Below are 72,089 nucleotides of genomic sequence, written 5' to 3'. Positions count from 1 at the left end.
ACTATGTAACCTTAACGTTCCAAAATATTTTATAAGACCATCAAATAAAAAAAGAATGATGCTTTCAGACACCCAACATACATATTTACGACTCAGAAAAATTTAAGTGCATTGAAATGCAGGGTTAATTTTCTACAACTGTCAAATTCAAGGGAATATTTTTTTAGGCCTACTTTCGTATGCAACCGGATGTGACGTACCATGATTTGGTGGTATTACACCTATAAGGATATTTGCACATCATATTAAGGTGTTTGCACATCATATGATGACAAGTGCACATCATATAAAGGTAAATGCACATCATATAATGAAAAATGAGAATAACAAGACAGTGTTGGCGTTCCATATATATGCCAACTAGCTTGTTCGCTGCACATACCAGTGTCTGAGGTCACGTCGTTACATATTGTCTCTTTAACTATTAAATTTTGGATCTATTATAATAGCCTTAAAGGGGCAGCATGTCTTTATTCAATGACGATCATTTCAGTAACCATTCAATTGACAATATTGTTGATGTTGAATTGTAGATCATATCTTTTTAACCGATTTTGGCAAACAGAGATACAATCATCATTACAGGAGTCGATTTGTTAATAAAAAGAATAATTGCATATGAAATATTCTAGCAACAGCACAGAATCAATATAAAACTACCTGGCAACAATACGTTATCTTATTTTTCATACATTTATATGGCCTTAAACATATTTTTTGACTTAGTCTATGCAAGATACGAAACAAGATGTCTTTTCTTTATTGATTTAATTGCTGGTATTTTATTCAAAGTAATGTTTCACGAAAATAAAAACTGAAAACAAATCATACATAGATCTCAAATACCGTCAAAAAAGTTTAATCATCGCAGGTGATTAAAATAAGGTAAAACGTTGTTCTAATTAGTAGGCTTTCATAGCAAATATGTTATTGCGTTTTTAAACTTCCATCAGTATATTGTGGATTTTAATATGCAAGACAATCGCTGATTTTGTTTTCTATTTGACGCCATTGCAGCCATGCTCTTTTATTGGATGAATAAAAAAAATGTAATCAAAACAATTTAGTCGGACTCTTAAAGAACCAAGTACGACCAATTGGTGATATTAAAATCAAAACATACACGAATTAACATAAGGTATCCTAAATAAGAAATGTCTGTAAGCGTTTCACGTGATATCCTGCAGTGTCTGTCGTTGATGAAATACGTACGTTGTTGTTCTACAGTTGGCCTGTTTCGACGACTATAACATAATTTGTTTATCGCGTTTCTCTTGGATGAATGTTCTTGCATGTTTTTGTGCTGTATTTCTGTCACGTACTGTTGTCATTTTAGCGATATATTTCAACATTGTCATCAAGCGAGTGGGTTGACTAGCCATTACACCAGGTTTAACACGCCATTTTTTCTTAACATGTTCTGTACCAAGTCAGGAACATGGCAGTTATTATCCAATAGTTCGTTTCTATGTATGTTGGCGTTTGTGGTTGTTGCACTTCAGTGTTCTAGTTTTCCCTTTGTTTCCCTCTTACAGTTGATGTGTTTTCTTCAGTTTTAATTTATTACCCTGATTTTTTTTAGTTTTTTTTTTGAGTTTTGAAGACCGGTATACATGGTATACCACTGTTGTCATTATTTAAATAAATTTGTGGTTCCTTACCAAGTTAAACATATGTCAGAAATGTAACACATAATGAAGAAAAATAAATAGAAAAAGGACTACATAATTTCTGCAATAAAATATGTTACCTAAGTAGAAAACAAGAGTGCACACAATGAAATGTCTCGCCTCCTATACTAATCATTGATATTATGTTGATAGTCCTAAGTATAAAGATAAGCTTTATTACAACTGTCACATTAACTTAACATTAACCAAGATAACTAAACAAAGACCAATGAACCTTGAAAAAGAGGTCCGGGTCAAATGAACCATGCCAGGCAGACAGGTACAGCTAACAATGCTACTATACAACAATCTGCCCGCTAGACACGTACACTTAACAATCATTCCAATAAAATTAACTATAACCACTGAACCATGAAATTGAGGTCAAGGTCAGATGACACCTGCCAGTTGGACATGTACACCTTACAGTCCTTCCATACACCGAATATACTAGCCCTATTGCTTATAGTATCTGAGATATGGACTTGACCACCAAAACTTAACCTCGTTCACTGATCCATGAAATGAGGTCGAGGTCAAGTGAATACTGTCTGACAGACACCAGGACCTTGCAAGGTACGCACATATGAAATATAGTTATCCTATTACTTATAATAAGAGAGAATTCAACATTACAAAAAATGTGAACTTTTTTTTTCAAGTGGTCACTGAACCATGAAAATGAGGTCAAGGACATTGGACATGTGACTGACGAAAACTTCGTAACATGAAGCATCTATATACAAAGTATGAAGCATCCAGGTCTTCCACCTTCTAAAATATAAAGCTTTTAAGAAGTGAGCTAACGCCGCCGCCGGATCACTATCCCTATGTCGAGCTTGAGGCTCGAGGCTCGACAATAACTACCAATCACAGTAATTATTAATTGTTTAATAAACATCTCCTTTATATCAATATCCATTCAAACGGCCACAACCTAAATGGTAATTCAATATTACCAAAACCGTATAGCTCCCTTTGTTAGTAACTGAAACCCACACCTCATTAATAATTGTATCGTCTTTTCGGACACAAAAACTATTAATTCGCCAATCTCCACAAATGTAGAATAATATAACCGTAAACTTTTCATAGGCACTTTCAATCACATGCAAGCTTGGGGGAAAACCATCCGTTTAAACCGTGCCAACAATCAGTGAATGCACCAATAACATTAAATTATATTTTCTAGAATAAAACACAGGTCGGCAGAAGAGGTTTATTATCAGTAGAAAACCTGTCAATTTCATGAGAATGTAAATATCCAAAAACATATACTGCAACACCCCAGTCATCAGTACTTATGATAAAATGATATTGTCTGCAATTTATTCTCAGTCCAAGGTATCCATTTAATCTTAAGGAAACATTGTCCTGCAAATAAGTAAAAGAAAATAAAACAATCGTTATATTTTAAATGTATCTAGTGAATAAAGTATCAACACATTGTCAACAAGAATGTGTCCATAGTATACGGATGCCCCACGCGCACTATCTTTTTCGATGTTTAGTGGACCGTGAAATTTGGATAAAAACTCTAATTTGATATTTTAATTAGAAAGATCATACCATACGGAACATGTATAATAAGTTTCAAGTTAATTGGACTTCAACTTCAGCAAAAACTAACTCTACCAAAACAAATTACATGAAGCGGGACGGACGAATATACGAACAGACGAACGGACGCACAGACCAGAAAATAGAATGCCCATAAATAGGGTATAACAATAAAAACAAAAGAACCAATTCATCGTGTCCATCGTCAATTTTAATGTTTCCTGAAATCAATTTAAAAAATATACTTTTTAAAAATCCAGGTTTAATTCACCATTTTCTACGTAAGGAAATGCCTGTACTTAGTCCGGAATATGACAGTAGTTTTCCATTCGTTAGATGTGTTTGAGTTTTTGATTTTGAAATTTCGTTGAAGTTTGATATTTTTTTCGTAAGTTTGAACATAATGATATTATCATAATATTTCACAATATTATGAATTTGGCAGCGATATAACCAAAAATAAACTTGCACTAGCCTTATTACAAACGGGATATCAAATCACTATGTTTTAGGTGATGTTGCTTTTAAGCTTGTGCATGTACATACTTTTTTCACAATCTTATTGACCCTGTTTTTAATTTAACATCAATATTTAAAAAAAAACTTAATTCATTTTGAAGAATAAATACAAGAGTGAGCGGGAGATTAAATATCGATTCAACACAGTATTAAGATCATTGAATATTTTTTCATCAATACCTACACGCGTTTGCTTTTCTAATAAATTAAAACATAACTAAATATGTATGACTATGGAGTTCTAAACATTGTTGGCTCTATAACCTGTCGAATTTTATATTTTGACATAGCACAACATCATATGTTCCTAGACTGCTTTTTAATTAAACCTTTACACTTAATTTATAAGATATATAATCTATTGTGTTTGTTGACAAAATTTCATAAATGTTCTTGTGTTCATGAGTTTGTACAACCATGCTCTGTATGAGATTGGTGTCATTTTACATGCAGTCAATGGCAAAATCATTTCACTTGACTTAATTGATCCTAGATTTAAGACAACAATATAATCCGTCTAGATAAGAACTTTTTAAAACATCTCTTAGTATTCAAACAAAAATGCAAGATATTTCAGATATACGTACAAAGAATTAAAACAAATAATAACAAGCAATACTGATTTTAATATACTAATTATTGTTTAACAAATCACATAACATGATGAAAATAAAAAAAAGTTGAAAATGAAATGCGAATACAAAGCTGATCTTGGTCGAAAAGTAGTGATTTTTTTTCATGAGTAATAGCAAAGACGGAAATTTATCTGTAAATGTCAAAAAGAAATGCAGTTTCGACTTCATTTGCAATCAATATTTTATTTCTATCCTTATCAAACGTTAAGGCTAAAGGTTTACTAAGTTCGCTATGTCCGGAAAGAAGTGTTCTAGACTGTTGACCATCAGGAGAAAGTACGACAACACTATTGTGCTCACGACTGACAATGTAAATGTACCCATCATTATCTACAGTTAAACCACCGGGTCTGACTAAAATACTTTCGTTTTTAAATTTCCAAGTTAACTTCCCATCGATATCACAGCATGTTACAGTGTGTTTACCCTTATCGCAATAATATAATTTGCCATTGAATGATGATATATATGACCACAATGATATATCACATTCTACAATGCATTTAACATTTGTATCCTTAAGATTTATTCTATAAATTCCATGTTTCTCGACACAACAGAATAAAAATCCATTTGTGTGCGTAATACCATAACATAGAGATTTTGCAATTAATATGTTCTGTATAATAGTTTTACTATTTATGTCGATAATGTTTATTCCTTGACTAGATACTCCAGAAGTTACAGCTACAGTGTTGTTATCTATACACGCAACATCAAATGCATGAGATTGAAAAAGGGACGAGGTAAATAGTTGCTTTCCATCTGTGTCAGTGAAAACGATTACCTTTCTGTAACTATAGTCAGTAAAGACCATTCTGTTATTTGAAAGAATATTACATCCCTTAATATCCTTTGAGTTAATATCAAACTTTTGGATCAATTTCATTTTGATATCATCAATGGATTTAGGATTAACTCCTATAATCTGAGCTTGTTTATCTTTCTGTCTAATGTAAGTTATACTCGTAGGAACCTTCGTCTCAGCTATAGTTCCAAAGGTTTTGATACTTCTTGCTATATCATTGAGAGACTCGTTTATTGAGCAGGTAAGTGACACTTTGTCCAAGCTTCCCTTCTCAATAACAGATTGCAAACTGGATTCTAATTTTACAATATCAGAAGAAATTTGATGAAGACCAAGATATGTCTGAAGATCTGACGCATACATCTTCATGTCTTGAAGTTGTTGTTGATATTTCAAACGTTCGGTTTTCTTCTCATCCAGCATTTGCAATGTATCTTTCATGTTTCTAGTAGACTGGTCTTCTATCTTGGTTACCTCATTTCGAAAACTTTCTTCCAATTTGTAAAGGTGATTACTGATTTCCTGTCGTACTCGACTAATATTTGTTAAAATTGACCCCTTTTGTTCCCCAATCTCTTCTATATTCTGTTTTACTTTTGTTTCCATTATATCTATATTCTCATCAATATCTATTAAACTTTGTTCTGTATCTTTCCATGTATCCGACGTTTTAATGTCTTTAGTCTTTTTGCTAAGATGAATAACATCTTTACATTCGATATGTTTCTCTACACAGAAGAGACAGAGAGGTGTGTCGTGTGTCTGACAATACATCTGATATTTATCGTTGTGTGTACTGCAATGGCTACTGTAAACGATAACTGACTGAGACAATGACTGGTAATCATCAATTCCAATCGTCGCATGGTTTTGTGTGCCCCTGGATAAACTATGATACTCCTTACACTCGTCACACAATGCTTGGTCACATTCAGAACACCAGGATGTCGACGGTTTTGTAAGGTGGCGTAGGTCACATATACTGCAGATCCTTGAATGTTCTGCCATCACTGTCAAGACTTCTGGGAAAATAGACAAACATGCGTCCACAATGATTCAGTCCAGTTAATCAGTATATATATACTTCAATTTTTTTGGTCCAGTCCTATAAAAAAAATCAGCATGTGCTAACTGCATATTCACAATTTAATGATTGAGATAAAAGTATGAATGATTCTTAATTAAACATGTTAAAGAGACATTAGCTACAAGATATAAAAAATGATCAATCATTAATGAGAGTGAAACAGTGAAATTATAATTCGCTTTGAGCAGTCAGTCTAGTTCAATTTTGTAAAGATAAGTTAAGAAACATCGCTGATGAATAATTCAACCTAATTGAATCCGTATTCAAAGAACCTTCAATTCAACCCATTATCGAGAGATTGGTTACGCATGTATAAATGTTCAAACCATGAAAAGAAAAAGAAAATCAACATTGAAAGTGAAACTAATTCGTCGATAGCTTTGATCACCAAATCCATTCTAATATGTACAAGGTAAATAGTTATCAAAGGTACCAGTCTTGTCATTTGATACGCCAGACGCGCGTTTCGCCTACAAAAGACTTATCACTGACGTTCAGATCAAAATACTCAGAAAGCCAAACATGTAAAACGTTGAAGACCATTGAGGGCCCCAAATTTAATTTTTTTTGTGTCAAATGCGACTAAGGTAATCTATGCCTGGGATAGGAAAATCCTTAGTATTTCAATTAATTCGTACAAACGTCAAAATTCAAATTTAAAAAAATTACCATATAATTGTTTTTCTAGTTAACACTGAAGTGCTGACTACTAGGCTAGTGATTCCCTCGGGGACGAAGCGTCCACATGCAGTAACATCAACACAGTGAAAAAAAAACTGTTACGATGATTGTCTTATTTTTGTAACCTATACCATCAAATAAAAAACCAGACCTCAAAAACTCAAATTGCACTATGTTAAAATTTATATCGCTTTATGTGATCGTCGGCAGTCTTCGTAGTTCATCTAGATAGTATATCAGATGGCTTCTATGATAAAACATTTAAACTACACACAAACTTTGGATTTTTATTATCAAGCCAATGCAATGTTAATTGTTTATTTCAGACTTATTATAATTTGGATATATCCATCAAAATTAGTTTGAGACACTGTTCTTTACAAGTTGAATTTTGATCAACATATTTAGCCTGAATGATTTTATGAAAATTCATAGATATTAAACAAAACGTGGTTGTCTTTCTTTGTTTTTTTATTTTGTCAAGCTATTGAGTTTATCTAATTATGAAGTCTTGCTATAATGCTGAAAATGATATTGAATGTCAATCAATCTATACTGAGTGTCAATGAAAACGCAACACTTTTGGTTTTGAAAAAAATCATATTTTTTTTAATTTTATTTATATTAGAACTTTATATAGTTGGTTGAAAATGACTTTTAAGACAATTGTCGACGATTTTACGGTTGAGTGATTTTTGGAACAAATGCGAAGTAAGGGTTATTTTGAACGGACATAAACCGAGTTCACCGCGTGAGTTGATGATTCGATATTGGATGTTTCGTTTACCTATTTCGCCTGAAAGATGACAAGGAAACATTTTTGTTTGATATCGATCTATTGTTAAAATTGTTAATTTTCAAGAACAATTTATTTTGAACTGAGATTATCATTTCTAATATAAATTTTATTTTTGAAAAACCAAGTGTTGCGTTTTCATTGGCACTCAGTATATATTACACTTCATAATTATCAGCTACAGTAACTAGGTCAATGTGCACAAACTAAACTTTTATCCCCAGCATTGTTCGGGTTGTTATATATATATTCTATATATGGAAGAAACATGAATAGCTCACTGATAGTGGTTTAAGGAAAACCTAAAGACAGAGATGCCGAAAAGACGTAAATACCTGAAAACTGAGATCTTACGAAGGAGACAGGTGTACAGTACTGTGCTTATTATACAGGTGAACAAGGAAGTAAATTATCACGTGACTTAAATGTTAAACTAACCTCTTATTAATATGCAGAAATCTTTCTTTCTACAGGTATGAATCGCCGTTCTAGTTCGGCGCACTCTTACATAGTAGAATGGCTAATGCGCTATATACAAATATACACCCGAACCCAATAATATCTCATATCAACAAACAAAATATCGTGCCAATAATGTACATGTAATACACCAATTCATACATATATATGTAACGGTAACGGTAAAAGCGTGCTGTACAAAAACGGTGTTGTTATTTACATTTTATATGTATACATCTTACATTACAGTGCAATTACGATTAAGACGGATGTGATCAACTTCACTGCTTCATGCCTATAATACTAGTTGCTAGTTCATGCTAGGTGTGCTTATATATACATAAGCTTTATACATGTTATAACAGTCTATAGATAAGCACTGTTAATATCTTCTATTTTAAACATACTGTAAATGTTTGACGTTCATTTACAGAATATGTAGATATATTTAAAATTAAGATACACTAAAGCAATGTACGTCAAATACACATGAAAAGAAAAATGTTAAAGCCCTATATTGTAAAATTGCAGTATATACAATAGGTAGATCATACTAGGTAAATTGATAAGCGGATTGTCGTTATTTTTAAAAAGATAAAATGCCTCTTCATATGCTGTTGTCATTACACCCTCGCCCCTATCCTGTCATCTGCCTCTTTCTACTGGTATGCATGGCGTAGCCGAATAATCGAGTGTGAGGTTATCTAGCTATATGTATTGATGATGGTTCAAATGGAATCCATAGTTTATGGTTGTCCATCACAATGTGAACAAGCATGTTACAATTCTGATAGAGTTGTGCAGGTAAAATCTATTTTCTGGAGGTGTCTTCCATGTGTACGCTTAGGCCTACTGCATGAGAGTATGCAGTGTTCTAGTTCTTCGTTTGATGTATTACACAATGTAAATATTGGAGATATACTCTAATTGTGTGTAGACCTAACTGTCTGTAGCATATACGTTTGTGTTACTAGTCTGCTCTTTATTTCTCTTGTTTCACATTTGTTGGGTTGTTTCCTGTACACTGCCAGTTATTATGCGGCATAAATTATCTGTTTTTCTGTATTTGAAAGTATACCATTGTCTTTTGATTGGTCTTCAATGCATATTTCATGTCAGTATTTATTTTCATGATATATAACATCATTTTCCATTTTTCCTTTGACTTTGGATGTTTCATAAGATAATCATCCTGTACTTGGTCAGAACGTTCTGTAATCGTTTTATAAATATGTTGCTGTGACGTTCCAGGATTTGAAATTTTAATGAGTTATTGTTTCTAATTATGTTCATCAACAAAGATAGCATATTTCTGTCTATCACCATACTGATGGGTACTGCCCAATGCAATGTATAGACTGATTGCTGTGTTAGCTACCCGATTGGGAAGGTCCTGCAACTGCTTTAAGATGTTGCATTGTTTCCATTTGGTCCATTCCTTCTTAATTGTCATGACCGCCAATCCATGTGTCGTTTTTGAACAGAATATACCTTCCAGAGATTGTGATAGACAAGAGAAGAAAAATCTTACCTTATATGGATACCAGCTCCTAACATGCCATTGAAAGTGGTCCTTCCTACTGTATTCTTTTCATTTCTAGTTATAGCAAACGCTTTACACTTTTACTACTAACTATCTGAGAGTAGTCAATATTAACTACTCTGTCCTGTTTATTATTCTGGCATAAAAGATCCGATTTCTATGGGTTAATTTCGACCAGATCCCTCTGTGTATGGGGATATAAAATGTCCACTGCCTGTTGTCCCCATATGTCTTCATAATCCACTTTCTGTTACACTATCTAGAATGGCATTATTATAGCATTTGTATAAGGAGGTCGAGAGTTTTGCTCCTTGCTGAATTCCTTGGTTGACAGATCTATATTATGGCAGAAACAAGATCGCTCAATTTGACAACAAGTATAATGCTTATTGTTCTGTACATATTACGGAGTAGAATTGACAGGTAACCGTCATTGCCATATTGGTAGACCTTGTTGAATAAAATTTCATTTTCCAAATCGTCAAAAGCCTTTTATTCGTCCAATGTTACTAGTAGGACTTCTTAGATATCTTCACAAGATTGTATTATAACTTCTGATGCCATGAATGCTGCAAATAGCATGGGTATTGTTTCAGTAAATCCTCGTTGTAGCTGGTTTTTGGATTTGTTAAATCTTTATTATCTATTCTTGAATTGAGTTTATTCTAGGATTTTAGTCACTGTTATTCCTCTAAAGTTTGCTTGATTTTGACAGTCCTTTTTTTCTTCAATTACCAACGGACATTAAGAAAATAATCAATCAAGTATTTAAGATAGTTATCATCTCCAATCAGTTTTTTTCTGTGAGCAAATCGGATCCTTCAACAATCAATCAATTAAATAACTGATGGAATATATGTATACTCATTTAGTTTACACATTTACAGTACTTTCAGTCCCTTTGTTTCAGTTATATCCATACGCCTAGGCATGACCTAGTAGACAAAACAATAAGAGATAAACACTGATTTGTTCTACTAAGCATCTAATGTAATGCAATCCTAAGGAAAACTGTGAGGGGAGTCGTCATGGCCCTGTTCTAGTAAACAAACAGATTAAGATTTAAACTTAGAACTCTTTCAAAGAAGTAAAGTGTAGATCTAAACATAGCTTATTCCAATGGATGACGAACCATTATAACATTCCTAAACTCAAAATGGATTAGATGTTAAAAGAGCTGATATATTTTTATTGAGGGATTGGCTTTTTTCCTGTTTCCTATATTTGTTTTTCGTTTATTATCTCGCATAGTTTATTCTTGTGTAATGCTGTTGCACCACTGTCCCATGTTAGGGGGATTGTTTGGCACAAATAAAATAGTTCAACTCCGCCACATTCTGTATGTTACTTCACGAAGTCAGGAGCCTGTAATTCAGTGATTGTCGTTTGTTGCTGTGCTAAATATCATTTTTTCACTATTTTGTACACAAATGAGGCTGTTAGTTTTCTGGTTTGCATTGTTTTAATTTTAACATTTCAGTATCTTTTATAGCTGACTATGAGGCATGGGCCTTGCTCAATGCTGAAGTCCATACAATGATTTTTAGTTGTTAATTTCTGTGTCATTTGTTTCTTGTGAAGAGTTGTCTTAGTGGTAATCATATCACATCTTCTTTTTTATAATTAATACATATACGCTGGGAACCGGATTAATCTTTCAGTGGTGAATAGTCATGACAAGTGTCATTTAATACCCGATTCCAAGGGGTTTGATAAAAAGTTAAGAACATAAACAATGTTTGTACATGATATTCACAGGGTTGATTATGCTGAACTTAGTTTTGTTTATGAGATTCACTTTACATATTTCTTTCTTGTACAAGACAAACTTTACTGTGATGTTGGATAACCATGTCAAATGTTTATACCCAACAACATGGGGTTTCAAAATTGAACAATTTGTGATGGACAGCAGTACACAGACAGGTAAGCTGATTACTCAAGGCCTTCCTATCATTAAACAGGTGCCCTTATAATAGCTGGTATCAACACAGCAGGTAAAGATGTCTGATTGATATTAGTGGACATGTTGGATTGCAAAATCCAGCATAGAACAGAACAAAATGTATGGTATGACAACCTGCCAGATTGTTTATTATTAGCTATATTTTACATACATATTCATGGTCTAGTTACATACATTAATACTGTATATTATACATATGAATAAGAAGAGATTGATGAGTAGAGGATAGTCACTGTACACAATGTATAAAGAAAGGTAAATTTATAGGGGAAGTGTAAAAAAGAAAGTATTAGAACTGTAGGAGTATAGCCACAAAGTGAGGAGTTTATACAAATCTTCATTTATACATAAAAAAAGACACATATGGTCATATGGAAAAGATGAATAAAATTTTAAAAAAAATATTCATGTTCATCTAAAAAAAATAATCGCACTCATAGAAATTATCATGAGATAGATGTGCCTATAAATTCACCCTGTATCCATTAATTTCCTATTTATCAAATTACAGAATCCTCAATATGTAAATGATGCATGCAAAGAACTGTATCATAGGGCAGTGTATTACATGTTATGGAGATATAATATAAACATCACTTCAGGTATCAGAAAACAATTAACAATTAACTGCCCCTGAGTGTTAAAAACTGTGGTAGCCATACATGTATGAATAATGGAATTCATAATCACACAGTAAACTCATTTTCAGCACACTTCTGGTATAAAATTAAAATTGTAAGTGACCAGAAGTTTGTATCTGAAAACTTCTAATGTTGATTAAAATGCTTCACATAAGTGTATGATTTAACAAAACATTTAGACATAGGCATAATTTTCAAAACATAATGCCAAGTCAATAAAATTGCCCTCGTGACAATTATATTTGAAAAACAAAAAACTAAAAAAAACTATAGAATGGACAAACCCACTATTTTTTCCGCTTGTGTTCATTCAAGCATCTCAATTTGACATTCCAAACAACAAACCAAAGCCACTATAATGGGCTCCATTATATTAAAAAAAATAATAATGATAAACACCATATGCATAGCACCAAAAAATATTTTTCTAAGATATAAATACAAAAATACAATAAATCCAGATCAACTCTCTGCTGATATAAATGTAAACTCCCAAGACATCCTCTTCTTGTAAAGAATGCTCTGTATACAATTTTTAAAATAAATCCTTTATGTAAAGTTGTAATGAAATCTAAGTTTTCATTGAACCCTCCTCTCTATCAAACAAATACGATCAATTGTATGAAATGTTCATAATATAAAACAATTTTAAATCTTTTGTGGGGTTTGTAACTTGTAAACTAGACTGAGACATCAGTATCTAGATTGTCAAACAAACTTAATTAATTCTTATTTTAGATGTGACCAAAAAAAGAGTTACAAAGTGAAACTACATGTATGAACCAAATCGAAAGTACATGTATATCCCAGTATAAGTACATGTCATAACTCAAAGTACATGCATGACTTACAGTGAAAGTAAGTGTCTTAATGTATAAACTATATAATTCAGTTACATACAAATAAACCAGGGTGAAACAGTCTCTAAAGTACATTTATGAACTATAAAATGAAAGCACATGTATGTCTGATGATATCACCACTAAAAACTGAAGGCATATTTAGTCCATTAAATCAATGACATGATTGTTATCGCATTGTCAAGAACATCTTTACTTCTTTCTGCCACGTAACTTCCTCTGTACAGTTGTATGTACATCATCTGGAGATTGACCCTTAAAATACAGTAAAAATAGTAAAATCAAGTTTATATTCATAAACATTGCTGTAAGACAGATACATCTAACATCATTTGCTTTATAACAATACTGTAAATAATGAGTTTCTTAACACGTTATTGAAGATGTCTTAGATGGATACATTTATTTGAAACATGGGCTATTACAACAGGTTTAAATCATTTATTGTGTATTCAAAGAATACCAATGATGTATGTCTTTTTGTCTCAGGTAAATTCTCTTTCCTTCTAGTTAAATTTGACATATCTGGTGATCTTAAAAGCAGGAATTCAAAAGGTTGCCAGAATTTATATTCATTTCAGTGTAAAGTAAATGAGTTGTTCTAATATCAGAGCTTAGATCTTTTACATTGAAAGTATCTTAAACAATGAATATTATTGTTGTTGACTGCAACAAGCAATGGACACTACATCAAATTTTTGCTATACTACTAAAAAAATCTTACCACAAAACTTCCACAATCCAGAGGTTCCGATATCTGTAGAGACTCTTTGTACAAGGTATGTTTTCTCCTGGATCGTTTGTTAGCCATGGCAGGTGACATTTGTGTCCCATGATCCTCTACTTCTACAGTAATATCACCTTCTTTGTTTGGTGTTGAAGTCTCTGTTATGTCTTCCAATAACTTCTTAGCTGTATGTGAAGAAATGATTTTTTTAAATATACATAACATCAAAGCATACCTTTACAATTTTCCAATCATATACAAAATGAATTTAAGATGTGAAACTATCTATGATGTTTAAAATTTTGATTAGAAAGAGTAAAGGCAAAGAACAGTTTTCATCAAATAATAAATCAGTCTCTTATAAGATACAGTTAAACCTGCGTACACTTCAGGAATGAGTTTCTATTTCATGTTATAACCATTTCTACTGTTTTAGGGTGTTTTTTGGTTTTTTTTTAAAAGTGTTTCTTAGTATTGTCCATTTGACTTTTATGTATTTGCAGAAAATAATTATTAAAAATTCTTTTGTATTAATTTATATTTTATTCCTTGATGGATGTTAATATATGATACATATGTTGTTTTTGTTTTGTTTAGAAGGCCGTTACACTACTTATACTTACTCCATCAGGTAATCAACACTTCAAAAAATAAAATTAACATAGAGACCTAATGGGAAACTTTTTTAATTATTGACCAAAAATTATGAAATGAATAGTCAGAGTTTGTATATATCATATATTAACATACATCGAGGAAAAAATTATTAATTTATAAAAATGAATTTTTAAGAATTATTTTCTGCAAATATATAGAAGTCAAATGGACAATATGGTAAAATAGATTGATGTTAATATTCAGTTATCCTTTCTTGTTACTGATATCTTTTCCCCAAAGTGTGTCAAAATTTGTAAACTTGACTTTATCTTTGTTAAAAATAAATTATTATTCAATTATAACAGTGTGTTTTGAACAGTTTTGTTTACTGTGGATTCATTAATATTGGTAGGATACCAATTTTTCATGGATTTTGTGGGTACAGGAAAACAACAAAATTTAAATGTTGATGTAATTACAAATTTTCTACAGGAATGTATGCAGACTTTGCCAAAACCACAAAATTAAATAGTTACAATTATGTAAGTTACCACAAAAATTGGGAGCAGGATTATCTTGTTGTGTTGAAGACCCATGGGTGGCCTTTGGTTGTTTTTTAGTCCCCTATTGCGATGTTGATTTGAATTGTTTGTTTGTTTCTTATTTTGGAAACAGTCTCCTATGCTAGTTTGTTGTCTGACCGATGTGTACCCAAGATCTCCCTTCACTGATAGTATTTACCAGTTCTAGTTATTGGAGATTCTTTAATGGCAGACATAATAGAACCAATCCTACTTAGTCCTTTTCCATTGGTCTCCGGTGTATCACTGGACGTTTTAGAAGCTCTCTGTTTTCTTCCTCGCGTTGACTTCTTATTCTCTTTATCACATTTTTCTTCCTGAAGGATAAAATTGAACAATTTCAGCCATTACTCAACATCAATTTCAAAATGATAAAAAAAACAGTTAACAGAGTTACTCTAGTAAAGTGGTGGTAATAATAAGACATCTAAATGGCTCTTTGATTAAAAGTACTGATATAATAAGGGTAAGTCATTGTATTTATATTTCAATATATAAAATTGATGAAATCATATATTAGGATAAATCTCCTGATATGTTTCCATTTACTGTATTACAGTGAGTTGCTTATAGGTGTTACTGTAAAACTTTACCTATAGCTCAACCTGTTTTTAAAATTGACAATACAATAGGGACATTTAAATTGACCAGTTGGTATTGTTAGATTTAAATCTACCTTGATGCTACCTGTAAAAATTTTTATTCACCTAACCCAAAGTTTCAGCATGCTTTTTTCCTGAACTTTTTCTTACCTAGGATTATTCTATTAAAAAATTGATAGGGAAGAAAATAGTTTTGGTTTTCATTGTTTTAAATCCCTGATATATATAATTTATCTATTTTTTACCTAAAATTCTAAATCAGTAAAAGATTAAATTAAATATGTATTACTATGTTTGAAAATTAAACTGTTTTTACACAGTAAATGCTTCTTTAAAATTCTAACCCTTATATATAGTATTGTACAGCTGCCAGTGAAACAAGAAATAGCTGTTCAGGTGTTTACAGTTTATATTTTCAGATGGATATGTTGTTCATTTCTTCACATGTCCCTTCAAGATTCTCATTTTGGATTATTATTTGCAATGTTTGAAATCTTTTGGTGTCATTGGGCATACAATATTGGATTTATTTTATTTGAATTCACTTCTTAGATTTTTTATAGCAATTTTGCTTCTTAAAATGTGATGTGTTTTTTTCAAGATTTTATTGTCATGAAGGACATCAAGGAGGAAATAATTCTTCAAACTGTTTTGTGGGGCTTACATATGATGTTGTACATGTAAAATTCGAAAATAAGTTTGGAGTATACCTTGCTGTGTTTTTTCTTTGAAATCTATTATAATATTAGTGGGACTTTTGTGCATAAAATTTTCATACGATGGGATTTAGTTATGTTAAAGATTAAAAAATTTCAAAACTGGAATTCAAGTAGGAGATATAGTGTGAGTTCATCCAACATGTTTCTGTGGCTTTAAATGTGATTTTAAAAACATTCATTATTAATTTAGGATCTATTACAAACTTAAAGGGATAATTCGCGAATTTTTACTTATCAGCTAATTATGTCCATAATACAATAAAAAACATATTCACCAAGTTTTATCTGGATATGAACATCAATAAAGGAAAAAATTAAGAATTATTAATTTTATTTCTTCGAAATTCCTGACTTATGTGACGTAGTTTAAGTCTTTAAGCATGCCGGGAGTGGAAATAATATCATTTTAAATCTTAATCGTTAAACATCTTATAACGCTATTTAAAGCGCATAGACGACGTTTGGTGTAGCTATTAACCAACTAATAATTAAGCTTGAAAGTAGAATGTACGATTTATATTTTAATATTTTCTGAAATGATTATAGTGATACAAGTAAATCATATAAAATATTTTTTTATGATTTTTTTTCCCGACGGATATTTTGAACTAACATGTATAACTGGTAGTGTTTTAAAAATGCATGTTTGTACTTTTTACCTTTTACATCAGGCTAGTAAATATGTGCTGCTAGTACATTTGTAGTGTGCAAATACGGCCCCGCAAATACAATGTGTATTGTACTTTGACACATAGTGACTACCTGTTGAATGCGTGGTTAAATTCAAGTTAATTAAAAGATTATCATTTTGTATCTTTTGATCTTTACTCAGTGAATTTAAGCCGTCACGGTTCACTTTTCTAGGTGTGAACAACATTTCGTATGAATGATGAATCTTAATATTTTCCATGAGCTCAGTTTAATTAAATATATTATTGACGCTGAATATTTTTTGTTAAAAAAAAGAAATACTGAATTAATTTAATTGAATAAAATTATGAATAATGATGTAAAAATTCTAAATAAGAATCGGTGACCTTGAATTTTTGAAATAGATAGTAATTACCAATTGCAGTTTATATAAGTAGGTCGTTCAAAGCGATCTTCTTTTTTTTTTTTTTTTTTTTTTAATATTCAGGAAGTAATGTCCTTATCAAAATAATTTAATTCTAACCACGTACTAATTCTTCAGCTATTTGAACGAAAATATCAAAAATGTTTACAGAAAATTTAAAGGCCAACTTTGTCTTACTGAAAGGGAGGGAGAGCTCCAGACGTACTTACTAACAGACAAAGCAGGCTTATTGCTTATCGTCAGTTACATACAAGTAAACGCAAATTTTCTAATAGGAAAAATATTTCGTAAATGCGCCCGCTCATATCGGAAATAGGACAAGAAAGTATGAAAGATAGTCATCCGTAATCTCTCGGTTAAATTCTCTAGGATTTACTCCAAACAATGTTGTAAAATGATGCAGTATGTTTTTTCTTTCTTAAATTATTCATCACAACTCAAGACCGCATAACGTAAATTAAACATTTGCTAAGCAAATAAAACAAGCTGACAAAACATTATGTAAGCTATTGTGTACAAAAGCATCGGCGGATTTAGGGGGAGTGGTTCCGGGTGTTGGAACCCCTGTTTTCTTTTGGCCGATCAATGCATTTGAAGTGGGACATATAGTTGGAACCCCCCTTTTTTAATATGGCTGGATCCGCCCCCGAAAAGTAAAATTGAAATTTGAAAAAAAAAATCATTTTACATGGTACAGTACTAGATAATCTTCTACACATGAATTTTGAAACAGAGGTCAAAATTAATAATTTACGGTCTTATTATTTCTGTCTTTGCACATGTCAGAATTAATCAGCCTGTAGATATAAATTTTAAACTCTTAATTTCATGTTTGGACCGCTTTGTGTATTTCAATCAGGTTAGGGACATACATTGTTAACAGGATGTATAATACACCTGACAGCATTTTCGATGGCACTTTTACCTGTGCACACCTGGGTCATCTATAATTATACTACATGTAAATAAATAAAGTCTTATTTTAAACCATTATCATTTTAGACAAACGACCCTTTAAATGTTTTACGTAATTTTTTATGTATACATAAGTTTTTTTGCACCTAAAAAAAAATTTACTTCATTGAACTTGTGAATTTACGACAGAATGACACAGAACAAAACGTCGTAATTCAGTTTCGAGTTTATTTTTCTTTAAACGAGAAAACGTAAATTAATTAATTCTTTTTTGGTTTGTTCTTGAAATATTATTTTTAAAGCAAGTTTTAAACAGAATTTATTAAATAAATATCAATGACATCAAATAATTGTTATAAAATCAAAATGCCAAAGTGGCTAGGTACCTTAAATGGCTTCATTGTCCCTAGAAATATAATATTGCATGATTGAAATCAAATATCTTTTTATTTTTAAGGCTTGTAAACAAGTTCATAAACTGAAAATGTAATAAATGTAATAAATAATATAATATTTGAAGATGTTTTTCCTGTATATATTCAACATTTTTTTTGTCTGTGACTTTTTATCCGTGTACTAAACTTCTACTTGTAAACAACAAAATCTGTTACTAATGCATGAATGCAGAAATACTGAACTATATTAATCTGACAATTTCCTTTCAACCAGGCTTGGAACGAAATAGCAATAAAAACATTCATGAGAAAAAAATCATAATTACTATCAAATTTCCATCGAAACAAGATGCTTCAAAATGGTCTGCACACACTTTCTTGAACTTGTTGTGAGTTAGTTGGTGTTATGTTAAGGTTAATCATCTACGTCTGGTACAACTCTTTCTTTTTTTGCAGGATCTTGGAAAGTGTGTAAGCTTATGCTATGTGAACTCCGAGTTGAACATCCGTACGCTTGACAAGTCATTTTGATACTGAATATACGATATGCCATGCTTGTTTTTTCGCTTTGTGGTATTCAGATATTTTATTCAAATATACTAATCACGTGACAATTTGTATCGGAGATGCCGTCAAAATGGCGATAAGTCGAGAAGTGATAGTGGGATTTTAATTTTTATTTAAATCACTTATCTAGAAGAATTGAACAATAATTTTAATGAATATATGATTATTTATATCAAATAAACATAATATAAAATTTTCATTTTTTTGCGAAGTTTCCCTTTAAGATGATTTACCATTTAAATGGGATCTTGGAAATGAAATAAAATGTTGAATTAATGCAGTGGATATAGTCTAATCTAGTGATAAAGTGAAAAATGAAAGTAAAATATTCTAAAATATTCCTAACGTGGGGAAATGTTTTAAGTGAATGTGAAATTGGAAATAGTCATTATAAAATTCTGGATCAAATATTGTTTGATTTGGAAATTTATAATAGGAAATGAAATAAAATGTTTACTGTGGATATAGAAAAGTGATATATAGTAAAAATATAAATAAAATATTACAAAATATTTGTAAAGTGAGGATAACTATTTGGAATATAGTAATGGAAATGATAAAAAAAATTTACAAGATTCTGAATTATGTATAGATTCTGCACCTGTTAAATTAGGATGTGTATCATGGAAAGTTAATCAGAATTTATACTATGGATTTAGAAAAAAATCTAGTGAAGTAGTGAAAAATGAATAAAATTGGGAATTATTTAAAAACTTTGGAATTCTGGATGAGATGTCAAATATCAGTGTAAAAGAATAAATGAAATTGTTTATTCAAATATGATTTTGATGTTTCAAATAGTGAGTGAAATATTACGACTGGATTATTTAGGGTATTAAACACCGTTAGTAGTGGCTATGCAAACATTAAGATGAAATGTAGTGCATTTTAGGCCATGCAATTTTAAATAAACTGCAAGAAAGTAACATATATGATATAGTCATTCTTGTTTGGCTTGATAACTCCTAATATTTTGAATGATAGTAAAATAAAAAATCTCTCAATAGAATAATCCTAGGTAAGAAAAAGTTCAGGAAAAAAGCATGCTGAAACTTTGGGTTAGGTGAATAAATTTTTTTACAGGTAGCATCAAGGTAGATTTAAATCTAACAATACCAACTGGTCAATTTAAATGTCCCTATTGTATTGTCAATTTTAAAAACAGGTTGGGCTATAGGTAAAGTTTTACAGTAACACCTATAAGCAACTCACTATAAATACTGATTATATAAGTTCAGTTAAATGTAAATAAAATAAAATAATCAAAGGGAGATAACTTTGAAGTTTTAAGTGAAATGTCATGTAAAGTTCAAAACTGCTATTTTTTTGTATTTATATTATACAGTCAGGGGCATTACTTAAACAAGTAACATTTAAAATTACCTATACAAGTAATGTTGAAAACGAGGCTATTTTAAATATAACTTCTATAAGTAACTTTTGTAAATATTATTTTTAAAGGTGTCCAACTAAACAGATTTTACTAGCTTTAACAAATTTTCACGGTCATCTTGTTATTTTTCCCATGAAATATAAAATCTAATCTTTCTGAAACACTAATTGCCTTTCTGACGCACTTATCTTTCATATCGACTCTTTTGGGTCAAAGATTGGTCCCTTGGGACTTTTAAAATATCATTTTCCTCAAAAATCTTGAAGGTAGACAGATATAAATAGACAGAAACTTGTGAATTGATTAAGACTTGAAGTTATTTATAATTTGTAACCCAAAAGAATTACATATGTTCCTTAAATAAGTGTAATTACTAATTCTTTGAAAGATGTATAAAATAACTTATTCAAGTAATATTTTTGTCATTATTTTTAAAGTAAGCCTTTATCTCTATACTCCTCTTAAATCTAATAAAAATTTTTATTTTATGATATAAAATGCTGTCAAAATTCATGAAAACTACATTTAGTCCATGCTTCTATTGAAATTTAAAATAACTCTATTGAGTAATTTCATAATTTTTTTAAACAAAAATTACCTATATAAGTAACTAAAAAAAATTACTTGTTTAAGTAATGCCCCTGACTGTTATATGTACACATTATAAAGATCAATTTGATTAACCTTTAACAAGTGAAATTAAACTAAATAGCTTTTTAATTGTGCTCTTAATTTGTTGAAAACAAAAGGAAAGACAATCCACTTCATTAAGCTAAAATCGTGCAAATCTTTCTTAAATGCTTTCTGATTATACTATTTTCCACCCCCATTATATTTCCAGACTGTAACACAGACTATTCTTGTGATAGTTTGACAATAGATTGAAGAATTAGAAGGCATTAGATTTAGTTTACTTTAAAAGATAAAATTGCCTTCTAACCTCTCCATACTTTTATGCAATGACCCACTATTCCCTTTGCAGTTCTACATTCCTGTGTTGTCACACAACAAAAAGTCACTTACTTTTGAGAAGCCTATGAAGGCCTATTAAAACAAATCAAAGAAATTTTAAAAGAAACCTGGCAAAACAAACATAACACAATCAACCAAACAAAATAAGATAAATTTAATAGTTTAAAAAAAAAAAAAAAAGATAAAATAAACCAGTTAACAAACATATTAATTCACCTTTTTGTGAAGCGATCTAACAGCCTAAAATGTTTGAAAACAAGTTTGATTAAAATCAAGAGAATTAGACTAAGTTTTGCATGTAGTTTTTAAAACATTTTAACCGAAAAACCTCCCAGATGCACTCTAATATCAGAATATTGAATTCTTTGCAATATAATCATTAAACTTAGTGTTATCAGTTTCAAATAATTTTTACTTGACCTAAATGATTATCTTTTGAGCCTTTAGTGAAACCTGGACTTCTAAATTTCAGATTTTATCATAAAACAGAATTGTCATACTGGTTCTTTCTACATTGAATGCGTCTACTAAGTCAGATATAAAATACACTTTTATCAGATGAATTTCTTTATATTTCACTTTCTCTAAGATGAGTCTTTTTTTTAAATTTCTAATGAAGTATGATTCTTGCAATCTGATTGTTTTATTACTCTGCCAATGAGACAACTTATATGCTCTTTTTCTACCTTCTCTAGACTAGTACTTTTTGCTAAAACACCACCTTAACATAATAAATCTTCTCTTCACAAAAAACTTACCCTTAACAAATCAACAGAAGACCTCTTCTTTCTACTTTTCCTGAGGGTTTTAGCAGCAATGGCTGGGGTAGCATCTATCTCTATATGATGTGAGATGTCTCCGTCCTCTGATACAAATGTCATATTGTCATCAGTTACCTCTTTCTTCGCAGACGATAGCTGAAAACAATATGGAAAAGATTATCAAGTAGGGGTATGTAAAATGTTGGACAAGAACTAACGAAAATGTTTGACATCAAAGTACAAAGAAATATTAGGCAGGCAAATACAGGTAGTAATGAAAATGTTGGGAGATCAAATTTGAGCTACTGCTCACTTATGACACCCCCATCTCGCTAAAAGTATAGGGTAACAAATACGTTTTTGAGTGATGTATCTAAAAACGCATCATACAGTATAGCTGAATAATACCAACCCTTAAATCTAATTTCATAAATCCTTGTAATGTAGTTCATGAGAAAGATGGAATGGACAGACGGACAAACAGAGGTCAAACAGTATAACCTAACTTTTTTTTTTTAAAGTTGGGGTAAAAAAGTAGGGGTATAAAAATGATTTTATACTTATTTAACAATGGAAAGATAACATCTAAGACTCTTACCATGTCTGGCGTTTCTAAGGTTGGTGATTTTCTTTTGCGGCCCCGCCTACTTGGAGCTCTCCTGGGTGGAGACTGGAAAACATCTGGTATTTCTTCTTTGATAACAATGTCCTCGGTAGAATCGGGTACAATGATCAATTTCTCATGCTGTGTAGTGGATCTCTGAACAATATAAATTCTATTATCATTCAAAGACAGTTTTTAATTTTGCCATATGAAATAAAATGTTACAGGATCTCCTTCCACAAATACTATGAGAATTTATTTTTTCGTTTCATATGGTGATTATTATATTAAAGCAGAAACTACAAAATCCTATTTAAATTATTATTATATTTGAGGTAGAATCAACCATGTTTATAAGCTGACATCATAACCATGAATTATTATCATATAATTTTTTAAAGTGTCTCATTTAATACTGGAAAGTATTAAACAGGAAAGTATGCTGCAGTGATTTTTTATGCCCTGACTGCAAGGTGAAGGGATCATTTAGTGTTACACTTGACTGTATGTCCTATTTTCAGGTGAAAACCTGGTAAAGAACAGTTAATAAAGCACTTCAAGTCTATGGCTCTTTCATATTTTCTACTGTTCCAGAAGTCACTTTAGTAATATCAAATAATTCTACCACAACCCTTTATATTAATATATAGAAAACATGTTTATTTCCTATTAATACATCATCATATACAATTAATGACCTACATGTCTGTGTCTGGACGTCTGTTTATCTTCTAACTCAGATTTTTGTTTTTTCAGATCGTGTATTTCTTTCTGTTGTTTCTTCATTATTCCTTCAAGACCATCAACTAACTTATCACGTTCTAGTTTCCAATTCTACAAGTAAACAAAATATATTAATATTTTCCTAATTATAAATTACACCTATCACAAAAGAGGCTATTTGAGACATTTCCTATACATGATGGGTAATTACTCATTTGGTTATACATGTATCAACATTTTGATTTTTTTCAATGCATCGTCATAGGCGGATCCAGGACCCCCCTTTTGTTGGAACAATTTGGTTGATAATAGAGGATATCACTGAAGCATGACTGGAGTGGGCCCGCTCTTAGGTCAGTCAGTCCAGTCAGTTCCCCCCCCTTACTAACGTAAGGAAACAAAATAGCAATGTTCATTTTAAAAGGAAGAAAGAGAGAAGAGGACACAAGGCTTTGAACATGGATTTAGATCAGATGATATCAAGTATAGATCGTCCTTTTCATGCCCATCAATATTTTACAAAAAGATTTTACCTTTGTTGTATATAATTGAAATTTTAAGACACACAATTTATTATAAAATGTTAACCTGTTTAGTTACTCTACAGAAAAGTAAGTGTTTTTTTAATGGTTCAAAAGACCATTTCACAGTTAGTTCGGTATATTAAAACAATTATGGCCCTTAAAAGCCATGACTATCCAAAATTGTCAACTCTAAAAAATCATTTCTTGTGTTGACAATTTTGGATATTCAACCTTTCTACAGGCCATAATTGTATATTATCGCTATTTTACGAAATTTTCCTTTGATCTTGCTGACTGACGATTTTCTTTCTCACTAGAGTCGAATGATATGAAAATGATCCCTAGTAACTATGAACTCACGTGCCTGTTGTCATGAAATTAACAACGTCGTCATAGGTAAAATAGCAATAAACAGATTATCATTGGTCATCTCAACTCGATTGCTTTTCTCCCTTTCGCTGTACTGGCTCAAGCAAGAAAATCAATCTCCTTAAAATGATGAACGATAATCTATAATTATCTTCACTCAAAAAACTTCACTAGACACTAAGAACACATATAATAAGTAATAGAACCCTAATTTAACCTTACATTAAGTTCGGTAGATTTATCTTCTATTGATCTCTGCAGTCTGATAATCTCCTGATTTTTATGTTGCACCTGTTTACCAAATTCTGTAATGGCATTACTTTTTTCCTGGAATAATAAAAGATAATGAATACAAATTTGTGGAATCCTGTGTCCAATTCTCTTAATATCCAATGAGGGTTAAACATAGTTATTGATGTTTAGAAATTAAACCTCAATCATGTATATGTTAATGTTAACTGCGTAAAATACTGAAATTTGGTCTAGATATTGTTCTTTGATAAATGATGAAGTTTTTTCCCAATGTTTCACTAATTCCATTTAGATTTGAAGATAGATGTATCGAAAACTCATATATTGGACTGTTAATAAATATTAACTGCAAAAAAAAAAGATTTGATGAATTTATTGATGTCTAAAAAGACTGAAACAAAAGACTTAACATAACTGTAAGCTACTGATATGTAGATTACTATGTCATGCTTCTCTGATTTTATTTCACAGGATTGAACAAGAATGCAAAGTAAATACACCATAACTGTTGGGGTTTGGGAGTGGTTTAATTATCTTTAAGGAAATGAGTTTCACTATAAATGCTTTATGTAATTGCATACAAAATATTGTAGTCAACATTTAAAAAAAATCTAATTTTAAGAGGTATTTGAAAATACAGATATAGATTAAATAACAGTTTCAGAAGACATTATTCTTACCTTTAATTCTGATTTCAACACATCTAATTCATGTCTAACTTTAGACAGTTCCTCATTCATACTTCTAACTTCTTTGTGTGAATCTCTCAGACTGTGGTCTTTATCCTGCAATGGGGTCAAGAATATTGTCTTTGAAACAGATAAAAACTATTGTTTTAGAGTGCCTGTTATCTAAATCAATTTTCAACCCCTTTAATAATTTGATAGAAAGGAACTACTAACTTTGTGTTCTTACATCAATTGGATTCCCCAGAGTAACAGAGAATTGTCACAATTATGCTATATTTTCTCTTTATTCTTTGTTATACAGTACACAAATAAAAAAAAAATCAGTTTATTATATGATTTCTATAATCATGATAATATGGTGTTGACTACTAAGAAAATATTGTGAAGCCAAAAAAAAATATATTTGCATCTATAGACTTGCCCTAAAAACTTTAATTCACTTTTCAAAAAATTATAAAAGATATAGTGTTCTGCGTTGTTTGCATAGACTATTTTCCCTATTTCTGCTGTCAAATGTGTAAAGGAGAAAATTGTTTGGAACAATGGAAATCTCAAAAATGTACAAACATTGACCATTGTACTTGTATAAAATTTCCTAATGTGTTGTGTAACTATGAATCCTACTTGGACACATGTAATTGTTTGGGACTGTGTTGATGTCCGTGTCATTTTTTGTCCTCTGCCAGCTTTTGTTCAGAATACATACCTTTATTTTTTTCTTTATAGATGTCTTATTAGTATGTATTCATAACCTTTCTACTTATTCTTAGAGGTAATTTTAAGCTCCCACTTGTCATCAAGAGTACATACCTTGATCTTATTTTTCAGTTCTGTAATGATATGTTCTTGCTCTTTATTTTTTGACTCCACTGTTTCTAACTTCTCAGTATTATTCTGTGATTTGAGTTCTTCACACTCTTTTCGTTTTTCTGATACTAACTTTTCCATTTCTTTAAGTTCATCATTATTTTCCTTTATGACAGCAGAAAGTAACAATTTATCATCCTTTAATTTCTGATTGTTACGCTTCAGTTCTTCCACTATCTTATCAAGATCTTCCCCATTATCTCCCTTTGTTGAAGATTGAAGTTTATCACACTCCTCCCTCTTTTCTTTAAGTATTGTTTGAAGTTCACTCAGTTCTTTACACTTTTCATTGAATTTGTTCAATAATTCTAATTTTTCCTCCTGCAGTTTTTGCAGTTTACTATTCATTTCCTCCATGTTTTTCTTGAACTGATCAACCTCTGCAGACTGTCTAACATTCTCTCTTGTCATTTCTCTCATTTCTTTTCCTGAGTCCCCACTGGTGGTCAACAGCTGATGATATTTATCTGTATACTTTTCAACATCTGAAAAAGACATGTTTGTTTATAGGGCTCTTTATGAATTGTATACCTTGGTCAGTGCTGCTTGCTTGTTGTACTTAAAATGAAAGTTAAGTATGTGCTAGTATTTTCCAGAAGAAATCTTTTGAAAAGTATATTCAGGGGAGTCAAAGGGTTAAAGTTTCTCACCTCCCCTAATACAAATTAAATTATGCAACAGTTTATGTAGAAGAAAATATTTTAAACAATAAGAATACTGTGGATTCTTTATTATTCATTGTATTCCAATTATCATGGATTTGGTTATACAGGTGAACCCCCAAAGTAATTGTTTAACAAATAATAAATGTTCTATAGGCTTTATGCACAATTTGGCAAAACCACGAAATTAGATATACAACGAACATGAAAGTTTTCCTTAATGTATGAAAATTGGTACTGACGAAAATAAATGAATCCACAGTTCCATGCTGAAATGTTTGTTGTGACTAATCCTTGTCATTGCTCATCATTGTCCATAAAATGATTGCCAGTGACAAAGAATTGAACAGCTATAAAGCATCTCCAATGGTTTTAAAATATTTATTTTTGTCTGACTGTTTAATGTACATATAAATCTTTCTGTTAATGCTTTGATACTTGCATAAACCAAAATTTAAATGATGCATTTTGTTGGTGAACTATAATTTTTTAGTTATGAAACTTGACTTTTGTGCTCAAATCATGTTCAAACTTATTCTGCCAATGTTGAGTTTTTGATGTTGACATTTCTTTTCTTTTTAATAACTAAAATGTATAGCATATATGGGTATTATAACCCTTTCCCAATTAAGGGTCAAATTGAAGTTCAAATGTATATGGATTTAAACGAGTTGCAAACCAATAATACGTCAGCTATGTTTTTTAAAGCTACTTTGTCAAAAGTTTAATCGAATCGACTTCTAATATGGAAATATCATTTCAAAATTCCTCTTGCATAAATGTGTGACTTCTAATATGGAATTGTCATTTCAAAATTCCACTTACATAAATGTGAAACAAAAAGTATATCATATTTTAATAATTTGTTGACTTCTTAGTTAATGTCCCTTTATATCTATTTATTGTTTACCCTGTTGTAACTTGTTGATAGTTTCTTCCTTCTGTTGTATGTATCTGTCTTGTTCCTCCATTGTTTCTTCCTGTAAAGCTATGGCATTCTTTAATTCTTCAATCACAGCCTCATTAGCATTGGCATCTAGGGACAAATAACATACATTAAAGATCATTTTATCATTATTATTCATTGGATACAATGGGCCATTCCAGTTAATATCTGCTAAAGGGGGGTGGATGGTCCTTTCTGAGGGGTGTAAAATTTATACATCTTAGGGGTGAAATTTTTTTTTTTTTTCATCTGACAGGTACACTTATATGCATAAAACTTCTGAGGGTCTTGGCAGCAGTAAATAATTAAAAATGATTACATCTTAGGGGTTACAAAAATGCCTATGTCACATCTGATGGGTGCTTTGAAATGTAGACAGTTTCGTATCATGCATTATCTGGTATTGTTTTTAAAATTCTGATGGGTACAATCCTTGCAGTAAAAAATTCTGATAGGTCATTTTTTTCCATGAAAGCCCATCCACCCAACATGAACAGGAACTCTTAATCTGATAGGTCTTAATTTTTTATATCTGATAGGTAGTTTTTCATGATGTTTTTTTCTGATACGTATAAACAAAAATCTCCCCATCCATCCCCACCTGTCAGAAATTAACTGGAATGGCCCAATATTCATTGGTACAGATGAACCACCAATTCAAATGTTCAACAAATAACGTATTTTCAAAAGGCTGTGTATACATAGATTGGTAAAATTATGACATCAAATATCCACGAATATGCAGTTTTTAGCAATCCACTAAAATTGATACCCATGAAAATAAATTCATCCACAGTAACTAATTTTCTATTTCTATATCTCATCATTTTCTGTTATACCATTATAGAAATAGATTCTACTACTTTTCTCCCACATAATATTAATCCATATTGATTGATTGGTGTAATTTCATTTTCAACATTATTGTGCAATCTAGCGTTGGTCAGTTTGTGTTGGTGGAGGAAGAAAGAGTTATCTGCCTTGAAAAGTTTGACTGATTGATGTTTGCTTTATGCCACCTCAGTACAAAAAGGTTATATTACTGCAATCAAAAGTCCTACAAAGATATGATCTTTAAATACATAAGTTATTTCCATTGTTTCAAAATTTAGAGATACCTTTCAATATCTATTCATAGTAACACTGAATGAAAAGTACTTAATAAATAATTCATCAACAATTAATTACTACAAAAAGGTTGTGTCATTGTAAAAAAAAGTAAATATTACTGATATACAGCTATTTCTAATAAAAAAAACTAAAGTTCAAAAGAACACCATTTTAAAATTTTATCATATTTTTTTATCGATAATATGCATGTACATGTAAACATTCCATAAACCAATGTCATTACCTCTGAGAGCAGCTTCAAACTTATCCCTCTCCATTTCCATCGTTTGTTTCAAATCTTTGACCACTTGACTTTTACTTTGAAGCTTGCTTTCTTTCTTCTGTAAATCTTTCTCCAAGTTCTGAATGATCTCCCATCTTTTAGCATGTTCCTCTCGTAATCTCTTCATATCTTCCTGGACAAAACTGTCTTGTGGAACTCCATACAAAGACTAAAACAATAATTATTTAATTAATTCGTATTGTTTTTTGTTTAACCTAATGTATGGTAACAATGTCATTTGATTGATGGATTAATTGGTGTTTAATGTCCAGTGGCAAGCATTACATATATATTTGGAGATGGGCATGTTAATTAAGTATGACTGAGCAAAATCTGGTGTAAATGTTTGTTACTGGTATGGAGTCTACATTACTGTCTTTCCATCAGTGAATCCTCAGCTGATCAATGTTAATAAAATTATGGAGCTCTAATATTCACTAAAACCCAAGTATTTGAAGGAAATGCATTGAAATCAAGATGTCTATTGTACCGACGATAGCGCCTGCAATGCAATTTTCCATAAAATAAATATTTCAAATGTGTGTAAATCTTTAAAAAAATTAGCTTATTGGTGCTGACTTTCAACTAGTCCAGGACATAAACCTCTGATATAAGTTGGATCAAAATCTGGCAAGAATTGTACACATGATAGGGCTTACAATACCAGACAGATGCTCTGTATTTCTATGTCCTCCACAACATGTTGTGCTGGGGCCAATTATTGGTATAACAATCAACCTACCTGTCTTTGTTTTAGTGAATCTTCAGCAGCTCTAAGTTTTGTACTGGTTTCTAGGATCTGTTTTTCCAGTTCACTGATCTTTTCATTTTGTTGTTTAACAGTCTGACTGGCTTGTTGTAATTGGCTTCTTAAGTTCTGCTCCCTTTCCTGGCTCTAGAAAAACAAAGAAAAGCATTCTTTTCTAATTTAGAGTAAAATGTTGAGGAAGATGTACAAGTACGTCCTCAAAATTAAGACAGAATTAAAACTTTCTATTTCTTAGAATAACAGAGATGAAATATGCAGTATGGGCTTTGTTCATGGTTTAAGGCTGTACAGTGACATATAATTGTTAACTTCTGTGTCATTTAGTCTCTTGTGGAGAGTGCTCATACCACATTTTCTTTTTCATGTAGGAAAATAAAAGTATTTTAACATCATGACAAATAAAAGAAGCAGATATACCAGTATTGAAAATCAGTATTCAATAGGTACACTATAATTTATACTTTACCATGATGATGATTAATGTCTGCTGAACATAAGAAGCAGCAAATACCAATTGTATTCTTTGGTTTGAACCAGTCTGGGTGTGAACCCATAACCTCCACATATTTTCTATAACCAAAATATCTTTTTAGTTATTACAAATGTTTTCAGGAGCCAAAAGGCGGTATTTTGTAACAACCATTATTATCATATATATATTGAAAAAAAAACACCTACCCTGTTCAATTCTCTGTGAACTGTAGGACTAGTTACTGATGCCCTCTGTATTGATTCAGTATGTACCATGCGTCTGGGTGATGACATTACTCCATTATGTACTTCATTCTCTAACTGTTTAATCTTAAACTTAGCTTCTATTAATTGGTTTTCTACTTCAATTTTTTCTTTCCTTAGCTTTCTAGCACAGTGACTTTGACTTGTAGGACTCAAGCACTCATTTTCTCTGAACTGATTCAGATTTTCCTTTAAGTTCTCTATGATTTGTTCTTTGTTGTTAAGTTCATTACTTATTCTGACTAAATCACTTTCCACTTTAGTTAACTTATCTTTATGATGTTCTAATTTCTCAGACTTGCTCTTCAAGTCAGATTTTAATGTGTCTAATTCATGTGAAATTGTGACTGACCCATCACATTGAACTATTTCTTTAATTTTTTCTGCCTGCTGACAGATGAGTTTTTGTTGCTGAGAAATGGCCTGGTTGAGGTTTTTTATTTCTCTGTCAGACACTTCCATTTGAAACTTACATCCATCAATCTCAGTTTTAAGTTTACTTTTTTCTTTTTCAAGTTTTTCACATTTAGATTGTATTAGCTCTACTTCTTCCACTAATGCCTGCTTTTCGTTATCACATTTTTCAAAGCTTTTTATTTTCAGGTCCTGTTCCTGAATCAAACTCTCATGCTGTTTACATGTTTTTGACAAACAATCCATCTCTTTCAATGACTTTTCCGTCTTGCTTTTGTCCTGTTTTAGACTATCCAAGTCTTCTTGTAATTTTTGAAGTTCAACATTTTTAACTTCTAATTCATACTTAAGTTTGTCACATGATTCATTTTTTTCCAAATTTTCCTGTTGTAAACTGTCCACTTGTTTCTCCAGATTTTCTATTTCAACATTTTTGCTTTCCAAGTCTGATTTTAATTTATTTAAGAAACTTTTGTGTTCTTTTTCATGTGTAAAATTTTCTTTATCCTCATCTTTAACATTGTCAACATCAACCTCATCTTTCACACTTATAATTTCACTCTTTAAATATTCTATTTCCTTTTCAAGCTCTGCTATTCTTTCCTCACTCTCTAAGACCTCAGATTTTGCATTTTCATGCAGTGTCTTGTGCATGTGAAGTGCAGACTTGAGCTCAGCAATTTGTAACTTGGCCACATTGCGAGAACTGTGTTCATTATCACTTGTCTCAGACTGAGAACTACAACTTTCGAGTTCATTACACTTCATTTTAAGTTGATTTAAATCAATTTGTAAAGTTTGCTTTTCTTGATTAACACATTCAATTTGTTGTCTTAGTGAGTTATTTTCTGCCAAACATGCTTCATTTCTGTCCTTTAAATCTACTGTCATGTTTTCAAGTTCAGAACATGTTGCACCTAATTCTTCATGATCTTTTTCCAGACTTTCCTTTTCATTTCTTATATCATTGATTTGGCTGATCAATGTTTCACTTTCTATTTGAGCATTCTCAACCCTTTGATTTATTACTTTTTGCTCTGATTGCAGCTGGTTAGTCAAGTTCAAATTTTTGTTCAGTTGTGTTTGAAGTTCCACAAATCTTTTATCTTTTTCACAAACAGATTCTGATTTATTATCAATTTCTCTGCTTAATTCCTCAATTCTATTACACTTTTCTTCCAACTCAATCTTGAGCTGTGATATTTCCTGATCAAGTAAAGTGACCTTCTGTTTATGGTTCTCTTCTTTGCTCAACACACCATTTTTAAGCTCAGTAATTTGATCCTCCAGTTTTTGGACATATTCCCCATTTTCCTTTTGTTTTTTCTGTAGAACTTCAGACAAATCTTCTATTGTCCTTTGTTCCTCTATAATATCTTTTTCTAATGTCTCATTATCCTTTTGTAGACTTGACCTTGTTTCAATGTGTGCTTGCAGCTCCTCTCTCTCCTCTTCCAAATCACGTACGTCAGCTTCCAACATTTCTTTGGCAACTTTTATTTTATTAAGTTCATCATTCAATTCCATCAACTGAGTTGTTTTCTCCTTTGACAAACATTCAACTTCAGTGACCTTGCATTCTAATTCATTGACCTTGGTTTCAATGGCAACCTTACATTCTATCATGTCTGTAATTTCGATTGATTTCTCTTCCAACTGGAACTCTAAATCTTTACAGTTTTCAACCAATTTCTTCATTTCATTTCCATTTTCCAAGTTTGAATTTTTAGATTTTTCTAGTTCTTTCTTAAGGTGTTCAATCTCTTGTGACTTATTTTCACTCTCTGTTTTGATCTTTTCACACTCTTGTTTCAAGTCCCTCATCTTTTTACGAATATTTGTCAGTGAATCAGACGACGGACTGTCAGATGATTGCAGACTCTCAACAACAATTTCTTTGATTTCAGTATCCTTCTCTTGAATTTGATTGGTTGTTTGGTTAACCATTTCTCTGAGGCCGAAATTTACTGTTTCCATCTCTTCAAGTTTTTCTGTCAAATTTGTAATCTCAATACCTTTTCCAGAAAGTTCCTCTTTCAACTGTTGGACATATTTTTCTATTGAATTTGTTCTTTCTGATTTTTCCTTTATTTCCAGTCTACCATGTTCAAGATTCAATTCCAGTTTTGTTTTGGTTTCTTCTAAGTCTTTATTTACAGCATAAGCATCGAGAACATCCTGTTCCAACTTGTTCACTTTATCTTCTAAGACAGTCAAACATGAAACACTCTGTTGTAACAAGGTAATACTCTGTACACATTCATCTTTCTCTCTCTCAAGTCTGTCAGTATTGTCTTGAAGATCCTGTATTTTACTATATGCCTCATTTTTCTCTCTCTCTAGTCGCTCAATATCTTTTTGAAGAGATTCTATTTGACCGTCTGCAGTTACTTTCTCCTTTTCAAATTTATCAACTTCACTCTCAAGTGTTTCCACTTTATTTGTAGCTGTTAAATTTTCCTCTACTTTTGTGGCCATCTTTTTCTCAAGTTCTCCAAAATTATCCTGCAATTCTTTAAAGGAATTGTGAATGTCATCAAGTTCTTTTAATTCTAATTTTAATTTCTCCACTTGATCATCTGATTTCTTCCTTTCTTCAACTTCCTTTTCTAGCTGAGATTTCGTATCTTCCAACTCTCTCATTTTAGTTGTTAATTCCTCCAATTTAGTAACAGCTTCTTGTTTATGTTTTTGTTCAGCTTCTAGACGAGATTCAAGGTCTTCTGATGTAAGTCTAGCTATGTGCAATGCCGATTCTAACTCAGCCGTTACGGAGGAATTCTTCATGAATTCAGCCTGCAAGTCTTTGATTTGACGAGAAAGATTTTCCTTGAAGTGGTGGTTTCTCTCTTCACTTCCACAATTATTGGCATTACTTCTCAGTCTCCTTACAGGAGAGTCTATTCTGGTTTTTCTTGGAGATTCTGTTTCTCTCAGACATTGAGATGGAGATAGAACCTCCTTACATTTCTTTGAAGGTGAGTTCTTCATAGGACTCATCAGCTTACGTTCTGCTTTTAATTGGTGAATCTGTAAAATTATCATTTTCATTACATATAATTCTTATTTGTTACAATCATTTTTAATACCTAGATTTTTAATATTTCTATTCTCAATTTAGGTTGATGTAACTGAACTACTTGTTATATTGTTTATTTTCCTGGATATAAAATTTTGCAATTTCTATGGCGAAAATTGTATGTACGTTTTATCTTTTGTGCATTTTTATTGTCCCCGTTTCTGTTCTTTTTTTAGAGAAGTGGGTAAATTTGACAGGAGTGGATTTTTCATGATTTCATCTTAACACCTTGCCCAAATTTCCAATACAGTTCTACAGTACAGCTAGTCAATTTGTAGAAGAGAGAAGCTTGATAACATGATTATGATATACAAATCCATCCCACCTACAGAAAAATTTCTGACAATTTACTTTTAATTCCAATTGTCAATCGCATATTGATTCATTTTTTTTTTTCTATTTCAAGTATTCAATCAAATAAATGTTCATGTAAGCAAAATGGTGATCATCAGTCACTAAGATTATCTATGTATTTATATATTATATTTTATAGCTGACTATGCAGTATTTGTTGAAGGCCTTACAGTGACCTAAATTTGTTAACATCTATGTCATTTGGTCTCAGGTGGAGAGTTGTCTCATTGGCAATCATACCACATCTTCTTATGTATATGTAAATGTCCTTTATTGGTTGATGTCTTCAATCATTCACATACATTTGAACAGATCTTTAAATACAAATGTATCTGGATATTAGTTGAAATGTTACAAATGAAAATAAAGCTTAATATTCTTATTGGGGCTCTTTATAGCTTGCTGTTCTATGCAAGCCAAGGTTCAGTGTTGAAGACCGTACTTTGACCTATACTGCTTTATTTCTTTCAAATACTGACTTAAATGGAGTGTTGTCTCACTGACACTCATACCACATCTTTTTTTTTTCTAATCAAATTTAGTTGTATGTCTTTTGAATTATTTGAAATATAACTTTGTTTTGTGTAACAATTTGTGAAAAAATTTCCATTTCAAAATGAACTTTTGCAAATTTTTACAGCATAGGTATTTGAGCTTTCTGATCTTACAAATCTTAGTGTGCTCTACTCTTTCAGTGATTTTAATTGTAAGTACTATTATCTTTAAGTTAACCTGTGTTTTAAGATTACTGATTTCTGCCTTGTAACCATTAATGAGTGCATGTTCTCTTTTAAAACTTTCATCTTCTTCCCTAGCAAACTTATTCTTCCATCCAGTTATTTCTTCGTCTTTCTGCTTCAAAGTTTCTTCCAGGAACAAACAACAATTCTTCTGGTTTTTCAACTTCTCTAAGAAATTCAAATAACCAATCAAATATAAACTCATATACATGTATATAAGTCTGTTTCACTCTAACAACTGTTTGTATACATACATTATCAATGACCACTGAAGTGTTGGAATAGATAATGTTTTCTAGTGGTTTATTGAAACTTTACCGTATAGTTCCTACCATACATCTTAGATTATTCCTCAGCTTTTGGTGTGGTTCTAGTTGCTCAGTTTTAAGTTTATTATATATGTGTAGTGTTTTGTGAACTAGTTTGTCTTTTCATACTTATGTTTTGAGTTGACTATATATGTGTAGTGTTTTGTGAACTAATTTGTCTTTTCATCCTTTTATGTCACTCTTTTTTAGACTTAGTTAACAAATATTTCCAAATAAAGTAGCACCAATATTAAAAATTTATCAGAGCTTTGTCATTCTCTAAATAATTCATTTCAGCAGAATCTCTTTTCCTACATCCACATTCCATCCTAAACAGGAATAGAATAACAGCTGTCTATTAAAACTAATAACCTTTGAGATTTTGTTTTGATTTGACTGATTGTCAGAGCCTTTACTAAAAAAAACACTATATGAGTTGTTTCATTGTATAATTTTCTACTTTCAATATTTAACAGCTGTCAAAACATTTAGGTGTGTTACTTTGACAGAAGTACATTCATAACTACACTTTTTTGTGATTGTAACTGTTACCCCATATCTGACAATGTATTATGGATTTATAAATATTCATCAATTGATAAAAAAATATACATTTGTGGAAGAAGTTCTTTGACACATTTTTTTAACATGATTTTGATATCCAACATTGAGTCGTTTTTTGTTTTTGTACCTCTTTTTTTCTTATTGGATTTTGGTTTTGCATGCTGCTCAGTGTACTGTTCTGTTTTTGTTCTGTTTTTGTTGTGATTCCTGTTATTAAATAAGTTCTATTTACAGAACTAGTGTTGCCCATAACAGTTTTATGCCAGCAAGTACTTAATTACCAATTAATTTTCCTTTGTAAATAATTGTTCTTTTGCAAGAGTTGTGCTCGATATTTATAGTATAACTAATCGCCGTATTTAAATATCAAAAAATAAGACAACGCGTGACCGAACGACGCATGGATTAAACGAGTGCGCAGCACGAGTTTAATCCATAGCGGCGTTCGGTCACAAGTTGTCTTATTTTTGATATTCAAATACGGCGATTAGTTATACTTTTTATTACATTGTCAAATGGCTTTTTTTTATGAAATTAATGTAGGAAATGTAAGGAACTATATGTTTTTCCTACGCATTTACAATTTGTTTTGATCCGACGTTATCGACGTCTTGACAACGCCTATTGTTGTATGACGTCAGAGAGTGAAATAACCACGTTTATTTCACATGTGAAATTATCGGTTTTTATTTAACTGGGAAATCAATGTAATTCATTGCAACCAATGTAATAATATTTATTGGAAAAAATTTTAGTGAAAATACTTCTCATTTCCCAATCTTTTAAAATGTATTTTTGAAGTTACAATCATTAAATACTTTTCACAAGCATTAGCCAATTCTTTTTTGTTGTTGTATTGAAGTTAGTTCTGTTGTCAAATCTAACCTTAGATACAAAACATCATGAAACCCAGGGAAGTCAATTGGAAATTTTTACTGCAGGTTGTTGTCAGATTGTTACATAATGTATAAATAACACAATTTCCCCTGGGTACCATACAATATATATACAAGAGTGCACACACTGAAATGTCTCGCCTTCTTTATATAATTACTAATCATTGATATTATGTTGATAGTCTTAAGTATAAAGCTTTAACAACTGCCACATAAACTTAACATAAACCAAGATAGCTAAACAAAGACAAATTAACCATGAAAATGAGGTCAAGGTCAGATGAATTATGCCAGGCAGACATGTAAAGCTAAAAATACTTCCATACAATAAATATAGTTGACCTATTATTTATAGTTTAAGAAAAACAGACCAAAACACAAATACTTAACACTGTGCAATGAACCGTGAAATTGAGGTCACGGGACTTACATATAGATCATAAAATATTTCCATACACCAAATATAATTGACCTTTGGCATATAATATTAGATAAAAAGACCAAAACTCAAAAACTTAACTTTGACCACTGAACCATGAAAATGAGGTCAAGGTCAGATGACATCTGCCCGCTAGACATGTACACCTTACAATCATTCCATACAACAAATATAGTAGACTTATTGCACAAAGTATGGGAAAAATAGACCAAAACACAAAAACTTAACTATAACCACTGAACCATGAAAATGAGGTCAAGGTCAGATGACACCTGCCAGTTGGACATGTACACCTTACAGTCCTTCCATACACCGAATATACTAGCCCTATTGCTTATAGTATCTGAGATATGGACTTGACCACCAAAACTTAACCTTGTTCATTGATCCATGAAATGAGGTCGAGGTCAAGTGAAAACTGTCTGACGGGCATGAGGACCTTGCAAGGTACGCACATACCAAATATAGTTATCCTATAACTTATAATAAGAGAGGATTCAACATTACAAAAATTCTGAACTTTTTTTTCAAGTGGTCACTGAACCATGAAAATGAGGTCAAGGACATTGGACATGTGACTGACAGAAACTTCGTAACATGAGGCATCTATATACAAAGTATGAAGCATCCAGGTCTTCTACCTTCTAAAATATAAAGCTTTTAAGGAGTTAGCTAACGCCGCCGCCGTAGCCGCTGGATCCCTATCCCTATGTCGAGCTTTCTGCAACAAAAGTTGCAGGCTCGACAATAAATGATAGTCCTTTTATGTAGTTAACTATTATGTTCAGACCATTTTTTTTTTGCTTTTTATTCCTTCAGACATCATACTTTAAAACTTCTAAAATGTTGGTCTCCCGAATACCATGAGAAAGCTTTTTGTTACTAACACGGGGTTTTCAGGTTGACAGTCCCAAACAATTCCATTCTTGAATTTCTTCCAGTGGCTAGTGTTTCTGCACTGGCATGAATTGAATGATACAATCTGTTGGTAACATATCAGATCACAAACTATATAATTGTACTATAACTTAAACTGCCATGCTCTCAGGCAAAGATATGTAGGCCCCTTTTTGATTTTATTGTACTGAAATGTTTATAATTTGGGATTTCCAAACTTTGGACAGATCTGATGAAGGTGCTGTCGACATGAAAATCGGAATCTTCTGTTTTCTAAGTAAATTTGTTTCTAAGCCTATGTGTATCATCTGATGTAATTATAAGTTGCTGACCAAATATAAAGTCATTCTGTTCAGTAGTATCTGATGAAAGTGTGACCAAAAAAACAGACATTCTTATGTTGTACTGTTACACTACTGTCCCAAGTTAGGGGGAGGTTTGAGACAACTCTCACATGCTTAACCCTGCCACATTCTGCATGTATGTCTGCCTGTCCCAAGTCAGTGGTTGTCATTTGTCTCTTTTGCAATCAAACCACATCTTCTTTTTTTCTATAGACAGACACACAAATGGTTAGACGAACACGCTGAATGCAATATATATTCACCATCTTTAAATGATTTCTGTTTTTAGTGTTTGTTGGTATTTCAACCCCTTTCAAAGACCCCCTTGAATTATTAAGTATATATATTAATTGTATTTTAAAGCCAAACCTGACAAACACATGGACATGCTAGGCTGCACATCAGTAACTTGAACAGACTCACCTGAAATGAGAAAAATTCAGGTGAAAGTTTATAGATACATAGTGAGAGAAGCATGCCAATGTGTCTGCCAGGATCACTGAGGACAATACCTACAATGGGAAAGTGTAGTGTGGATAAGCTAGGATGAAGGTATTTCGTAGCTTCAAAAGCCGCAACTACCTGAACAACGTAGTTGTAGGAAAGGTGATATATAAAACTATACAGGTAAAATCGTTGAGTATAAAATTTTATTAGAGAAATATACATCATCACAGTGATTCAGCACCTGGCAGACAACACATTGGTGCAACATAATACCACAAAATATTATTGAAAATACATACAAGCTTTCAAAGAAAGTTTGTAAAAGTCAACAGTGGTAGGGGTTACGAGCCTCTAAAAATCAATAATTTATGAAATTCTAGGGGTTTTCATAACAGAAATAATGATGTCATATGCATTTGCTTTGATGGTCATAGACAATCTTATATAAAATCTTAGACCAGAATTATAGATTTGGTCACTAATCAAAGACAAAGGTATTATATATGAACTACCAAGGTGGTAAAGAGTTTTATACTTTATATTAGCCATCACTGCATATAAAGCAGTTTTTTCGTATATACAAAAAGGTCCCTGTTTTCTTTTCTCTATCTGAAAGGTTCAATACTATACCCAAATACAAGTTCCATTTTTTAGAGGTTGATGTTTTGATTTACCAAATTTGGTCAAAGGCTTAAATTTTTGTATGTTGATTAAAGACAGATGAATTTGTTTTGAAAACTTAAAGCAATAATATATAAAGGCATCAGTAGTTATCTGTGGTCAGTGTCATATTAGAACATCAGCTGTGCATCAATGGATGTTTATATTAAAAAAAATATAAACCATATTACATATATATATGATATCTTCATGTCATGACGACGACTCTAAACAAATGTGAGGTTTAAAATGATAAATAAATGATAAAATAAAATTCAAATAAAAACAAAATAAAATAACAAAAGCTGACCGATCATCTTATGACCAGCAGCTACTACTAATAAACACATGTGTAAAATGAACGGAGCCTTATTTACCCAGAAAAACATAAAAATTGTAACTGTAAATAATACATTATTTGCATAATATAATTCTGTCATGTCATTCAAAGAAGTTTGCACAATTTATGCCAATAACTTTAAACAGATATAAATAAGACCTGTTTCTGAAAGATCTATTAAAACAGACTGACAATTTTTATGGCTTAAAAAATAATTAAACAATGAAATTTGGGGGTCAGTTTGGAATTTTGATGCAAAAAATCTGTCTAGCTTCTGTGAAAATCAAGGAAATTATCAAAAACTTCAAGTGAAATGGCTACTTTTAAATGAAAACGAGTCTTTCATCATAGTAATACTGTGGATTCATTATTATTCATTGGTATCAATATTGTTGGTTTCATGGGTACAGGTGAACTACGAATTCAAATGTTGAATGAACTTAAATTTCTATTAGGTTGTTTGCAGACTTTGGAAAAACATTGAAATCACATTTTCATCATTTATAAAAAGGCAAAACTTCTGCAATCCACAAAAATAAATGAATCCACAGTATAAAAAAATGATAAATAGTAACTGTGTATTAAATGCTAATGACTACTGGGATTATTTTGTCAGACACAACATTATGAGAAACACCTGATTATCTTAGGACTATTTCATTGATTTTCTTAGTTTTTCAGCAATAAGACTCTTTAGTAAAATCTAACAGAAAATCAAACACAGCATGCCTAGTAAAAACATTCAATTTCTGGTCCTCAGATTATATTTCAAACCTGAATGTTTCCCTGACAACCTAGCTAACTTCTGTTTGACAGAATTACTGACTCGTCTTCGTTTACTTGTGTTCAGACGATCACGGGATCTGTCACCAAGTTTACGTTTGACCAACTTTACATTTTCTTTGTCCTTAACTATTCTGTCATTAACTGTTTTTTTCACAATCTGTCGACTACGTCTAGACTCAGCTATAGGCGAGTTTCTAAGCCTTAGTAGGCTAGTTTTAGTATGATGTGCAGTCAGTTTGTTCTGTAAGGGAGTCAGTACCACTTGTAACACACGACTGCTGTTATGTAACGGTCTGTTGATTATGAATTCCTGACTAGAATGACGCATGCTCAGTGGGGGACACAGATTACCTTGGGAGGAAGGAACATTGTCAATACCTTCTAACTCAGAGTTTTCAGACTCCAGTTTAATAATCTGTTCATCTTTCTTTATTAGTCTTTCTTCAGCAGTGGTTACAGCATTTGTACTTTCTTCCAATGCTGTCTGAAGCTCTGATATCAAAGTTTGCTGGAAAAATAATAAATCATGTAAATGTAAAGTAAAACTTTTTAAGTCGAAAAAGGAAATGACTTTAAAACCAGACAGTACCTGCTAATATGTTTAACCTGCCATTTTCTGTATGAGCCAGTCCCATGTCAGGAGACTGTAATTCAGTGGTTGTCTTTTGTTGCTGTCTTACATATTTATTTTTAGTTCATTATTTTGTACAAAAATGAGGCCATTAGTTTGTTCGTTTTAATAAATTGTTTACATTTATCATTTTGGGGCTTTTGATTGCTAAATAAGTGGTATACATGGGCTTTGCTCACTGTTGAAGGCCATACAAAGACCTAAAGTTGTTAATTTCTTCGTCACTTTTGTCTCTTGTGAAGAGTACCCTCATTGTCAATCATACCACATCTTTTTTATAGCTTACTTTTCATGACACTTGTTATTGCAACAGGCTTGGGATTGTGATAACATTTCCTGCTCAGAAAATGGTGACAGATTTTGGCATCACAAATACTGCATTAATGTTTCAAATATAGTATCAAAAGTCTAAGAATGTTTCAAAAAAAAAATTGCACTTTACAAGACAGAAATTGATCATTAAACTTAAAATGAGGACAAAATATTCTACAGATAATATAACTACACAAAAAAAGTGCCTGATTTGTCGTTGGAAATTAAGAGGAATCTTGTACTATGACACTTAGTTCTTGCTCTGAGGAAAGACCATACTCTTCTTAAAAATGAATGAAAAAAATTAACAATTCTTTCCCAAAAGGTAGGTGAATTGGATTTTTATTCTATAATCTTATTTGAAGGTGAACATAGTCCATTCTCTCTTTTAATTTTTATGAAGAAATCACCAGTAAATTCTTTAGAATTCAAGTAAATTCTTTAGAATTCAAGTAAATTCTTTAGAATTCATGTGATGAAAGAATTTTGGATTGGGGTGACCCTCCATATGAAGTCTGTATCCCTGTCTTTACCTGTTGTTTGAGTTTCTCCTCGTCATCATTAATGACCTCCTTCAGCTGTTTGATTTCTGTATCTGTCTGTTGGAATGTTTCTCCAGCTTCTGTCAGCATAGCGTTTAATTCCCTTATTTCTGTCTCCTACAAATAGATTTAAAGAACTTTCTTAGCTCAGACTGTCATATACCTGCCTACTTTACAAAATTATCAATTTACTAATCTAAGTAAAATTGAGAAAGGAAATGGGGAATGTGTCAAAGAGACAACAACCTGACCATAGAGCAGACAACAACCCAAGGCCACCAATGGGTCTGTTTTGCTTTAATACATGTTCAGCATTGCCTGTTATGTAAATCAAGTTCAACATTTTGTCTGAAGAAATATGATTTCACAGAACAAAATTAAAAGCATCAATTTAGAATTGAAATATATTACTTCTAAAACTCGAATATTTTCTTTATAAGTAATATCTATAAACGGTTAAGATACCATGTTTTATCAGCCTAATTACCTGTTCTTTAATCTGATCTTTAGCCTGTTGTAACTGTTGTGACAAGGTTTCCAACAAACAGGTATCTCCTAAATCAATATCACTCTTTCTCTGTAAAATAGGCAACATTCTTAATATCTATGTTCAAAACAACAAGTGTATCAATAAATTGTCACAACCACAATAATATGGAGGAAAACAAGTGACCAATCAAAAGATCACAATGTTCTATCTTTATACAAAGGTAATCTAAAACAGTTACATTGGATTCCTTATTATTGGTTGGTAAAGGTGAACCATGAATTCAAATGTTCAATGAATTACAAATTATCTATAGGCTTTGTATGCACAGATTGGCATAACCATGAAATAAAAAATTCCCCTTCCTCCACAAAAATAAAAGAATCCAGTTTTATTTTCAGTCTGCAATATCGACACACTAGGATAAAGGCTGGTACTCTCTTAATACTTAAAATAATATGTCTACTATTTCCATGTATTTTTGGGTTGTCATTTCAATAATATTTAACACCACATTTCTTTTTAATTCACAACTCAAATAAATGTAACAAGAATGTGTCCATCATATTACATGGATGCCCCACTCACACTATCATGTTCTAAGTTAAGTGGACAGTGAAAATTAGAAAGATCATATCATAGGAATCTTGTGTAATAAGCTTCAAGTTGATTCGACTTCAACTTCATCATAATTTTTCTGGACCAAAAGCTTTAATCTGAAGCAGGAAAGATAAACGGACGAACGGACTGAAAAACATCCAAACAGTTAACCAACCAAGCATGTAGCTTGATACCAAATTTCGGGAAGCTCTGATTATTAGTTCCCACTAAAATGCCACCATAATCTTACAAAGAGAAAGAAACATGGATATAACCAGTATACCTATATCCTTTAGAGCAGAGATTTAATGATTACCTTTTCTACAGTATTAGTTACAAGTTCATCCATTTTGTTGTTCACTTTCTTCACCTGGTCCTTGGCTTCTTCCTATAAGTAAACAACACAAATTCATTAAATAAGTAGTACAAGCTGCAGTGGACAAATTTACATTGTTACAATATATTTAAGGAGATATAAGGTCACATATGTGGTCTTCTCAATCTTAAAATACAATTGATGCTTTGTTGGCAGTTTAACACAGTGTCAGCACATATTAGTTATACTGCAGCAAAAGACATTCTTTTCAAAGGAGTGAATAAATGTGAAGTATAAAAAAAATATGTGTTAATGTGATTTTATTTAAAACTGAATGTTAAATGTCCATTTTGGTCAAATAAACATGTATCATTTACAGCAGGTTTCTCACTAAAAAAATATACATGTACTGCTTTGATCAAACGCTTTTCAAGGTGGTACCCAACACTTTCACTAAAATTAATTTGGCTCGTTTAATTTTCATAAAAATTTGTCAAAATATTTTTTTTTTTGAACCAACCGTTTTGTCTGAAAAATTACACTGGTTATATAGCAGTTTGACAAACACCAATTTTGATCATTGAGAAGCTTACTATTCCTTTTAGCCAACTTTACAGAGTTATCTCCCTGTAGTGTTAGGTACAACCTTAAATATGATTTGTGCTTGCCATTAGATCATACCTTATCTTTCTGTGTCTGTTCAAGAACTTGTTCCGTATCAGCCAGTTTAAACTGTAGAGACGTATTCTTAGCAATATAATTCTCCTGCTCCTTGATGTACTTGTTCAGTTGTGATTTTGTGGTTTCAAGCTCTTTTTTCAATTCTTTAAGTTCTTCATCCCTTTCCTGTAAATAGTTTATTATCTCTTTAGCTTAATTCACCAATACAAAAAATTTAAGCCGATTTCAATGAGTGTGTAGGCAAAGGTAATATCTTTTATGCGCTTGCTTGCTAGCTGAACCCTGAAGTCATTGTAAGGTAAGATAGCCTCCTTAACCCTTTCGCCGATGAGTCCCGGTTTACCGGGATTCACACTTCAGACTGCTGACGACGAGTCCCGTTTTACCGGGATCGGAATACATCTTTTATATTTCCCGCTCAAACAGTGCAAACATGAGTTATCTTTCTTTGATGAATAACCCGGATGAAAGTGTAAACATGACGCTTCAGTTTGTTGAAAACCGTGTCAAAATCAGAGGAAATTTACGGAATTTACGAGAATTTGAAATGAGGGAACAATTTTTTAGAAAGAATATGGAAGAATTGAAGCCAAACTAGTATACTTTTTTGACATAAATTGTCGTTTTATGTTCAAAACACTTGGAATGGACATCGTTCAGTGATGAATTTGTACAGCCTCATAATTTTTTTCAAAATTTTGCCATTTTGGGTTAAAAAAATTACGATTTGGGGTCAATAAGCAGAATTTTGAGAATTTCACTGAAATAATGCCGAAAAATTGAAAATTTGAATATTTTATGAGGAAAAAATTATCAAAACATAAAAAAACCTGTGAACTTGGTGTTAGTGAATGAAATAAATAAACAAATAACTACAAACAAGTTTTTATTGACATTTATTATGAAGATCTCCCACTTGAGTAAAAGTAGCCAGGGAAGCCATCGTCTCAGAGTAGCTTCTGTCTGGGCAGCAATCGGTGAAAGGGTTAAGAGTAGACTAGTCAGACAGATAACCAATGTATCTGTATGTAAGAATAGGCTACTTTAAAGAAGGGGTAGTATACCTTACCTAACAATGACTTCACAGTTCAGCTAGCAAGCAAGCTAACTAAAGATATTACCTTTAGCTACACACTCATTGAAATCAGCTGTAAATCAATCTAATCAGTGGTATTAATGCTGAAATAATCACTTCAAAATATAATTCAATCATGCTGCCAAAATATTTTACTAGGATTAGGCATGTTAGACATAGTATTTCCTCACTGTCATTGTAAAGTATAATATATTTCTAAATGAATTTCACAGTTAAATATAGTTTATTTGTTTTTATGGAAATAAATTACTTCATTGATGTACATCTTATGCAATTCACAAACAAAACTGTTCTTTAAAATGAACAATGCTAGGTCAAACAAGTGAAACTGCCAGCTACTGCTCACTGATGATACCCCCGCCGCAAGTGGATAATATTAATTGTGTAAAAATATGCATGTGTTCGGTAAATAGGAAGTTGTCGAGTAATGAATCTGAAAACGCATCACACGGTATAGCTGACTTATATTAACCCTTAAACCAAATTTCAGAAATCCTTGTATTGTAGTTCCTGAGAAAAATGTGACGAAATATTTTCAACTTGGCTATCATGTGTAAAATCAAACAAGTGTTCGGTAAACAGGAAGTTGTTGAGTGATGAATCTGAAAACGCATCACAAGGTATAGCTGACTTATATCAAGCCTGAAACCAAATTTCAGAAATCCTGGTAGTGTAGTTCCTGAGAAAAATGTGATGAAAAATATTCATGGGACGGATGGACTGACTGACAGACAGACGGACTGATGGAAGGACAGACAGAGGTAAAACAGTATACCCCCCTTTTAACAAAGCGGGGGTATAAAAAGGTGTTTCCTTGCATATTTTTTCCCATTCCCTTCAAGGTAAATGTTGGAATATTGGACTTTTTATCTCCAAGAGGAATAATAAAAAGACAAACTGATAATTTTCCTTGACCTTCCATTTGGGTTCAATACTTGACTACAAACCTGAACTTTGACCTTCTCTTGATGTAGCAACATACTTGACACCCATTCATCATCCTCATCTTCCATGACCTCTTGTCTTTGTCGTTTCCGGGGATTTATTGTGTTTGTTAAAATCTTTATTCGCTTCTCCATCATCTCTTCGGCTAAAATTTCCCGTTCCCTTATCTGTTCTCTGAAACAATCAATTAAAAATTATTCTAAACCATTAACAATTAATTCCAAGTTATACAATATTTTACACGATAAGTCTGATAACAAATCTATTTTCAAAGGTAGATGGTGTTATCAATTTTCTAATGTGATATAATTTAATATGACTGTGGTGTATCATGCATAACCTAGTTAATCCCATGTTAACGAAAGGCATCAAATCGGCTGTTTAAATATACATAGCCACATCTAGTTACAGTGATGACTATAAATTAAATGCATCTTGCAGAGAGAGTGTATGGCAGATTTTCAAAAGTTGACAGATCTGTTTAACCAAACTGTGACTTTAAAACATAAACTTAGTAATAGAGACTGGCGTTCATCAGATTAGTTTGATGAAGACAACCTCCCCAATATTCCACTTCAGCCACTATAAACATTACTTACTCATAATCGTTTTCTATTTTAACAATCTGTTCCATCATTTCTTTACACACTTCATCTCTGATGTCTCGTTCCATCAACAGTTTAGCATGTTTTTCAACTTTTAGTTTCTCTCGCAAACTATCGATGATTCGTACAAGTTCCTATAAAAATAAAAAAGTTTCACAATTTTTTTCCATAAAGGGAGGACAAAAGAGTTTATATATGATTTATGACATGCTGACAATAATAAATTAATAAAAAAAAAAATGGTTTTATTGTAAAACAAGAATGTGTCCAAAGTACACGGATACCCCATTTGCACTATCATTTTCCATGTTCAATGGACCGTGAAATAGGGTAAAAAGTCTAATTTGGCATTAAAATTAGAAAGATTATACCATAGGGAACATGTGTACTAAGTTTCAAGTTGATTGGACTTCAAATTCATCAAAAACAACTTGACCAAAAACTTAAACCTGAATCTGGCACTTCCATTTTCCATGTTCAGTGGAACGTGAAATTTGGGTCAAAAGTCTAATTTGGCTTTAAAATTAGAAAGATAATATCATAAGGAACATATGTACTAAATTTCAAGTTGATTGGACAACAGCTTCATCAAAAACTACCTTGACCAGAAACTTTAACCTGAGGCGGGACAGACGAACAAACACACAGACCAGAAAACATAATGCCCCTCTACTATCGTAGGTGGGGCATAAAAACAAAACTTGTTTGATCATTATAAGACTAATTTAGGTTTTGGTGGTTTAACAAGCTCTTTGGAAATGCTTATTGGAATGCTGTACTTAAAATTGAACTTCATTTGTCTTAATGTCTTTTAAAATGAAAAAGTTTTAGCTATAGACTCATAATATTAGCCAGACCCAAAATTCCTTATATTTCATTGATTTTCAAAACAGTGAAAAATTTTTGTCATCCAATTAACATTAAAGTGTAACAAAAGGCCATTCTATTCACGATTAAAATACAATCTCAATTTAAAATAATGATCCTTACAGCTGATTCCGAATCATCCATAGAATCTGAGTCCATATCTTCATCAAAATCATCCTCAGGTAATGGAATCTGCTGTCCACGTTTCAGGGCAGAGTTCATCAGTGACATGTCAGCTGCACCTGAAAATATAATAGCTCTTCATTTAAAAAAAATCTATGTGACCAATGAAATTTACAAAAAAAAAGAAATATGTTACTTTTATTCTTTTATTAAATAAACCATGGTGTCTTGAAATAAAATTATCTTGAAAGCATTGGGATTTATTTGAAAGCACACCCGCTCTCATTTTAAAGTGTCACTTTTTACCAGCTCTTATCAAGTCATACAACTTTATAAAAAAGAAAGCTTTACCCCTCTTTTAAGTATTCTATAAAGCGGAATTAGGAGTGATTAAAAATGTCACATAAAATTAATGCAGGCTCACATAAAGATTGCTTCCAAATTTCAGGAAGTCCAGATTTGTAATAAATGGGATTATAATTTCAAAGGAGAGATTATACAGAGGAAAAGCCATTTACCTCTCAACTTCAGGAGGGGTATAATTATAAACGAAGTCATTTAAATTATTGACTAAAATCATCCATATTAAAGCAGCATACATGTGTGATTTAAGCATGTCAGCAAGTTAAACAGGAAAAGTTGAATTACTAGGGATGATTACTGTCCAAGACTGTTATTTGGTTATATATGTAATATCAGAATTAAATTCTGTAAACTACGTAAACCTGTGTTCCTGGTTTATAATGAAACACACCTGGTGTAGCCCATGGAATTGATGGTCTGGGGACTTTAGGAGGGGGTGCAGATTTCAGTCTCTTCTTTGGTGGTGGCTCTGGTTTCTGAACTACCACAACCTACAATCAAACAATGACGACATTAGTATTCATTTGACAATATATATATGGTATTATAATCCTACATTTATCTAATTCTGAGGAGGACTATGTAATTCAACCCTCACAAGTCAATTGGCCTTCTAGGCTGAATATAACTTTAATAAAGTTAATTTAATTTTAATCTTTAAATGATTTTTCATAGATGTGTGTTTTGGTTATATGTGTTGTTAAGTTGCTTTCTTGTTGATCTGTATCCAAATCTTCTTTCAAATCCATTCGTCTTTTACGCAAATGTATCAAAAATAATCCATTGCTGTGTTTTTAGTGTGATTTTTGGAAAGGTGATGCATAAACAACTGGTGTTACTATATTGTCAATGCAATTTTATTGTAAGAAGATAATGGTTTGCAATTTATCCAAGTGTTATCAACAACCACAAACCAATGGTTAAGTATAGCCCTACCTGTTTTGCTACAGCAGAAAATTTGAAGACATGTAGAGTTTCATCAAACATACTGGCACATTGGTTTACATTGACAATCATGGCAGCTTTTCCTCTACCCGAGAAAAAATTCTGGAACAATCTTGTCAACTTGCTGTCCCTGAATGGTATCAGCTGGGTTTTATCTCTACAAATAAAGAGTTAAATTTATTTCTAAAATTCAAGTTAATAGTTGGTTATATCATATTCAAAGCTTAACCACAGCACCATTAAATTGAGAATGTAAATGGGGAATGTGTCAAAGAGACAACAACCCGACCAAAGAGTAAATCAAAGAACTGAAAGCTGTCAGGAAAAATGACGCCAGTCTCTAATATTGGAATATTTTTTATGCAAGTCTTGATTTTCACATACCGTAATTAGTTTAACAATGCATGCAATGCAACATGTCTCGTAAGCATATAATTGATATTCGTATATATGTGTGTGTGAAGTGAAGATGACAACTGGCTGGTTTTTTTAAAGACAAATCGGCACCCGGTATAGTGAAATCGGCACCTGGTTAAATCGACACCTGATATATTCAATTCGTCACCCATGTTAAATATATATTTTTAACAGTATTTTAAGCAAAAAGAGTAAAAATAAGAAAGGGGTTGCCAGATTTGTTTTCAATATTTAAGCAAAAAGAGTTAAATACCTAATAAGGAAGGGATTGTCCAAAAATATTTACTTTCACATTTTTGGGGGTTCATGTACATTTTGTATATATTAATTTTTCTCAACTAAATGTGTATGTTCCGGACCGTAAGAGTATTTGGACCGTACATGTACAGTCTGGACCATATGCGTACTTTTTCAAAATACTCATACGGTCGAACTGTACGCGTACGGTCTGATTAATATCGTTAAGAAGTTGCTCAAGTTTATAAGTTACAAATGCATGTAAAGTTCATGTACAGATCAACATAACTTAACTCTCAAATTAATATGGAAAAGTTCCAATTGTAATTGGAATAAAAACTTTATTTTTTAACTAATACAAAAATTCACACTTATTAAATCTGTTAATATCTTGTATTTAGCATGTCGATCAGTAATACATTAATTGAATTATGATCATAGAAATTTACGATATCGGAAATTAACATGATGTGGGACGACAATTTTAAAATATTAGAAACTTTACAAAATAATGCAAATGCAAAGGAACATGAATGAACTGCAAACATGTAAATGTAAAAAATATACCATTATTGTGGTAGTAAGTGTCACCTTGGGCAAGAGTACCAAAATAGGATTCAGATATACAATTAAACAAATATTTAATTTCAATTGTTCAATTTATCCATCTAAAAGTAATTGTAATGAACACAATTTATAAAACTAAAAATAATGATTGTGATAAATGGTTAGCTCGTACTGGACCATATGCGTCTACTCATACGGTCCGACCGTACGCGTATGGTGGGACTGTACGATTATACTTATACAGTCCGGACCGTACACGTACGGTCCAAATACTCATATGGTCTGGAACATGTATTTTTAATTATATATATGAGGTATATTTAGGAATTAACGGTATTGGATATTTTGTTATGCATTTTTTAACCAGTTGAGCATTTTACAGGAGTGTTGGCTTAACTCTTTATCTACCACTGACGGATATATACGCGGTTATTAACACCGTTTAGTTCGTAGTGACTGATAAATCCGCTTGCCAGTTCACCTGTGTATTCGCAGTGACTGATCTATCCGCTGTAAACAATGCATGTGCAGTCGTGTTGACGGATATTCCCCTAAAATATACCACTGTTAAAACTCTTTAGATTGGACAATACCTAAGGGGAATCCCGAAATGAACCAATCAAATTCGGTTTTACAAATGAATAAACTTTCAACTCGTATATTCCTTTCCATTGAAAGGTAATATGTTTACATTAAAATACATTGTTTTTAACACGTGTTTTTGTTTGCGAAATGCGATTGAAACAATGGCCGTTAAATGGGCTTCATTCTTCGAATCGGAGGAAGAAGATGAAGAGTTTGAGGGTTTTAAGCAGTCTGATACAGACGAAAGAAAGTGAAGTTAAAAGTATCGGCAGTTAATCGGAAATAGTAAGCGAGGAACCGGAGTTGGATAACGACATTTGGACAAATAATTTGTTTTTCAACATATTTTATTGACTTAATTAGTGTACATAATTCGATCAAAATCAGAAATATAAAAATTCAAACAATTGTGAATTAAATGCATTTTTTTATTTTTAATTTCTATACTGTAATTGCTTAATAATTTCATATTTAATTGCACCGCCGTAAAAATTATCACACTGCAAAATATCTCTGGTAGTTAACCTACAAATCAGCTGCAGTAGCTAACTAATAAGCTGTGTGTAGTAGTGATGGCGGAACGTAAACAAACCACTTGCCGCGAATATTGAACTTGTTCTCTTATTTCTTGCTAATTGTACTATATAGTCCGCATCCCCACTGGAAGGTCCAATTTTGGAGAATAAAAGCGCGGACTATACAAGCCTTCCTATGAACAGGTCAACATTTTTGTTGTAAATACAATAAAGTATGTAAACTGGTTCCCTTCCGACTACAACACTTTGTTTGAGTGTAGCGGAATACAAGCAGATACCAGTTAGTTTGTAAAATAGTAAATATGAAACCGAGTGCGGTAGGCGGAGGCAATAATCGACTTCCTGTTGTTCTGGTCAATGGTATTGGAACAATGCCGCTGACACATTATTTTCCAAAAACAACCATACACATATAGATTTTAATGAAACAGCCCAAATCCTTTGGTTTCAATTTTAGCACTATTTTTTTTCTAATGTGTGTGGTTCTAATTACTCTTAATTGAATCTAGAGATAATGTCTATGAGTAGTGATCATAAAGTTTTGTATGTGTGGTTTTAAAACGTGTCTTTCTGAATTACAACCAATGTCAAAGTTTATTCATACAACTGAGATACCACATGCACCTTTACTAAAGATTAAATGTTATCATAATTATATTGCTCCCATGCAAGTGACAAGAATCTCATCATTTTTTTTGTATTTTGTATTTTGTATTTTTGTATTTAATCAAAACTAAAAAAACAATGGAACTTTAAAACATGCCTTTCAAATACAAGACACATTTATTCCTGGTGTTGTTTTTTTGTTTTTTGTTGATGTTATTCTTGCACTTATCAAAAGTTCTCAAAACTATATCAACATCAATTTATGGTATAGAGTAAAATGAAGATGTACACATCTGTACTTACTTGTGATGTTGATTATTCCTGAGTGCTTCAATACATCTTCCTAGCGTCATCAATGAGGTATTTATATTACCCGCCTCCTTCAGTCGCTCACCTTTACTCTGGGTTTTAGAATGTCGTTCTGATCCAGCCAGATCACATAGAGACAACCTGCACAAATACCAATATAGATTTCCTTAGTCACAAGTATCAATACTAACTGTCTAAGTCACAAGTATATTAACATTCTAAGTCACAAATATCAAAAATATTATGGTATCTGATGCTTATCAAAATAAAAAGTCCTCAGCCCCAAGCTGAACCTCACATGGTTTAACTCAGGGGGCCGGTTTTATCTACATGCTGACCAGAGACAGCTATCTGTGAGCAAGGATAAAATCATCATTGGACTTTTGACACAGTAATTATTCAAACAATAGAGCTTCAAACATTGACTTGGTTAACAGTATTGAAAAAGGCTAGACATGCTAGAAACAATTGTTGTTAGATCCTTGATATCAATAGCAGAATACAAATTTAACATTTTTTTCCCCCATGAAATCCTGGTAAAATGCCATCTAAATGAATGATATTATTTGGTATAAATGTTGTTCATCTTTAAATTTCCATTTGTATGTGAACATGTACTAAAAAAATAGCTATTGAGATAGCTACCAATAGTCTGTAGATTTTTTTTTTAATGGGACAGAAAAATAAAGCTTTAGGAAACAAGAATGTGTCCTCAGTACACGAATGCCCCACTCGCACTATCATTTTCTATGTTCAGTGGACCGTGAAATTGGGGTAAAATCTCTAATTTGGCATTAAAATTAGAAAGATCATATCAAAGGGAACAAGTGTACCAAGTTTGAAGTGGATTGGACTTCAACTTCATCAAAAACTACCTCGACCAAAAACTTTAACCTGAAGCGGGACAGACGGACGAACGGACGCACAGACCAGAAAACATAATGCCCCTCTACTATCGTAGGTGGGGCATAAAAACAGTCACAAGTCTTTCCATTCTGTAAACAAAGCTAGTATGATTGTTGTAGTACATATAAGGGGATCATAAAATTTAGACACACAAGAATAAGTCCTCAGCCCCAAGCTGAACCTCACATGGTTTAACTCAGGGGGCCGGTTTTATCTACATGCTGACCAGAGACAGCTATCTGTGAGCAAGGATAAAATCATCATTGGACATTTGTCATAGTAATTCTTAATTCAATAGAGGGTTAAATAACATCCAGCGTAACTAAATTAGTGCCAATTAGGTTTTATTTCTGAGGAATATAGTAGCATTGATGTCATTTTCATATTTTCTACCTTAATTTTCAAGCAGTGTTCAGCATCTTGTGTTGTTAAATTTTCATTAGTTCTCCCTCCTATATTTTTTTATAATAAGTCATTAATTTTGCTATGAAATTACATTTATATTTTAATAAATTCTGACCTAAATCAAAATATGAAGTCTTCAAAAAGGATTATTTATCATGACTTCCAACTTGAACAGATCTCAAAAGTACATTGAATTGTTTTCATTTTGGCCTATAACAACATAGAGAACAGAATCATATCTTTAATATGAATATGTTTAAGTACTTACATGCTGACCCGTGCATGATTTGGATTTCCTTTGTCAACTACACGTAAAATCTTGATGTTAAAAATACAATGACTGAAATATATATAAATCAAATTATATAAACAATTCATAAAATGTTTACAATACCCAGCAATATAACTGAACCTCTTTAATTTCTGTGTCATTTTGGTCTCTTGTGGAGAGTTGTCTCATTGGCAATCATTCCACATCTTCTTTTTTTATACTTACATGAAAGTACGCTATAAATATCTAAATACTATCAAAGTTGTCTCTTGCATTATTCAAAGCACTATAAATAATATAAGTGTAATAACACAAACATATAATTTTGGTTATTGATTGCAGTGTGAAGGACAAACAGGATTGATAAAAACAATGTCTTGAATATTGATTTTGATAACTGTAAAGCTATATACATGATACATAACTTTTCTTTGCACTCATGTTGTGCTAATGTATATTTCTTTCTCATGAAATATTGGTAATATTGAAATAAAGACAGTAACATTTGAATTTTATCATATGTGATTGTATTCGTGTGTACTGCAATGTTCACCAAAACAGCTAATCCTGCCAAAAAAATCAAAATTCTTGTGGTTTTCCTTTTATTTCAAGTGTCAGAAGGAAAACTGCTATAGTATAAATGTCATCAAGAGATGCTCTCATATTTTCAAATTGCACTGTGAAAATCATGTTTTACATCAATAACTCTTATAATGTGCATCACTATGTAAGTGAAGTATGTGAGACAATAATTTCTTACAGCTTGTTAAAGGATATTTGCAAAATACAGAGTCCAGAAAATAAAATGTCTCCGTCTTATGTGGGTGGTTGTATTTGACATAATAAAATCCAAAGAGTGTGTTGATCTAATTGTTACAAACCTTCTAGATGACTGATGATTAAGTTTGGTGACAGCTGTACGTAGATTTTTCTGTCCCACAGTCAGTAAGTTATAAGCTTCATCAGCTGATGTTACATGGATCTCTTTTAAACCTTAAACAGTATTAATTACTAGTAGTGAATTACATGATTTATGTTTACAAAATAAAATGAAAATGTTTATATAGGTTTACACTTTATAAGATTGGTTCATTTACAAATGTAATTGACTTACACTTTGGTCTTCTTCGAAAACAGGTATATATATTGTTTTTTTGTTTGTTAAAATAATCATTTGAGCTCATCTGTCATTGCCTGTTGTTAGTTTTATGTAAACATTAAAATTGATTGATTGATGTTTGCTTAAAGTCCAGTGGCTGACCAGTCAATGTCACACTGTGAGAATATAATGTTTAAAATTTCTCTCTTCTTACCTCTTATATAAGGACTACCATTTCTATCATCACTCAGTCGTAGAACAGGTCGTCGTGTGGTTTTCTTCTTTGGTATTGGTTCCAACAAATCAAATATCTGTTCATTATAAATTTCAGCAAAACTGACCCAAACAGAGAATTTCATAAGACCCTGGTCTTCTACATTGACAGCTGCCTCCTCACGAACACGGTTCTCCAGGTCAGAAAATACTTCATCCAATGAATCTACAAAACAACATTGTTATTTAATGAACACATTTACAAAGAATTGTTCAGTTGGGAAAATATATATCTACTAGTTATTTTAAAACAGTAAACTACATTTTAAAGATGCCTTTACTCAAAATTCATGGGCTAAAATATACTTCTTTGAGCGTGAATGAAACATAAACAGTGTCATTGTTAATAGTGTTTTTTTTTCAGTACACTGGTCAGAGAATGAATATTGCTAAAGATCAGTTGGTTGATAAGGGAAAATGGTCATGTTTAAGGCTTATTAGGAAAAGAAATAAAATTAAAAATGTATGTGACTGTTTCTTTATAAATGAACAAGTATTTACTACTAGTGTGTAGGATCCATTATCATAGATAATTTAGCTGATCTGTAAAAATAACATCTTCATGCCTTATATATGATGTACATATGTAGTATGATGCTAGATTAAAACTGAAGTGGAAAGGTAACACCCAGCCACCGAAAGCGTTATTTTATCAAGCCCAGGTGGTCATGGTCTAGCGCACCGGTTACAGTGCAGGCAATTTGGTGTCACTATATCTCAGTAGCATGGGTTCGAATCCCAGAGAGGGAAGAACAAAAAATTTGCAAAAGCAAATTTACAGATCTAACATTGTTGGGTTGATGTTTAGGCGAGTTGTATATATACATATATATATACCTTTAGATACTCTACCAGCAGGACCATATGACGCATTAGAACTTTCTGAACATGTAGTAGTATTATTTATTATTGACAGGTCTGAGGCATCATCACCAAGAAGGCTCATCACATCAGGTTCCTGTAAAATAAAGTGACATTTCAAGATTAAAAAAACTTTAATAAGACACATCATCTAGAGCCAACATTCAATATTTACAACTTAAAGAAAACGGACCCCAAAATCTAACTTAAGTATTTTACACACATTTTAACAACATCATTATTTATTAGGCACCTGTCAACATATACTAGTAAGCATGTCTTATCATGGAAGAGAGCAAGGATGTTTGAGGAGCATGGAAATATGTATGGAATCCAGCTTACATGTTTTACCCCGCCACATTATGTATGTATGTGCCTGTCCCTAGTCAGGAGCCTGTATTTCAGTGGTTGTCGTTTGTTGATGTGTTACATATTTGTTATTCATTCATTTTTTTTTACATAAATAAGGCCGTTAATTTTCTTGTTTGAATTGTTTTACATTGTCATTTTAGGGCCTTTTATAGCTGACTATGCGGTATGGGCTTTGCTCATTGTTGAAGGCCGTACAGTGACCTATAGTTGTCATTTTTGGTATCTTGTAGAGAGTTGTCTCATTGGCAATCCTACCACATCTTCTATTTTTATATATAACATTAGTGTCCAAGCCATTGTATTCTAAACATTTTCACGGTAACTCTTTTATTTATTTATGAAGAAGCTTGGATGATACAGGGTGCAAATGCCTCACTTTATATTCAATAGAGTTAGTATAAGTTTTAAATCATGCTAGTTAATTCATTCCACTCTATTTAGAATGCATCTGATCCAATTTATTCTCTGCTTACTGCTAAAGTAAATGTCATTGTTTCAAATGTTTACAGCTTTTACATTAATGCTAGCAAGACAAATCTTTGTTTGGCTTGCTTGCTTTGTTTGTATCAATGTTTGCTCAAGCATGGCAATTAAGATAGGCGGGGCTTCAGCTTGTATACATCATACTTAAATTTTATTGGACGTTATGTTTGAGGTTAAGGACACCTAATCACATGACAAATAGTCTCACATGTTTCCTCACCTGTAAAAATACAATAATTTGTCAATGAAAGAAAAATATAAACTTTTTTCTTGTATGAGGCTGAGAAACTGGCCTTCAGCATTGACCTAATATTGTTTTTTTTTATAACATATCAATCTATTAGTTCAGTCAGTTATTTCCATGTCTGCCCTTCCATTATGTAACTCAAGAAAATATTCAAAAAAATGGGAAACAATTGTATCGAGAGGAAATTGAGTGTACATTTTTTATGTTAGGGTGTGTTTGAGATGAATATTTTGTCTTGAAAACGTACAAAGCAAGAGTATTTGATACATCATCTCGCTTCAGATTGTATCATTTTAATATAGCAAAGCTACAGGTTGACTTTATAACATAAAAAAAAATCACAGTACTAAAAGATGAAATATAGGGGTGAAGTGAAATACCTATCCAATGGATCACAAAATCAGAGTAGGTGTGTTCGAATAGCTATTTTACTAAAAGTGCTTGACGACAGTCTTTAAGTTGGATATTTGAAGAAAAAAAAATTGTCTTCCATTTCTACGATTGTGAAAATAAACTGGCGTAATGGGGAGATTATTTCGACGAAGTAAAATCCTGTCTGTATTGTATATTTACAGGTAAGGAAACATTTGAGAATATGAGTCATGGGATGTTTTAAAAATTAGTGTCCTTAACCTCAAACATAACGTCCAATAAACTTTAATTATGATGTATACAAGCTGAAGCCCCGCCTATCTTAATTGCCATGCTTGAGCAAACACTGATACAAACAAAGCAAGCAAGCCAAACAAAGATTTGTCTTGCTAGCATTAATGTAAAAGCTGTAAAGGATTTTGTGAAATATATTTGACTGCATTATTATTAGATTTTGGTTTAAGCACAATTTTCCAATGACTGTTTGGATAGACTTTGAAATATTTGTAACTGAAAGTAAATCATTGTGAATTGATACAGAACTTTGTCAAAAAAGTATAATGTTAAATTGTTGAAAATTGAAGAGAAAAGAGGCCAGAATTATCAAATTTATGAGGCCTACATAGTTCCTTTAACATGTTTAGCATTTATGACTTCCAAACATACATCAAATGTAACCATCTTCAATGTCCTCTCCTTTATTTTAACTTCTTGTGCTGCTTGCTCAGCTGACAGTCTAGTTACATCCATAAACATCTTAGGCTTCAGGTTATTATTAGGCCACTGTTTACCATTTATACTGTTAAACAACACATCTAGAGCTCGAGGTAAAATTCCTGCATCTTTAGGTTTTCCTGAAATGTAAATTGCTAGTTAGATTGGAAGGCCCAGACACACAACAATCATTACATTCACTATATATATCAAACTTTGAGAGCCTGGAAAAAAATGTTTAGTGATCTGTAGTTTAGTTTGGGATCACTTAAAAAAACACACACTAAAACAGAATTGTCTAGTGGGAATTTACACCTTCCCATTTTTCAACAAATGAGCCAGATCGTATCCCTAAAGCTTCAAGTGTGCACATTGTGCATCTTTTGTTGTTTCTGTTGAAATATGTATGTATATACATGATTTCATTATTCATGTTATCTAAACTAAAGTTTGTTATTTGTATATAAAATATTGTGGAATAAATCCTTGCTGATTTCATGTCAACAACGTTAACATAACCTTGACATTGACTGATGAATGGCCTTGACCAGTTCATATTATTTTTTTCTTTGAGCAAAAAAGCATTTTTTTGTAAACACTATTTTATTAAATTATACTTAAACAATGAAACCCTATAATCATGATAATGAAGGCAGATTGATAATAACAAAGAATGCATAATTTTTCTGTCAGGTAAAAAAAATATTTTGTTTTCATCTTTTCCACTTGATTTTTCAACTTATAATACTGCTTATCATGCTTATCATGCTTATGGTCCCAGAAGTACATATATAATTTTTTTTAAATAATACATGTAATAAGGCTATCAAACTTATTATTCCTGAAAAAATTCTGGATATGTCATGTTTTTGATGAAAATTTGGATGTTCCTGGAGCCAAAAGTTGTAGCGGGTTAAGAAAGATTTACAAATTGTGATAAATAACTCTTAGTGAAACAATCATTTGTATAAGAAGTGAATATATGCTGCTTTCATTAGTTTATTAAAATAAATGGGATGATTATTTAGTTTATTTCTTTTATATTGTTTTTATCTTACAGCTACAGTGAAACTAGAGGCTCTAAAGAGCCTGTGTCGCTCACCTTGGTCTATGTGAATATTAAACAAAGGAAGAAGATGGATTCATGACAAAATTGTGTTTTGGTGATGATAATGTGTTTGTACATCTTACTTTACTGAACATTCTTGCTGCTTACAATTATCTCTATCTATAATGAACTAAATTGACTATAAAGGACAATAACTCCTTAGGGGGTCAATTGACCATTTCAGTCATGTTGACTTATTTGTAAATCTTACTTTGCTGTACATTATTGCTGTTTAAAGTTTATCTCTATCTATAATAATATTCAAGATAATAACCCAAAACAGTAAAATTTCCTTAAAATTACCAATTTAGGGGCAGCAACCCAACAACGGGTTGTCTGATTCATCCGAAATTTCAGGGCAGATAGATTTTGACCTGATAAACAATTCAACCCAATGTCAGATTTGCTCTAAATGCTTTGGTTTTTGAGTTATAAGCCAAAAACTGCATTTTACCCCTATGTTTTATTTTTAGCTATGGCAGCCATCTTGGTTGGATGGCCAGGTCACCGGACACATTTTTTAAACTAGATACCCCAAAGATGATTGTGGCCAAGTTTGGATTAATTTGGCCCAGTAGTTTCAGAGAAGAAGATTTTTGTAAAAGATTACTAAGATTTACGGAAAAATGGTTAAAAATTTACTATAAAAGGCAATAACTCCTAAAGGGGTCAACTGACCATTTCGGTCAAGTTCACTTATTTGTAAATCTTACTTTGCTGAACATTATTGCTGTTTACAGTTAATCTCTATCTATAATAATATTCAAGATAATAACCAAAAACAGTAAAATTTTCTTAAAATTACCAATTTAGGGGCAGCAACCCAACAACGTGTTGTTGGATTCATCTGAAAATTTGAAGACAGATAGATCTTGACCTGATTAACAATTTTACCCATTGTCAGATTTGCTCTAAATGCTTTGGTTTTTGAGTTATAAGCCAAAAACTGCATTTTACCCCTATGTTCTATTTTTAGCCATGGCGGCCATCTTGGTTGGTTGGCCGGGTCACGCCACACATTTTTTTAAACATGTTACCCCTATGATGATTGTGGCCAAGTTTAGTTTAATTTGGCCCAGTAGTTTCAGAGAAGAAGATTTTTGTAAAAGATTACTAAGATTTACGAAAAAATGGTTAAAAATTGACTATAAAGGGCAATAACTCCTAAAGGGGTCAACTGACCATTTTGGTCATGCTGACTTATTTGTAAATCTTACTTTGCTGAACATTATTGCTGTTTACAGTTTATCTCTATCTATAATAATATTCAAGATAATAACCAAAAACAGCAAAATTTCCTTAAAATTACCAATTCAGGGGCAGCAACCCAACAAAAGGTTGTCCAATTCATCTGAAAATTTCAGGACAGATAGATCTTGACCTGATAAACACTTTTACCGCATGTCAGATTTGCTCTAAATGCTTTGGTTTTTGAGTTATAAGCCAAAAACTGCATTTTACCCCTATGTTCTATTTTTAGCCATGGCGGCCATCTTGGTTGGTTTGCCGGGTCACGCCACACATTTTTTAAACTAGATATCCCAAAGATGATTATGGCCAAGTTTGGATTAATTTGTCCCAGTAGTTTCAGAGGAGAAGATTTTTGTAAAAGATTACTAAGATTTACGAAAAATGGTTTAAAATTGACTATAAAGGTCAATAACTCCTAAAGGGGTCAACTAACCATTTTGGTCATGTTGACTTATTTGTAAATCTTATTTTGCTGAACATTATTGCTGTTTACAGTTTATCTCTATCTATAATAATATTCAAGATAATAGCCAAAAACAGCAAAAATTCCCAAAAATTACCAGTTCAGGGGCAGCAACCCAATAACGGGTTGTCGCATTCATTTGAAAATTTGAGGGCAGATAGATCTTGACCTGATAAACAATTTTACCCCATGTCAGATTTGCTCTAAATGCTTTGGTTTTTGAGTTATAAGCCAAAAACTGCATTTTACCCCTATGTTCTATTTTTAGCCATGGCGGCCATCTTGGTTGGTTGGCCGGGTCACGCCACACATTTTTTAAACTAGATACCCCAATGATGATTGTAACCAAGTTTGGTTTAATTTGGCCCAGTAGTTTCAGAGGAGAAGATTTTTGTAAAAGTTAACGACGACGGACGACAGACGCCGGACGCCAAGTGATGGGAAAAGCTCACTTGGCCCTTCGGGCCAGGTGAGCTAAAAATGTGCTTTACATGTGGTTTGGTATATTTAATTATTCCTGACATAATATAAAGATTATGTATTCAAACACATAGTTACCTTGAATAGTGTATGTTTTGCCAGAACTTGTTACACCATAAGTAAACACTAAACAATTCTGTCCATCAATGAAGTCCTTAACAAGACCAAGCATTGTCTCATTAAAAAAGTCTTTCTGGGTTGTTACCGAATCAAATATTCGGGAAAATTTAAACTTATGAGTAGTTTTTCCTAGACCATGTGTACAGTTTTTAAATGTATGGGATTCCTTTGGTGCATGTGTGGCTACTGTGTTCTCATCTTCAATTGTAAGACATTTCTGAAAAATAAAGATACACATATATATAATGAACTTCGTTTATAATGTACTCGTTTATATGTATGCATGTTTCAAAGTAGTTAACATAACAAATTGACAAAGGATATCTTAGTTAGTTTTGACAAGGTAACAAAACCAATACCTTATGATGTAAATGATGGTACATACGTAAATTTGTGTATTGTTATTACAAGACTGTATTCAGCACAGGAATCTTTAGAAAAATGCAATTTAAAATATTACAGTCGGAACTTTTCATGCTTAATTAATTCATTGAGGATACAACTTGCTTTAATTGATTATATAAAACTTTATCTAAATAAGGTCTTTATAAAACATCTGTATATATATATATATATATATATAGCAAGGATTTATTCCACAATATTTTATATATAAATAACAAAGGTGTGAGTTCGAATCCCGCTGAGGGACGGACAAAAATTTGTCAGTATAAAATTTAACTCTAACACTGTTTGGTGTAATTTTCAGACTTATATATATACTAAATGTACACTGTCACATAATCCAATTTGCGTCAAAGTGTTTTAGAGTTTGTCTGATTGGAAAAGAAATTTCTACTATATTTTCAACCAAAAAATCCGAAATCTCTGTGTGACTGAATGACTCTGTCTAACATTTTGACATTTAGGGATGCCAAGAAACGTGAGTAAAACCCAGTTTGATCCCTTGTACAGATTTTATTTACTTTGTGTATTCTACTGAACAGTATACCTGGTCTTCCTTGCTATCTACTTCTTCTTCTGAGAAAGGTCTTATCCTGAGATAACATTTCATGTGTTCTGAGATCTCCACAGGTGTATTAGTATTCTCCTCGTCAAACAATATCCTCTTCTTAGGATTCCTGAAGGAGATATCATCGTCCTGAGTAGTGTCTCCAAACACAACATCTGAATGCAATCTTGTCCTTCCTGCCATTGTTTATGTATCTTCTTACTGAAAAATAAATCATCCTGTTGATTCTCGTCAGGTTATCTCAATATTTACATAATGTTAATGTAGAAATTTAGTGTAACTTTTGAATTCAAATTCCATAGTTTTTTCTGTAACCACAATAAAAATACACAGAATGCAAACAATTGAAATGTAAAAGTAATGGGAGTTTTCAAATTAATGAAATATCTATGTATGAAAAATCTTTCTGGTTATCGGTTAATTGTGATAAATATAACGGGTTGGGATCGCTCCCTCAAACGAGGAAATCACCCCAAAATGAAGGGACTATCACTTTTAAGAGGGACTGAATCAAGTGATAAAAAAAATATTTGTTATTGACAAGGATGATGGTGTCTTCGCTGCATTTTAGAATACTGAATGATGGCAATTTTGTTATGAGAATACTCATGTCTTAACCAGTCTTAATTAGTTAGATACTCTAAAATATATCAAAATTATCTCCCCTTGACCACTGATCCTTTTTTCATGCATTTGAATTTCAATTATTATTTTATGTTTCTTTAATCACTCTGTAATGTTTATGTCATGTTGTAATTAATGTTATGCTCTTAATGGGCCCTTTAATTTGGAAAATAAAAATATTGTATTGTATTGTATTAACCATTCTATTAGATTCTTATATTTTTTTATATTCATATTTTACTTTTCTTTATTTTCTGATGTTAATAATAAAAAAAAAGGTTTTCACATTTTGGTTTGTTTTCCTTTTTATCAATTTCTCTATCATATTGACTTTTATTTTTTTATATTTCATTCTCCTTTCATATTGCCATCACTAGTCAGAGATTGGAGCCGTTGGACGTCAGAGTAATCTTGGACTAGTCCATCACTGAAACATCTTTTATTCGTTAAAATATGATAAGGCCAAAAAAAATATATGTCTGTTTAAGGTTACATCAAAATAAATAGGGTAGGTAGGTCGGTATTTCCATTTTATTTTTTGAGCCATGATTTTGAGTTGTGCGGTCCGTCTTGCTGTGGTCCGAGTTGTCCATGGTCCGAGTTTAACGATATTTTTAATGATTGGATTATTTCCCTTTGTTATTGATTGGGAAAATGTTTATTTCATCACACGAGTCGCGAATTTCCTTAAAACAGCTATTGTATTCATGATTATGAACATTGGGATGTATCAGGCAACACTTTCTTCACTTTTAACACGAGTTCAGTTTATTTTTCACTTTTAAACTATGGAAATAAAATGGCTTAGGGTCGGTTGGGTAACCGTAAACAGACATATTTTTTTGGGCCTAAATCATTCCTCCATACATGTTTACTACGCATGGGCGGACTTGGCGGACTTACCGGACAATCACACTTCTGTGAAAAACGCTGGTGACCCATTTATCTGATTGATTTTCTAATCATTTCAGATGTATCTTAGCAGAAAAAAGATAATACGCAACATTGACTTTTCAGTGAAAAGATTTAAACAAAATTTAATGCATTTTTTTTTAATTAATATAAGAAATATACAGGAGCCTAAGGTGGGCAGAGTTACCAAAAATAAATGATTGCAAGCTGTATTTGAAAGTTCAACACTACGTACAAAGAATTTTACTCAGTAGATTTTATGTGGAATAATATCGTCTCGTATTGTGTTTTCGACTGTCTGACGTTTTTGACCTAATTCTACTTTCAAGTCCTGTATGCTGCACATGCCTGCATGACGTCATATTCGGCTGCTATACTTAGTAACAATAGCAAATGATACCACGTGTGGTGAAGATTTTTCAAATAAAGTTATATTAAGTATTTACGTTTTTTTATTTGATATCACATTTTTGTACCCTTTTCACTAATACTAGTTTTACCTTCCAAAAGAATCGGTCTAAAATAAACGAATTGTCTAAACTTAAGGCAGAGGTCTTTTTGCATGCAAAGTGAACTTCAAGATCATTAAGTCACATGACTGTCAGGTGGTTAGTTGTAATACTTTGAGTTAATTTGAATATGGAAATACGCATGCTCCTTACAGCTTGTTACCGAAAAATAAACTATCAGTTAAATTTTATTTACAGAAAAAACAGTGGTCAGTGGAAATTACAGACAATACTCACCAACCTCACTTCACAATGGATTAACCAAAGTATTTAACAAAAACATGAATGTATACAAGACCATACAAGGCTTCAAAAGTGCCTCATTCTGAAATGTGTACAACTTGTCCAAAAAAGACATCAAAATAATATTTTATATCTTATAGTTGTATATTTAACCATCTAATTCTTTAAGTCATAAGTTTGATCGTCTCTAACACTTTGATATAAAGTTTGGTATCTAATTTATAACCAATTCTGGATTTGTACGACATGTCGTTTCCGACTTTTGTCCCGTTTTTTAGGTAGGTCGAAAACACAAGACGCTTGTTTTTGTCAACAAAGGTGCCATCGATCTAATGAACTCAAATGCAAAAATAAATTAAAGATCGAAATATATCTCCGATACAATTATTTTATGCACAAGTATACTAGTGACTCTCAAAATATTAGGTATGTCTATGTTCAAACATATAGGGAAATTCGGAAAAATATGTTAGTGGGTCGAAAATACAATACACGAGGATAGGAAGCATAATATAAAAGCTGACACAGGAACCAGAACCGAAACAAGTCAGCAAATAACTGAAGATCTGGGCATAGTGGAGTGATCCAGCACTCAGTTACAGACTATGTAAGATTAATAAACTGCTTTCACTCAGACTCAGTCCTAAAGATTTGGTTCCACCAGAAGTGAACAGATTTCTAAACAGATTGTTTACTGATACGAGAAATCAATATCAATTGGATATAGGGTATCTAAATTTCTAAATAGACGGCATCAAAAGCAAGTAAGTACTATTGTAGAATTTTTAAATTTTGTTTCCCAGTGCCAGTGGCAGTGATATCAAACGTATCGCCTATCGGACACGTTTCTCTTGTGTTTACAACGACGTCACATGTTCAAACATATTTTTTAAACACTCTCTTACTTCTGAGGCAAGTGTCTTAACATGATCATTTCAGGGTGTTCTTAATTATTAAATTTTCTGTATTATTTACCATTCTTTATCTTCTTCGATGTTCCTATAGCCCGCTTGTTTTAAAATAACCAATCAGAAACTAGCTTTCAAAAAAGTCTTTCAAGGGAAGCAACTCTAGATTATTGCAATTTCGGACCATATTTGTTTCGTACCGTAACTTTCTTCACTAAACTCCCGTTCTGACGCAAAATCATTCTTTGGTGAAATCTGTATTGAATAAAGTAAACTTTTGCTTTTTCTCAACAAAAATTTTCACAATTGACATAATAAAAAAAATAGTTTTATAAATTACTGTAACAGTGTAGTCAGTGTACTAGCTAGTTATATATATATATACATACCCGTAGCCAGGGGGGGGGGGGGTTCGAGGGGTTCGGACGACCCCCCCCCCCCCCCCCCCCCTTGAAAACTAATAAGCACTGTTAAAGTCGATGTTCTGTTCGAATTGTGACTGTTAAAGTCGAGTTTGTGAGTCAAACGAACCCCCCTTTGTATCCTAGTATTCTATCAATGCAAATTGGACAAACTTAATTTATTGTTTTATACGATCTCGTTTAATTTCCAACCAGAAGATCGATTTATTTACTCATAATTTAAATTATTTTATTCTAAAATAAATGTTTACTCATAAAAAAAAATTCAATGAAAAGCACATTTTGAGTTAGCTGGCACAGCTCTAGACGAAAACTAAATCCAACAATTGAAATAAAGTCATACAACAAAGAGAACACCGAGGGCTAGAGGACTTCAGCTGTGGGACAGCTAAGTTACTGTCTACTTGAGCTTTAGAAGCAATTATATGAAGAACGTTAATTAACACCATGTTCATGATGTTGAAATAAACTGTTGAATTATTCTAAAGTTAAGACTCAGATGCTCCGTGCATGTTTCGACAGAGAGTTTGTTGCCAGCCAAAGCTACAGGTAATAAGTCATACCTTGTAGTTCTTGGTCGTAGTAAATCCAACGTGAGTTTATATCTAAAATAATATGACTTATCTTTAAAATTTAATATAGTGTGTACATGTCAAGAAGTTACCTTCGTTGAAAGTTTGCAAACATCACAGAGAGAGCAAATTACACGGATGATCAATATTGACCATTTGGGATATGGCTGTGTTCTAAGCCACACGTACATGCATTTCATAAATTAATTGGTTGAATGAAATCAAATCTTTAACTACTAATGGTTGCCATAGGACTGAATTCCTACGGAGTTTTGAGCGAGGATTTCTTGTCATGTAACAGATAGAGAACTCAGGGTTAGAATTCATAAAACAGACAAGGTGCAGTGGCAAATATTTCATGTATATTTTGAACATAGAACGGGTTACCCCGGCACCCTTTTGCAAAATAAAAAAAAAATCTTTTTCTTCTATGTGCCTTCGATCTTTACGTTTTGAATTATAGTGTCACTATATAACATATTTGGTATTTATTCTAATGTAAGCTCCACGAGTACAAATCACGTGGTGCAGGACTATATTATATTTGAGTTATGCTATTTCTTTCTTTTCGGTTAGTGACTCCAAGCAGACAACATTTGAAAGTTTTTTTCTAACTTAATTAAAAGAGAGACAAAATATTAGACAAATTGTGAATGGTCTTTCTTCCTTTCTCCCATATCAATTAAGAATTGCCTCAGTTGAATGTTTGCAAACATCGCATAGAGCTAATTACATGGCTGATTAAAAATCGACCATTTGGTATATGGCTGTATTCTAAGCGACACGTACATGCAGGTCATAAATTGATTTGTTGAATGAAATCAAAATTTATCTTTAACTACTCACGAGTGCCGTAGGCCACCGTAGTTGTGGGCTAGGATTTATTGGCATGAGAACACTGGACTGGATTTGGACACACTTCTGTAAGTTTCTAATGCCATGGTTTTCATGTTTCTGATTTTAAGTGTTGGAAGTTTAAATTTTTCAAGTAATTATTCGTGTGAGTTATTGTAATCCGGCATTGGAGATGAATCTGAGAGCTTGTTCTTGCAGCTCAAAAAAGATGTGTTGCGCTCGATACAAATACTGATATGTGAGTGGGCATAACTTAGGTTCGACATGATGAAAGAATTTTTGCCAGTTTATCCAAGTGTGATCTTAATATTTATATTAATATGTATTGGTTAAAGTCAGGCTTAAAATCAATGGCCACTCACTCCAAGTAGTTTTACTTCATCATCGCATTTGACGTTGTTTCCATTTAAGTTGAAGACTATGCTGTTTTTAACTGTTTTTACTACCAATCTTTATGGCTTGAAATGTTTCTGGGTTAGCCTGTAGTTTATTTAATAAGAACCATGAAATTAGTGAACTACGGTCTTCCCTTCAAGGATTTAACAACTAATGCAAAAGAAGACTAAACATTTCAAAAATAATATTAGTTCTTGTATATACGGCATATAAAACAATTTAATTTTCTTTTATTTTATATCAGAGACATATCATAAGTGATTCTCGTTTGTTATATAGATAATATATAGAGAATAATACATGGCAAAATCCGTATCATATGTCGTATCATCCCGAGACACCAATATCAGCCAAAGGGCCTTGAGGCCCGAGGGATGATATTGGTCGAGGGTGATACGGCATGTGATACGGATTTTGCCATGTTTTATACGCTTTATAATATATTTCAACAGAAGAGTATTATATTATATGAACTGTTTCTGATCCATAGCACTGGGTTACCTTGAGTTCTACTTTTGTCTTGTTTCAAATGCCTTAAAAGAACTGCTCAATTACTTATCCGAAGCACCTGGGTTATCTTACAATTTGCGTGCTGTTGTTTTAATTTTTTTTTATTTATTATTGTATTTTTTTTGTGTGTTTTGTATTTTTTATAGTTCCATTTAGTGTGCTAAAAATATGAAAACTTGACGTTCGTGACGTCACATACCAAACACTGAAGTCATTCAATAAATTGCGTCACGCCCGAAGGACCGTTTTATTGGACCTATTATGAGGAAATTTTTTCTTAAGCAAAAAAAAAACCAACTGACTTTATGTAAAAAAAAAAAAGAAAAAAAAAAGTAGGGGTGTGATAAAGGGTATGCGATAAAGGGTAGGGTTGTGATAAAGGGTATGCGATAAAGGGTAGGGGTGTGATAAAGGGTATGCGATAAAGGGTGCGCATCAAAGTTGCGCGATATGGATTCAACAGCAGGCTATTTATCAAATATGCAAAACTACTGTAATTACTACTAAACATATGATAAACCGTTGTATTGGTTTTCCCGTTTGAATGAATTTACAACAGTTATTTTTGCGGTCTTTTATAATCTTCTGTTCGTGTGTCATAGCTCCGTGTGGAGGGCTGCCTAATTTTGACTTTGATGGAGAGTTGTGTAAATTGGTACTCATACCACATCTTCTTATATATCTATACTCTGTGCTGTACACAATCACACTTAAATTTCTATGGTTACATACATAGGAAACGAAAAAGTAAAGGGTTAAATCCTCATGTTCGAACCTACGTACCTCATAACATTGAAATACTACTACTCATGGACAGTGACAGAATATATTTCAGAATAAGAGAATGAAAACGAAGAAGAACATGATCACCCAAAGCCATGCTTCATCCCCACAGTGACTTTGTTGTACGACCACTGATGTCAATTTGCAAACGAAAGTTTTCTATGACCTTTGTTTGGAGGAACAGCTAAAAGGACATCAGAGATCTTACAAATAATTCATATAAATAAATCAAGGAGAAACACCAAAACGACAATAACTTTGAACCTACAGATCTGGCACTTTATTTAAAAGAGAAGAGAAATGTATGGCAATACGTAAATTGATAGGGAAAAGTTCAAACTGGTCTATCCGTCCTTCAATATACAACTTATCGTGGAAGTGGCGAGATACCACAAAACTATGCGCGACGCAGTGATGTTAAGGCAATTTCGCCGAATTTCGCGGAATTTTTGTCAGGGGTAGGTAACTCCGCAATTACCTCATTATATATTCATCAATGGCGGATTCCGTAAGCAGCGTCCATCGATAAAATTGTAAAATACAAATTGCATGCAGGCATGCGGATAAAAAAGGGATACTGGTATGATGTCATTTGATTATTAAAACAAGATTACGGCATTTTTTTGTTGAAAATATATAATAAATGGTTGCAATAGATGTTTGTATTGCCGGGATTACACCCCGCCTACTTCCGAGTAGCAACCAATGAGAAGCCGATCGTCCCCAAATCGCCGTCATTAGATGTTTGGAAGTTTGCAGAATGGAAAGCACCTTGCCGGAGCAATTATTTTCTCTAATGTGTGAAAATATACCGACAAAAGTAAGTGACAGCTACAAAATATGTAAGCATTAATGAATGTAAATTGTTTACTTTGTAATTCATCCATTTTAGTAGATGAAAAAAGGTGGAGAGTTAGATAAAAACAAGTTTAGCTTTGGCAAACATGCTACACGTGTTCAGATGGGGGAAATTAAAAAAAGTATAATTGACTTTCATTTTTAAATTGATAGAGGAGCGGGTGAAATGAATTAGTACATATGCTACCACTTTTACCACTTGCATTCTCGATAGTTACGGCACTGTCAAAGGGTTGCTTCGTAAAAATTGTTATTTATTTGTTGTGAGCACCTGCTTGTCCTAGTTCAGATAATCATTTCTGGTGATCAATTTATAATTTTATTATCTAGTAACAAACAAAAAAATCAGCCTATCAATATATCATAGATAAGAATTAAATTAGCCTTACAAAAGTCTTAATTTATTTAATTAATTGATATGGATGGAGGAGGATTTAAACCCCCCCCCCCCTCATTTTCTAATAACAGATTTAACCATGCCTAGACAAAACCCTACCTTATTCTGTATGTGCATCTGAAGTCAGTATGCGAATATCATATTTGTTCTTTTGTAGTCGTGTTGATAAATTAGGCTGTCAGTGTTTTGTTTGAATTTGTTTATGTTTTGTTTTGTCTGGGCCTTATTTGATTTAGTTTAAATAATTATGACGCTCTTATGACGTCTGGCAAGGCTATTTTAATTTTTTTTCTGGGACACCTTCCTAGCGTCCAAGATAAAAATTAAAATAGCCTTGCCAGACGTCATAATTACTTGGACTAGGCCTTATTTTAGTATAATAGCTTGGTACAAGTTATGGTTTTGTTTATTGTTAGGACCAATGGTTACTTATATTTACTTTATTTGGTCACTGGTTGATAGGCATGTCTCATTGCAATCTGGCGGTAACATACATGTATCGTCTTACTTTAGTCAAAATAATGATCGACTAATTGCAATAAAGAATCGGAAGATACCAATGAGACATTTAAAACTAGTATACATCGAAGATCTCGAGAAAC

The 72,089-nt window shown here is 32.1% G+C and overlaps 2 protein-coding genes across 6 annotated transcripts; both read right to left on the bottom strand.

Moving 5' to 3' along the window:
• Positions 1 to 4,355: 4,355 nt before the first annotated feature.
• Positions 4,356 to 8,174, bottom strand: LOC139500030 (E3 ubiquitin-protein ligase TRIM56-like). Its single transcript, XM_071288729.1, has 2 exons — positions 8,092 to 8,174; positions 4,356 to 6,297 (listed from the first exon to the last, which is right to left on the bottom strand). Exon 2 carries the CDS (start codon positions 6,198 to 6,200, stop codon positions 4,512 to 4,514), a length of 1,689 nt encoding a protein of 562 aa, XP_071144830.1. The 5' UTR covers positions 6,201 to 6,297; positions 8,092 to 8,174; the 3' UTR covers positions 4,356 to 4,511.
• Positions 8,175 to 11,824: 3,650 nt separating this feature from the next.
• Positions 11,825 to 66,855, bottom strand: LOC139500028 (kinesin-like protein KIF20B). 5 transcript variants are annotated; one of them, XM_071288724.1, is made up of 35 exons: positions 66,762 to 66,855; positions 63,478 to 63,699; positions 62,484 to 62,742; positions 59,056 to 59,243; positions 56,892 to 57,012; positions 55,996 to 56,220; positions 55,564 to 55,675; positions 54,680 to 54,751; positions 53,095 to 53,241; positions 49,835 to 50,000; positions 49,290 to 49,389; positions 48,536 to 48,654; positions 47,540 to 47,679; positions 46,943 to 47,114; positions 44,900 to 45,064; positions 44,219 to 44,290; positions 43,303 to 43,392; positions 42,807 to 42,932; positions 41,709 to 41,838; positions 39,467 to 39,520; positions 35,642 to 35,817; positions 31,006 to 34,506; positions 30,301 to 30,453; positions 29,520 to 29,727; positions 28,130 to 28,255; positions 26,501 to 27,042; positions 25,682 to 25,786; positions 24,972 to 25,076; positions 23,836 to 23,967; positions 23,128 to 23,289; positions 22,527 to 22,685; positions 21,985 to 22,008; positions 15,291 to 15,447; positions 13,950 to 14,137; positions 11,825 to 13,480 (listed from the first exon to the last, which is right to left on the bottom strand). In XM_071288724.1, exons 2-35 carry the CDS (start codon positions 63,679 to 63,681, stop codon positions 13,418 to 13,420), a joined length of 8,463 nt encoding a protein of 2,820 aa, XP_071144825.1. In that variant the 5' UTR covers positions 63,682 to 63,699; positions 66,762 to 66,855; the 3' UTR covers positions 11,825 to 13,417. The 5 variants fall into 5 exon arrangements, with proteins under 5 accessions (XP_071144825.1, XP_071144826.1, XP_071144827.1 ...); XM_071288727.1 differs by having other exon boundaries at positions 13,279 to 13,480; positions 15,345 to 15,447; XM_071288725.1 differs by lacking the exon at positions 21,985 to 22,008.
• Positions 66,856 to 72,089: the final 5,234 nt, after the last annotated feature.

This window comes from Mytilus edulis, chromosome 13, assembly GCF_963676685.1.
Source record: "Mytilus edulis chromosome 13, xbMytEdul2.2, whole genome shotgun sequence".
NCBI lineage: Eukaryota > Metazoa > Mollusca > Bivalvia > Mytilida > Mytilidae > Mytilus > Mytilus edulis.
Note: the sequence above shows the minus strand (reverse complement) of the source record. Positions and strands in the feature narration are given on the sequence as shown.

Excerpts from the sequence above, each read along its gene's own strand:
- LOC139500030 (XM_071288729.1), bottom strand. The coding sequence starts at position 6,200 with ATGGCAGAACATTCAAGGATCTGCAGTATATGTGACCTACGCCACCTT.
- LOC139500028 (XM_071288724.1), bottom strand. The coding sequence starts at position 63,681 with ATGGCAGGAAGGACAAGATTGCATTCAGATGTTGTGTTTGGAGACACT. Across the intron at positions 62,743-63,477 it reads TAGATAGCAAGGAAGACCAG|AAATGTCTTACAATTGAAGA; the intron begins GTATACTGTTCA and ends TTTATTTTTCAG. Across the intron at positions 29,728-30,300 it reads ATTCACTAAAACAAAGACAG|TCTTTGTATGGAGTTCCACA; the intron begins GTAGGTTGATTG and ends TTATTGTTTTAG.